We start from the raw sequence: 71,755 nt of genomic DNA, 5'->3' as shown, positions 1-71,755 counted from the left end.
GAGTTCCATGTCCTTTATCCGATGTCAAAATATTTGCACCAATCATTGTGCAGCACCTCCATTCATGCCCACACATGTGTCACACTCCACTTTCCTTTTACAGTCACTCTCAGGGGCATCTGCTCCACTCCCATCATAAGCAGTGGGATACAGCCAAATGAAAACTCCATAACAGGCCGGTTAAGCAACAGGTTGCCTCACTGGACCAGATAAGAGCCGTCATAACCTATTAGGTCGTACTAGGCAGCCCATGGCGCTATCTCTTCAGCCTTTCAGATTAGGGATGTTAAATAATTGTACAAACCCAAGTGGAGCCCTAAAAGGAAACTAGACAAACTATTTGGAAATCTTTCTGCTCTTAGATATGGTTCATCACTCAAAAAAAATCCCCAATTCAGAGCAGGGAAGAGCGCAGAGCGGAGAGAAAGACTTCGGTACAGCGCGTCAAAATATTGAGTTCACCGCAGTGTGATGCTGGTAGCCATTATTACAACGTTAATGATCAATCAAAAGGTCAGAGAGCAAATCTAATTAATAATATATTACTAGTATTGCGGGGGTGCGGTGGGTTGAGCCACAGTCCTCCTCGCCGGTGGGTCTGGGGTTCGAGTCCCGCTTGGGGTGCCTTGTGACGGACTGGCGTCCCGTCCTGGGTGTGTCCCCTCCCCCTCCGGCCTTACGCCCTGTGTCACCGGGTAGGCTCCGGTTCCCCTTGACCCCATATGGGATAAGTGGTTCAGAAAATGTGTGTGTGTGTGTGTGTGTGTATATGTACTAGTATTGCATCAGTCTTGCTACAGTATAACACTACTGTGATTTTCTATTGTACACTAATAGCTAAAGCAACACTCGATTATCATTTGATATTGTAACAAATAAAACAATTTATAAATTACATGATTATTGTCCGATTTAACTTATTCAGTGTTCAGAAGCATAATAGTGTTGAAAAGAGTCACTTTGGCTGAGGTTGTTCAGTTTTACATTGAGGTGTTGCATGACAAAATAAAATACATTTATATCCATGAAGCCATATACCTAAACCTTTGATCCGAAGACTTTGAATGAAGATAAATCAATGATAAGACTGGTTCTGAGGAGGAAAAAGACACCGTAACATTGTCAAATAATCAGAAAGTAGTCAAAATTACAAGTGTGTCATGTTGTGCACTAGCATGTTCTGTAATAAATTAACCCAAATAATTTTTAATAAAACAAATCTACTCATGTACATGTGTGTTTTTGAAGGGTGTGACACCACAAAGAATGAGTATTTTGCACTGTATCAATCTGTTTTCATTGATCCTTTGTCCTGATCAGGGTCACAGTAGTCCAGAACCTACCCAAGAATCACTGGGTGTAAGGAGGGGGATGGTGGTTCATCCTGGATGACACACCCATCCATCACAGAGATACATTTTGTACCATACTGTATATTAAACTGGAAGCAGAACAAATAAAGTTAAATCAAGGAATGCATTGCAGCCCAACAGGACAGCTGGTAGCATAGTGGTTAGTGCTACTGCCTTTAGACCCAGAGCTTATAAGTTTGAGCCCTACCTCTGTCTGTAGTACTGGTGAGCAATGCCCTTACCTGAAATTGCTCCAGTAAAACTACCCAGTTGTACCAATGGTTAAGTAACTGTAAGCATTTACTAATTGTAACCTTAACATTATAAGGTGCTTTGGAGAAAAGTGTCAGGTAAACAAAATTATGTACTCTGTTATATCAGCTTTATATCTTCCTAGTTACACTTCCCAAAAAATGACCACTTTATAACTTAGAATGGGCATAAACTACTTGCATATGTTTACACTGAAATTAACTTTGCTCGTGATAGGCTGAAGTTGGGTATAAATCTGACTGACATTACAAATATTCACATTAATACTGTAAAAAGTTTGTTCCATTCACATTTTTCATACGTCTCCAGCATCTGATGTGACTAGTTGTGAGACAGAGGCAGCCACAGGGTCGGAATAAGGCCATAGATACCAGGGCTTTGACAACAAAAAGGATTATATTAGAACCCGAAAGAAACAAAACAGGTCCTTCTTGAGAATGTGGTAATAAAAAGAGTCACTTAGCGTGATGAGCAAGAACCAAACAGAAACCCTCTTCCTCAAGGCCAGGCTCTTAGCTTCTTCTTCCTAAAAACAGCACTCCCAAGTCCTCAGGCCAGCTGCCTTTATAGTCTTTAGAACTAGTCCTTAAAGACCAGCAGCTGGCCGTCATAATTCAGCTGGGGCAGAGTCGGGTCTTGGAAGCTGTCCTTCCTGTTGTCCCCACTTCCTGGCCTGGGTTGGACTGCCCACCGGCTCAAACTCACTATCAGTAACTGTTTGTCGAAGTTAGGACCACATCAGCCCTGTTGCTATCCCAGAAACACGGGGTACAAGGTTAGTCAGGTACACCCTGGACAGAGCACCAGTCCATCACAGGCTGGTCACACACACACACTCATTCATTCACACAATCGCACCCTACAGGCAATTTGGAGCCATCAATTCACGTGAAACACAGAGCTGCCTGCTGCACCACCATGCCAGCTTTCAGCCTTTTTAACCTCTTCCGAATTTATAAAACTGATTCATTTATTTCAAATAAAACCCACATTCTGTCGGAACATATTAACCCAATATACAGTATTTCAGCTCAGACCTTACTCAGTAAGTCAAATTAATTTCACATATAACTCAGATTTTTAAACACCTGTTCCCAGGTTTTTTTTTTCTTCCGGTCAATGATAAATAATATACATGGCAAAAATTTGCCAGATTGTACACAGAACAGCACGTCACTGTTCAAAGATTTGCGTAGGCTAAGTACACTGCACTGGACAGATTTATAACCTTCATAACAAAGCATCATCAGTAAACATCGTCTTTCCATAATTTGATATACTGCAGTCTTAAAAACTTCAGTGTTAACCTTGCTGTCTTTTGACTGTAAATAACCAGCTTTATACCTGTGTGAGAAGAGCATTTGGACAAATCTATATCTGCAGCAAGTCATTTTATAGATCTCCTCTTTGTGTTTTGTCAGTTGCCATATTTTACAACAATTTTCATAGATAGCAATACACATTACGAAAAAGTAAAAATAAAGTGTATGAAAAAGCTAGGTATTTCTATAAAAAAATCATCTCTGTTATTCTCCTGAGCCTCTCCTGAGGTTATACAAAGCACCAAATTCACTAAATGTTTTAACCCATTAAAAATAATGACCAGTCTGAGCAAGTCAGAGTTTGATGAAGGACAGAGAAGAAGAGAGAAAAAAATTAAAATTCATTTTCCAGAAACCCTGGTTATCATTCCGCTGTTCTCATTCCAGCACCATCAACTCTCCAGCTCTATTCCCCGTGATGCCAAAAACTTGTAGGCAAGGACAAACAATATATATAATAAGTAGGGTTCAGTAGCATTCAAATTATTTTATTTTATTATTTCTCACAGTAAAAACTTTACATTTATAAAAGAGATCCACTGAAAAGGAAATAGGGTTATAAATTTAGACCAATCAGTAGTCCTATTTCAATTAGTCTGTATTCATCATTATAAACATTTTACATGTAATGTATGTAATGTAATGACTGTGATGTGACAAACACGGACAAACTTCAGAAATATTTGTGAACTTTTATATATAGTGTTGCTTGAAAGTATGTGAAGTCCTTGTGTCCCTTAGTTTTACCACAAAATGGTTATTTAATGAGAATCAGTGTTTCTCATGTGACATAGCAGATGTGTAATGACCAGTTCCATATGTTACTTTAGAGGAAATCATGTGCGTAGTAGAAACACACAAGTAGTGTAGATGTAAATATAAGTGAAGCCCACATTGCACTGGTTATACCAGGTAAGTAAGTAGAATCAGGGGTCTAAATCATAGTCGTTTATTTATTTTATATGTTTATTTTAGGATTTAACATACAGATTTTATGTTTAATATTTTATACAATAATAATGACCATCCCTATACTTTCAAGTAGTGCTATATCTTTTTTTAACAACAATCTGTGAGTGACAGACAAAGAGAGTGTGTGTGTTCCACTGATGTATGGATGAGTGACCCAGTGTAAGTAGTGTATCTAGTAGTGTAAGTCACCACGGTGAATAAGGTGTGTGGGCTAATAACACTACATAGCGTTCATTGGAGGTCGCTCCGGAGAAAAGTGTCTGCTGAATAAATAAATGTAAACTGGAGAACTGAAATCCCAGCACATGGTTTTAAACCTAAAGTACCCATCCTTTGTCACTGTCCCAGGCCAATGTTTCTCAGGATCACGTTTTTCTTAGTCTGTCAGTTCATTCATTCATTCATTCATTCATCCATTCATTCATCTTCCTCCGCTTTTATCCGGGGCCGGGTCGCGGGGGCAGCAGTCCGAGCAGAGTCCTCCAGACTTCCCTCTCCCCCGCACACCTCCTCCAGTTCCTCTGGGGAAACCCCAAGGCGTTCCCAGGCCAGCCGGGAGACATAGTCTCTCCAACGTGTCCTGGGTCTGCCCCGAGGCCTCCTCCCAGTGGGACAAGCCCGGAACACCTCCCCAGGGAGGCGTCCAGGAGGCATCCGGAACAGATGCCCGAGCCACCTCAACTGGCTCCTCTCGATGCGGAGGAGCAGCGGCTCTACTCCGAGCTCCTCCCGGGTGACTGAGCTCCTCACCCTATCCCTAAGGGTGCGCCCAGCCACTCTGCGGAGGAAACTCATTTCCGCCGCTTGTATCCGCAATCTCATTCTTTCGGTCATGATCCAGAGTTCATGACCATAGGTGAGGGTAGGAACATAGATCGACCAGTAAATTGAGAGCTTCGCCTTACGACTCAGCTCCCTCTTCACCACAACAGACCGGTACAATGACCGCATCACTGCGGACGCCGCACCGATCCGTCTGTCAACCTGCCGCTGCGTTTTTCCCTCACTCGTGAACAAGATCCCGAGATACTTAAACTCCTCCACTTGAGGGAGCAACTCCCCCCTAACCCGGAGGGGGCAATCCACCTTTTTCCGACTGAGAACCATGGCCTCGGATTTGGAGGTGCTGATTCTCATCCCTGCCGCTTCGCACTCGGCTGCAAACCTCCCCAGTGCACGCTGCAAGTCTTGACTTGATGAAGCCAACAGGACCACATCGTCCGCAAAAAACAGAGACGAGATCTCGCGGCCACCAAAACAGACACCCTCCGTTCCCTGGCTGCGCCTAGAAATTCTGTCCATGAAGATAATGAACAGAATCGGTGACAAAGGGCAGCCCTGGCGGAGTCCAACATGCACCGGGAACAGGTCTGACTTACTGCCGGCAATGCGAACCAAGCTCCTGCTCCGGTCATACAGGGAACGAACAGCCCGTAGCAGCGAGCCCCGAACCCCATAATCCCGAAGTACCCCCCACAGGATGCCACGAGGGACACGGTCGAATGCCTTCTCCAGGTCCACAAAACACATGTGGACTGGTTGGGCAAACTCCCACGAACCCTCCAACACCCTAGTGAGGGTACAGAGCTGGTCCAGTGTTCCACGGCCAGGGCGAAAACCGCATTGCTCCTCCTGTATCCGAGGTTCGACTATCGGTCGGATTCTCCTTTCCAGTATTGTTAACTAACCCTAGTTACCTCCTGTTATGACCTCCAATAAAAGGGCAAAGTATTTGGATTTCACTCGTGAATACATGGAAAATTTAATTTCAAACAGGCAAACTGGAGACTCCATTCATTCTGGATATGGGAATATGGAAATAATTGAGTGTACATAGCATAAGATGTGTTGGTATAGAGAAAGTGAACAAGAGTTCAACATCAACTCCTGCTGCATCTTAATGACCAACCGTTGGTTCAGATCCCATTCTTACAAGGTTATGAAATCTAATTTGCTGCAGTTATGATCCTCTTGAGTGGATGGCGCTCTAGACAGACCCACATCATAGTTTCATACATCTTGAAGAACATTTTTTAACTAATCACATGGTCATATATTGGGCACCAGGCAGCATAGTGACCAGAGCTGCTGCCTGTGGGCCCACAGGTCTGAATCTCAGCCTCAGCAGAAGAGTTCTTGAGCAAAGGACTTACTCTAAATCACTCCAGCAAAATTACCCATATAAATGGGTAAATTACTGTAAGTATCTTAAGTCTCTTTACAGAAAAGTGTCAGCTAAATTAGTAAATGTATAATGTAACCCAAAAATTTCCTTTCTGAACCGATTACTGTCACTCCTGAAAAAATTCACTTAAAAAAATTAAGATGCCAGTATTGATGTGGGGGGTTCATTTTTACAGCACCTCTGTTTGTGTATGCATGAATAATTTATATTTACATACATTTATTCATTTAGCTGACACTTTCCTCCAAAGCAACTTACAATGTTAAGCTACTTACAGTGATTTATCCATTTATACTGGGTAATTTTACCAGAGCAATTTAGGGTAAGTACCTTGCTCACAGGTATTACAGCAGGAGGTAAAATTTGGATGCAAAGCTGGCAACTATAACCACTACGCTACCAGCTGTCTCGTAATACATGTATTTTTCATTTAATTAAACGTGAGTCTGGTATGAGTTTGGCTTACATCATGAAAATTTCTATTTGGCATTCGCTGCCAGTGAGAGCAGCATGGCCCAAAAATGCCCTTAGCATCAGCAATCAGTAGATTCCCCCAGAGAGAGACTCCCCTCTTAACACATGTTCGTGGAGTCGGGTGTGTAGCTGCAACATTCAGTGGCTGTCTGCAAGCAGGAAAACCAGGAGAGCAATTCTAGTTTTATGGAGCAGAAGAAAAAGAGGCGAGAAATTTGGCAGTTTGTGACAATTCCCTCCCAGCATGCTCTTCCTCCCTCCTGTCATGCTTCTTATGGGCAAATTGTTGAGAGTGCAGATTGAGACTCAAGGAGACTCACTCTTCATTTCCTGTTGTCTTCGAACAGACCGCCACTCCGTAATTGCTCATTTAGCAATCAGTCAGCATTCGGATGGAGGAAGCGCCCAACTCAACTTCCCTGGAGTTCCAAAAATGGTTTGAAAGTCCTGGTGGCTGGTGGCATCTTGGTTGGAGTGGCTGCCTTTGGCTCTGAAGCTTGCCTGTTCAGTCCCTACCTCTGGCTATTGTACCCTTGAACAAGGTGCTTCTCCTGCAATTGCTCCAGTGTCATTGCCTGGCTGGGTGCCTAGTTGTGGCACTGCAATGGACTGGCATCCTGTCCACGGTGTGTCCCCTCCCTTTCAGCCCCAATGTCTCTGGAATAGGCCCCAGCTTGCCATGACCCTGCTTGGGACAAGCGGTTATTGAAGTTGGTTGGTTTGAAAGCCCTGATTTAGTGTGAGTGAACTTTTCCGGCTCGGAGCAGCCTGTCATGTCACAGGCCACGGCGAAATGTGGACGTGAGCCCTCCTTGTTGAGTTTTTCTTCCTTTGCTGCATGACATCAGTGGCTCCGAAAAGAACAGCAGGCGAGCTCGTTGTGAGGGCTGTAAATTATTGACCATAAAATTCAAACCAGCACCACTGACGCAGTGTGTAAATACAGAGTTCCAATGCAGCGCCTCCAGACCCGCAGCACTGAGACACATAGCTGTGGTCATATGGCAGCGTGTCCTCGGTGGGACGTTTGTCCTCCGCGGCAGACATGGGGTAACTGTATTTCCAGAGAGTAGGGCTGATCATTTACCCCACTCCTGTCTGCAGAAGTCAACTATTGTTCTCATTAAATTCAGCCACAGGGTTTTTCCCACAGCTTCTGGTCACTTTTTAGCACCATTCTCTGACAATTTGGAACAACGGCTGTCCCACCCGTCACCCTGGATGTGCCACCGTACTGCCGTGATAACTTTTTAATCTGAAGCGACCATCTTTATCAATTGAAAATTACTTCTTTAAGTAGTTAATTTTCAGCCTTTTGCTACTAAAGCACTTTTATTCAGTTTGCATGATTTTCACAAGGACCTGTGGATATTTTTCAAAAATCTGCGTCATTAGGACACATTATCATGCACCGTCAGGTATGGGCACAGACAGCAGTGGTACAGGCCAGCTCAAAACACTGCATTTTGTTGAAACCATGGTAATTTGGGCAAATTGTGAGTAATAACTGACAAAGGATATGTTTTGCCATCTTTTGGTGTGTTTTTTTATTAATAGATAGCTAAATATATTTAGAAGCACCAGTCTCGTCGAATGAAGACACACAGCTATCCTATGTTTTCCATGTCTACGAATTAATGGTGTCTAGCAGGCATCAACAGTTCTTCTCCTCCTTTTATGATGCTTTCCTTACACCGCATCCAGCGCATCACTGACCACAATAGTTAACATCTGGGAATAAAACACCTTTTTTGCCTCCTTTTCTTCGTACGCTTTTTGAAACCAAGCAGTGATTGAATACACTTTTACAAGAGCCTTCTTTCATTGCTTTCCTGATGGGGTCAAGGAATAGTTTTCCTTCACACTGTGTTTTGTGATATACTGCTTCTGAATAAATGAAGAATATGAAGAAAAATCTGTTCATAAAGTAAATTATGGTAGTAGTAGTATTGTGTGTAATAATACAGCACTATATTATAGTATAATTTAGCAGTGAGCCAGTCCTAGGTAATTGGGTACTCATTGAATTACCTTGTAACGGTACACAAATAAATTGATATTTTCGACATTTCCCTGTGGTTATTTAGTCTCGCTTGAGAGTCTCCAACCCCCTTAATTGAAAACAACCAGACAGTCTTAATTGTTTTGTGGTGCTCCATTTACTCCCATATTCCCTCTCAGCTTATTCTTTCCCTCAATATGTTTGAAAGGAACTTGTGGGTGTGTTTTTTTTTTTTTTTTTTGACATTATTGTAGAGCATCTGGTGCAGGACAGACTGCCTTTATTGGGTATTTCAGCATCATAGGGCCAACTGCTAGCATACTGGTGAGTGCTGCTGCTGCCTTTGGACCCAAAGGTCACAGGTTTGAATCCCATTTCTTGCTGCAATAATCTGGAGAAAGGTACTTTACACTAAATTTCATCAGTAAAATTACCCAGCTGTAAAAATGGGAAAGGGGACACAGTGGTACAGTGGGCTTGGCCGGGTCCCACTCTCCAGTGGGTCTGAGGTTCGAGTCCTGCTTGGTGTGCCTGGCGATGAACTGGCATCCCGTCCTGGGTGTATCCCCTCCCCCTTGAGCTTTATGCCCTTGTTGCTGGGTTAAGCTCCAGTTCACTGTGACCCTGCTTGGGACAAGCAGTTTCAGCCTGTGTGTGTGTAAAAATAAATGAATAATTGCAATTAGGTAAACATTATAAGTACCTTTGGAGAAAAGTGCCAGTTAAATGAGTAAATGTCCAAACAAGAATGATACCTTTTTTGACCCAACAGTAAAAGAAGCTTTGAGCAGTTTTGCAAAGGCATATGCTGTTGACACTACAGAACCATAGAAAGACTGTACTTTTCTAACAAAACTTTCTGAATGTTCTTTTTTCATCATTCTTCACTTGTAATTTTTTACAAGGCAACCAGGCTTGCATGAGATCCACCCAGTTTCATTAAGTGGGCTATACTGGTTTCATTAAATGGTAAGGTTCCATCTGATGCAAGAATTGAGCTTGTGACCAGAGCACTCCCCTTCAGATTGATATAGCTTCTCCATACCCTTCTGGAGAATTTTTCATTCATTTCACTGTGTTGAGGAAAGATTCCTAGCTTTCTTCACACTATCAGCAAGATGTCTGAGTGGAATATGTGTCTTATTAGTATTATTATTATTATTGGCGCGGTGGCGTGGTGGGTTGGGCTGCAGTCCTGCTCTCTGGTGGGTCTGAGGTTCAAGCCCTGCTTGGGGTGCCTTGCGGCGGACTGGCGTCCCGTCCTGGGTGTGTCCCCCTCCCCTTCCGGCCTTATGCCCTGTGTTACCGGGTAGGCTCCGGTTCCCCGTGACCCCGTATGGGACGAGCGGTTGTGTGTGTGTGTGTGTGTGTGTGTGTGTGTGTGTGTGGGGTGGCGCAGTGGGTTGAACTGGGTCCTGCTCTCCAGTGGGTCTGGGGTTTGAGTCCTGCTTGGGGTGCCTTGCGATGGACTGGCGTCCTGTCTTGGGTGTGTCCCCTCCCCCTCCGGCCTTATGCCCTGTGTTGCCGGGTAGGTTCCGGCTCCCCGTATGGGACAGGCTGTTCAGAAAGTGTGTGTGTGTGTAGTATTATTAGTGTCACTGCATGAGAAGAGTGCTCTGTAAAAAGGTCCTCTGACCATTTATAAAATTGAATTGAAGTAGCAGTAGTAGTAGTATCCAATTAATCTAATTTCTATAACTGCTTGTCCTGAGTTAACTGGAGCCCATCCTGGAAGCATTGGGCACAAGGCTAAGGGGGTTATTACTCTTATTAAGAGGGGTGTTGTGGTGCAGCAGGTTTGGCCTGTGCCTGTTCTCTGGTGGGTCTGGGGTTTGAGTCCTGCTTGGGGTGCCTTGCGAGGACTGGTGTCCCATCGTGGGTGTGTCCCCTCCCCCTCCAGCCTTTCACCCCGGGTTAGGGTTTGGTTTCCCAGGACCCCACTTGGGACAAATGGTTTCAGTCACTGTGTATTATTATTACTATTACTACTACTAGTCCTGAAAAAGATCATCCCCACATAATTTTTAATATATTTTTTGCTATTGAAAAGTAATTCATCAATTGTACAGCTATACAACAGAATTGTACAGAACGTGCACTCTTCATGAAAGATTTGAGCTCTCCTGTTATACCAGTTTCAATATCTTCTTATAAAAATGATTTAGTGTTTGCAAACAGCACTGGGAGCTGCTCAGGGAGCCCATTCTTTCTGGTGACTTTGATCTTTTTGTGACTGCTGATGAGGTCAGAGATTTTATGAGTTCCTCTTTACGATATAGTAATAAACAACCTTATCTACTCATTAACGCACGGACACTTTGCTCAGTCGCGGCTCGTCCAATAGCAAGTTGTACCCGTGGTTAAATAGGCGACATCCTGAGAGCAGGACAGACAGTGGGCGAAACTCGACTGAAACAAGAGCCATAGAAGCAGCAGCAAAGAAAAGCTGTAACAGAAGAAGATGAAAACCTTCCTGTTCTTCGCTCTTCTGCTGACCGTTTACTGCCTGGTCGCTCAGGCCGTTCAGGTCAAAGTAAGTGCATCGCTTTTCCAGTTCACCCATCTCTATACGAGCTACACTTTGTTGGAAGTGCTACTACTGCTTAGATCGGAGCTCAAGTTCTGCTGAACTAGAGACCATCGTGAAAACACAGATACTACACTTCAGTTGAAATAAACTGAAATTGCTGAGGATGTGCGGTAATAATATGTAATCATAACTGATTGGCATTATTTGGAGCCCAGGGTGCTTGTGAGGAATGACAGTGTGAACCACCGCTGTCTATATCTCAAAGAAGTCATAAATGCTGAAAAAGTTGGCGATTCTCCACTTCTTCCACCGGTTTGGCCTTAGACGTGAGCCATGAAAAGCTCGAACGTTCTGCCTACTTGTCTCTTCCAGGAAGGAGACTTCACTTTCTCACTGGAGTCAGTTAAAAAACTGAAAAACCTGATGGACGTCAGGGTGGTGAAGGATTCAAACCCCCGCCTGGCAAGCACCAGCACGGCAGCCCTCTGTGCCAACCCTGCCCTCCCAGAGGAGTTTAAGCCAGTGTGCCAGAGCAAGAGCGCAGCCCTGTCATTTTACAGACTTGGTAAGAAGCCGCCATTGGCTTTGGGTGATGTGTGAGAGATCTGTTCTGCCGTGGGTTAAAATGCTGAAAAAAATTGACATGACTCTCAAAACTGTGCCAACAGTCATGTGTCACTATTAATCATAAACGACACCAGCTGGTTTTATGCGTAAACACACAGAGAATAAAGCAGTACTACTGTCAATTCCAAGTCCTAGTGTGGGGGTGCACTTGGTATTGGACAATCTGAATTTGTGCACTGTGTGTGTGTGGCATGCCACTAACTGATGCCTTTCGCCCCCCACTTTGCAGGTTCCGTGGCCTACAATTCGGATGTGTGTGAGATCTGTGCGTTTGCTGCCTGCACCGGCTGCTGAGCCGCGTACAGCCCCCTCCCAAAGACCAAGAGCCATCCGGGGGACAGATCCTCACACACACAGTCCGACTCCTTCTCCATCCACGAATTCATTCGAAATGTGCTTTTATTAAGAATACACTATTATTCCATGCCGATGTACTGTGCCCTGCAAAAAAAAGAAAAAAATTGCTTGTGTGTTTATCGTAGCTGATAAAAATTCTTCTGTGTGTTTTAATTTCACTTTATAACCATACAGTAGACAAATTGTAATAGAGAAATGTGCAATCAGTGAAGAAAAATTATTTAGAGGCTGTTGTTACTTTTTGAACATGTTTTTAATCCTGTCCTTAGGACTTGCTTTTTCTTTGTTACAAGGCTGTTGAGTCTTCCAAGCTTATTACTTATTTAAAATATATTAGAAACTATTTTTATATAGATTAATGTTGGAATTTGTGTATTCTTAACCTTGTTTTCATATTTCATGCAATAAAATACAGCTAAAAACAGTTTAAATTTGTATTAATTTCTGCCGCTGACAGGGTTATTACAATAATAATGAGGTTGTAACTATAATAACAACAAATATTCAGCAAAAAAGTATACTTTCTTCATAAGACCAGACTTTCACTTTAAGTAAAAGGGAGTACAGAGGACAAGGTTCTCATTTAACATAAGAGCAGTGAATAACATGTCCTGATTAAAACTGAAAGCTCTGTGGTTTGAAATTTTGATAAAAATTGAAAAATGTGCAAATAGAGGCTGTCAGTCAATAACTTGAAATCTCAGACTTTGCTTCACATTTACAAATATATTTCTAAAGGCTTTTAATTAAATAAGCATTTCTTTTTCAGGTGTGCCCCATAATATAGGTATGAGAAACACACACACACACACTTTCAGAACTGCTTGTCCTATACGGGGTTGCGGAGCCTACCCGGCAACACAGAGCGTAAGGCCGGAGGGGGAGGGGACACACCCAGGACGGGACGCCAGTCCATCGCAAGGCACCCCAAGCAGGACTCGAACCCCAGACCCACCAGACAGCAGGACTGTGGTCCAACCCACTGCGCCACTACACCCCTTAGTATGAGGAACAATTTATAGAAATCATGGCGACAGCAAGAAGTGTATCCGCTGTTAAATGATAACGTGTTTCCAAGAAAATGTGTTAAGTGTGTGTGTTTCCAGGAATACAGGTTAAATTTCTGTATTAATGAAGCTCCTTTACTTCATTGAGCACATTGAAATGAAAGCTGTGATTGACAGGTGTGGCCGATTCTACGATGGCACAAGTGGATGCGAGATACTCCCTTCTTTCTAAAAGTTGTGCAAACTCTCATTTTATTGTCTTTTTATTGACCGTTAAATGTATTTTAAAAGCGTAATGTGTTTGTACTCATCCTAGAAGCAAATTAAAACAGAGTAGAACTCCACGTTGTCCAGAGGAAAAAAACAGCCAAAGCAATGAGTTGATAAGTGTTCACATTCCCTGGAAATTACACACACACATTTTCTGAACTGCTTGTCCCATACAGGGTCACAAGGAACCGGAGCCTACCCGGCAACACAGGGCATAAGGCCGGAGGGGGACACACCCAGGACGGGACGCCACTCCGTCACAAGGCACCCCAAGCAGAACTCGAACCCCAGACCCACCGGAGAGCAGGACTGCGGCCCAACCCACTGCGCCACCGCACCCCTCCTGCCGGAAAGCAGTCTCATTTTAACATTTTAAAGTAAAGACTTGTTACTTTGACCCTAGCCTAATCCCCAGACAAAACCCCTCCGCTGGGGTTGGTTTAATGAACACATACTTTGCACAGTTACCTTTAGGTCTGAGTCATGGCTGAATATATCACCCAACAAGCTTTAAAATGCAGAAATGATTCAGAACATTAAACTCCTTTCAGCAAGAAGAAGTGAGTGAGAAAACGTGTTCAGTAAATCAATGGAAATTCATTTGGCCACAGAATGTATTTTATTGTGTTTTGAAATGTGTGTGACGTTTTGGGATTGCACCATTGTGGAATTTTCACAAGACGCAATGTTTATAATTTACGCACACTACACTGAGCTCAGATGTATTTGTTGAAAATTATGGAGAATGAATTATCAGTTCAAAGGGTGTAGCAGTGGATCCAAGTCAGCTGTTTCATAAACCTTGTCTCAAATTTTGGGGTGTTTTTTTGCTGAAATAGACTATCCAAAGGGTGTTTTATATGTACAAATAATATATACATACACATATGTTATAATGTCTAATAAATTATATATTTTTTCTTTCTCAGTTAATAAAAATGGCAAATGAAAGTATGTTCAATACTGAATATGTAGAGGGTAATAACTTAACTTTTAAACCCTAAAGATGGAGGATGATATATGGTGATCTGTCTGATCTAATACATCAAGACCAGAGTCTTCAAGGAAGACACAGGACAGTGGATGTAAATGTTCTATCGCAACACAACATGTATGTGTACTTCAGTTTAAATTGGATGTGTTTTAAACTGTGTATAAAGTGCATGTTTTATCTGAATTAATTAAATTAATGAGGTACATTGTATAAACTGAAGTAATTTGAATGCAGATTTATGAAGCAATTATATTTAGTAATCCATTATATATTATTTTTAAGTTATTTTCAAATGGCTAATTTTTGAACGACAGTATTGCTGGGAGTTTTTTCTTTACGAAATCTTGACATGCAGTGCTGTTACAGAGAAAAAATTGCTGCCCTCCTTTTGTAATAAACCACCTTTCAGAAGCTGAAATGTCAGACCATGCTGAAACTTGTTTATGTGGGTTTATCTACAATATTTCAATCTGACACCATAAAACTGAAAACAAATGTCAGCAGAGACTCTTATCTTAAAAGTGTAACAGTTAACATTACATTTAAACACAACACGTACGTGTGAAAACACGTAAGTGTGAAAACAAACACAGCCATTGTTCCTAATCTTTTATTGGCTGTGAAGTACAAACTTTAAATACAGTCATGCACCACTTAATAACGTTTCACTGAACAACTAACCGCATATACGATGGTGGTCCCATAAGATTATAATGGAGCTGAAAAATTCTTATCGATCACATTGTGCTGCGACGTTACAACGGTTACGACGTCGCTAGTCGATAAGATTTTTTTTTCACATGTTCGTGGTGGTGCTGCTCTAAACAAACCTACTGCACTTCCAGTTGTATAAAAGTGTAGCACGTACAATTATGTACGGTACGCAGTACTTAATAATGATAATAAACACCTATGTTACTGCTTTATGTTTTTACTATGCTCTACTTTTTATCCTTATTTTAGTGTACTCTTTCTACTCTCTCTTTAAAAAAGGTTTACTGTGAAACAGTGTACTGTGTTATGCCGGCAGCAGCATCGTAAATCTCGTGTTTACCGCGTCTCTTGGCTGCATCGAGGTTATACCATCTAGTGTGTATAAGTACACTCTGTGATCGAGGCTATACCATCTATGTGTGTATAAGTACACTCTATGATCAAGGCTATACCATCTAGGTCTGTGTAAGTACACTCTATGATCGAGGCTATACCATTTAGATGTGTATAAGTACACTCTATGATCGATGCTATACCATCTAGGTGTGTATAAGTACACTCTATGATCGAGGCTATACCTTCTAAGTGTGTATAGGTACACTCTACGATCAAGGCAATACCATCTAAGTGTGTGTAAGTACACTCTATGATCGAGGCTATACTAGGTGTGTATAAGTACACTCTATGGTCGAGGATGTACCATCTAGGTGTGTATAAGTACACTCTGCGATTGAGGATGTACCATCTAGGTGTCTATAAGTACACTCTATGATCAAGGCTATACTAGGTGTGTATAAGTACACTCTATGATCGAGGATGTACCATCTAGGTGTGTATAAGTACACTCTATGATCAAGCTATACCATCTAGGTGTGTGTAAGTACACTCTATGATCGAGGCAATACCATCTAGGTGTGTGTAAGTACACTCTATGATCAAGCTATACCATCTAGGTGTGTGTAAGTACACTCTATGATCGAGGCAATACCATCTAGGTGTGTGTAAGTACACTCTATGATCAAGCTATACCATCTAGGTCTGTGTAAGTACACTCTATGATCGAGGCTATACCATCTAGATGTCTATAAGTACACTCTATGATCGAGGCTAAACCATCTAGGTGTGTATAAGTACACTCTATGATCAAGGCTATACCATCTAGGTGTGTGTAAGTACACTCTATGATCGAGGCTAAACCATCTAGGTGTGTATAAGTACATTCTGTGATGTTCGTACAACAACAAAATCGCCTAATAACGCATTTCTCAGAATGTATCCCCGTCATTGAGCGACATATGTCTGTAATTTTTCCCCAGTTTTGCAACTTTCAGGTACAAGTAGTAGCTAATATAAAAATATATGTTAAATTTCACATTCAAATTCATTCTCTCATGCGTACCTGGCTGGGGTCTCACTCACTAAAAAGCTCATCAGTTAACAAGAAAATTCAAGGTTCACTGAAGCCTGAAACAAGGACGGAGATGAGCGTGTCTTTTTCTAGTGATGTCTATGTGTTCTGTAATAAGCTGTGAAAGGACCTCTGCAAGCGTTTTTAAGAAATATAAGTCTATAATCGACTGCAGCATGTCAGTTGCCAGAGCACCTCAAGGCCAGACATGCTCTGACATGTCTTAAACATGTTCACCCTAATGTGACTTGAACGCTCCTTTTCCACTCCAAAGACGTAACCTCCTATACCTCCTTTATTTCTTTTATCACCATTAACCAATAGTTTTATTGCATTCAGTGCTAGTGTTTGCATTCCCTTGTACTGAGTTGCATGAAATTATCTACAGCTGATTGCCTTCCATCGAAAATCAGTTATCAACAAAGAGCAGAGAGCATTAATATTTGATTTAGTTCAATTCGATTTATTTTTACGGGGGTCTTCTCACACACTGACATGAAGCACTGAATTTAGGATCAGGAGACATAACAGAGGTTGGCAAAGCATTAAATTACAATAACTTTCTTTGTTGTTAATGCTGTAAGTAAGCCAACTGGCTGCGGAGGAAAGGAAAACAAAAACTCCCAAGAGAAAGCAAGGGAGAAAAAAATCCTTGGGGGGTCAAAGTGTCAGTGGCTGCCCACTGTCCTGGACATTCTAAAAACACTACACACTCATCAGCATTAACTTTAACTTGTCTTTAGTCCGTCGAATTTCACTTTGTTTTCATTTCAGAACAAGGCAATCACAGTCATCTACTGTATTTTCTCGGGAGTTCAGTGATCAGTGGATTGCACATAAGCACAAGGTCTTCGTAGCTTTGCAGGCTGTCCGTAACCAGGCCCTGTTACTTCCGCGTGCTGAAAAACACGTTGAGAGACTTTGGTGTGAACATAACAATCGGATTGTTAATCAAAGAGCATGACGTGAGTCTGCCTCAGTCGAGCCTTTTTATTCAAACACGGAGATGGCCGGCTATCAGCTTAACTCCTAAACAAACAGAGTGTTATCGTCCCCATTCAGCGACAATGTGTCTACGTAATTTAGGGGGTCTATAAAGGAAAAAAAGAGGATCCTGTTTCGAAATGTTTCCATCCTTTTTATTTAACAAAGAGCCAAAAGATGTTCGGGTTCTAGGGTCCTTTCTGTCCTGCAGTATTAATAAGTGACTTAGTAAGCCCTCCAACGGGGGCTGATATACCCTTGAGAGCGGAAAAACCTCAGAGTCCACCCAGCTCCCATGTGCTCTGCAGAATGAGCTCCTTTTCTGTGTCGCTGCTTCTCGTTCCCTGCCTTTTGTGGAGCTCGGAAGGAGTAATGGTCCAGGTGAGTTTCGCTCGCTGCCGCCGCGGGGTTCTGCCGCTCCTGCCCAGGGGACACGGCTCAAGTTTGATGATTGATGAGACTTCGTGACTGTTGCACAAACTGCGGCGTAGCGAAGACGAACCAGAATCATAGGTGTGAGGACCGTAGTCAGGTGTCGTCCGGCTTCAGCAAAATTGTAAAGCATGACGGCAGTCATTTTGTACTATATGTTATTCTTACATTTAGTGCCAGATAGGTTAATGCAGGAGTCACCAAACCCGATCATGAAGAGTGAGAAGGCCACAGGAAAATGTGCGGGTAGAACATGCGTTCTATTGTCTTTACATCTACTAAATAGACACAATACCGATGGCAGAATCTCTGACACGTCTTAAACTGGGATCAGTCTTGGTGAGATGGCAAAATAGAAACAGGCCCCTCTTAGTGTGGTTCTGGAAAGTTCTGGAACAGGTAGTGTTATATCTCATCCTTAGTCACTTCAGGTGGAGTTTAACCAAGATTCCAGCTCAAGCGTCATAGGGATGAGCGTACTGTGCCAAACACAGGTTGTTCACGGTACGAATTAGACTGCCTCCTTCCTGGAGACAACTTCTCACACACACACACATTGTCTGAAACCGCTTGTCCCAAGTAGGGTCATGATGAGTTGGAGCCTAACCCAGCAGCACAGGGCACAAGGCTGGATAGGTAAAGGATACACCCAGGACGGGACGCCAGACCCTCGCAAAGCGACCCAAGCAGATTGAACCCCAGACCTACCAGAGAGCAGGCACAGGCCAAACCCGCTGCGCCACCGTGCCCCCATGGCCCCCTCAACAACTTCTCATTTATTGTGAATTCTGGTAGTGTATTGGTTAGAGCTTCTGCTGCCCTTGGACCCATAAGTGGCAGCTGTAGATTCCGTTTCCACTTGTAGTACCCTTGAGTAAGGCACGTACCACAAGTTTCTTGAGTAAAATTATCCGGCTGTATAAATGAATAAACAATTGTAGGTACTTTACGCTTATAAGTTGCTTTGGAGAAAAGTGTCATCTAAATAAATAAATGTTCTGGGGTGTCCTGAAAGAAAAAAAACACTTTGAAATACTATGGAAAAACATTACCATTTACTCAAAAATTTCCATCTACCTTGCATGTAAATCTGAGTTGTTAGACAGTTAGGCTGAAAACATGAAGTTACCGCCCTTTCATGGTACTGTACTAGACAAGTAGTGGCTAGGGCTGCAGGTCCTGTGGTTTTAGGGTTGTCACTTTGCATCTTCAAAAGATAGAGCATTTAATAAAAGTTAATAATGTTGATCATGTCTTCTGCCAAATCGTGGAACCTTCTTCGTAAACACCAACAATAATGCAAGCAGATGTTTATTATAGGGTGGATGAGCACCTTTACCCCTTACTGTCTTTTATTCTCTTCATATATTCTTTATATGTTTGTGTGTTTGATCTGTCAAATGACAGTAAGTACAGCATATTTGTGTACCACTGACCTCCCCGCGCACAGCAAACACATAATTGTTGTGTTCATAAATAACCTTTGGACATCTGAGCAGATGTATTGCGTGATATGGGATGTTTCTGTTGTGCGCAGGTTGTCACGTTCAGCACCTCTTGTCAGTGAAATGCTCTGATTTGTGCCAAGGAAACAACTGGACTGTGGGTTACTTCTGCTTATTTATTTCAGTCTGCAGCTCAAGTTTTGACAAACTCATTTCTGATCTTATTTGTGTTGCGATTCAAGAGCTCCAGTAAGACTAGCATTCTCAGAAAGAAATTTCAAGTATTTTGTACTCTAAATTAACTCTAAATTGGTCTGACAGTGTAAAATGGTAAATTTTCAAAACTGTCATTTATTTTACATTTATCGGGGGGTGTGGTGGCACAGTGGGTTGGACCACGGTCCTGCTCTCCGGTGGGTCTGGGGTTCAAGTCCTGCTTGGGGTGCCTTGCGACGGACTGGTGTCCCGTCCTGGGTGTGTCCCCTCCCCCTCCGGCCTTACGCCCTGTGTTGCTGGGTAGGCTCCGGTTCCCCGTGACCCCATATGGGACAAGCGGTTCTGGAAATGTGTGTGTGTGTGTGTGTGTGTGTGTGTGTGTATTTTACATTTTTTTAAAGCACATTTATCATCTAATGAAGCCCTGTCTTGTTTCCACAGTGTTGAAGGTAGGCAGCTGTGAGACCCAACAGCACCTTTTGCAGCCTTAATGTGGATTCTGTCTCCATCCCTGGAAAAGAGCATTTCAAATTATTGCTTTATCTTATAAGTGTAGTAAAGTACCAGAGTCAAACCTTGACATACCTTTGTCATTTGGACTTCTTTTATTTTCATATGATACAGATATATGTATATTTTATTAGAAGATGAAACACTGATGTTCAGTTAATTATAAATTCTTCTTCTAATATTACATTTACTAGACATACAGTATAATATAATTAAAAAGACATAATAGAAAGATCATATTATTATTTTTTGTAAATATTTATTTTGTAATAACATTGGCAAAGTTTACTTCTTCACTCTTTCTCCTCTACTCCTCCCCCAGGATGGTCCCTTCAGCTTCCCCCTAGAGTCTGTGAAGCTTCTGAAGGCCATGATCGATGGTACCCGGCTGACGAAGTCGAGCCCAGCCTCCGTGTGCACAAACCCCGGGCTGCCAGAGGAGCTGCAGCCCTTGTGCCAGAGCGAGGAAGCGAGCGCAGTCTTCTCCAGGCTCAGTAAGACTAGATCTGGACCACTTCTAGGGGTCCTTGTCATTTTCAGCTGATCTCTTCTGTCCCGTGGCCTTCTTTTATTTACTGTGGCACAAAACAGGGCGAACCTCCAGCTGCCTGTTCATCAGTCCTATCAAAGGCGATTGCTGGGGGGGCTGCAAGACCTTCCGTCCCCTGATCAAACATGGGCAGTTATAGAAGCCTCAGAAAGCAGGTGGTACGAAATCCCGACAGCAACTGAAGGAAGTGTACAATGAAGCACGCCCACATCGTGCTCAGGAGCCACCTCCTTCGCCCCACTTTTGGCGAAAGAAAGCCAGCTGCTCCGCGCCTTCCAATCCAGCTGCGGTATACCAGCTGTGGGCTTCGTGAGCAGCCGAGGCGGTGCCTTCGGCGGGGTGCAGCTGTTGCGTTTGCCGAACATCCTGCCGGCACACAAGGTGTAGGTGCGAGGTGCTCAAGAGCGAGCCTGATAAGAGCGTGTCGAAAACCAAATAAAGCGTGGAAAGCCAATAAAAGTACGTGCAGCATAAAGACCATTTGGAGGACATTAAAGGCACTGTAAACATGAGTGATGGGCAACACCCTTCCTTTATCAGTACCCTGAAGGGTCCCTTGGGTTAGTCACGCTGATAAATGTCTGCTCCGCCGACAAGTCAACACTCACTTCCGTTTGTCGCCTTTGCAGTCGACATCATCACTCCGCCAGACCCGTGTGAGATCTGTGTCAACGCTGCGTGTACCGGCTGCCTGTAGCACGTTGATGAGTAACACACATCTGGAGCTGTGACCAGGTGAGCGCAGTGGGGGGCGCACGCACTCGGATGGACCCAAAAGGCCGCAGCAAACGCACCTCTAATGTGGAGGGAAGGGCTCCAGACACCTGGACAGATTTCAAACATCCTGGACAGCTGGACACCTCAGCAGTGTGGACTGTACCACAGGAAATGAATGAAAGAATGAATGAAAGAATGAATTTCAGTGGTGTTTGTGTAACTGTTGAATGTGGGGTGTATTCGAAATTATGTGGCATATGTTATAATAGATCATGATATATTTCTCACTGGCAACTTTAGAAAAACTATAAACTTAGATTGATTACAACATAAATAGTACGGGGGGGTGCAGTGGAGCAACGGGCTTGGTCGGGTCCTGCTCTCTGGTGGGTCTGGGGTTCGAGTGCTGCTTGAGGTGCCTTGTGATGGACTGGCGTCCCCTCCTGGGTGTGTCCCCTACCCCCCAGCCTTACACCCTATGTTGCCAGGTCAGGCTCTGGCTCGCCACGACCCCGCTTGGGACAAGCGGCTTCAATCAATGTGCGTGTGTAAATAGTCATACTTTATTTCATTATTTACTATTCATACACTGGCCTCCAGTGTAAGAATATTGCCATCTAGTGGCAATTCTGTACATGAATATTTAAATTATGCTCTTCATAAATTAAATTGTAATCAAGTAACTGAACATTTTCTACAGTAATATTTTGAAAAACTTGCTTCCATACTAGGGGGTGCGGTGGCGCAGTGGTGCAGTGGGTTGGACCGCAGTCCTGCTCTCCAGTGGGTCTGGGGTTCGAGTCCTGCTTGGGGTGCCTTGTGACGGACTGGCGTCCCGTCCTGGGTGTGTCCCCTCTCCCTCCAGCCTTACGCCCTGTGTTGCCGGGTGGGCTCCGGTTCCCTGCGGCCCTGTATGGGACAAGTGGTTCTGAAAATGTGTGTGTGTGTGTGTGTGTGTGTGTGTGTGCTTCAACACTCAGCCTCAGAACAGCAGGGACAGCAGACATATTCCTAAAATTCAAACACAGGTTTCAGTGTTAATGACAAATACAGGACTGCATTACACTTGGGCAAAAAAGTTGAAAGTTTGAGGCCCTGGTGATGCACAAACTTTTAAACTCATAAATAAGGTACCTAACAGTGTTATTCTGGCGAAGTCCTGATGGTTTCTCAGGATATGCATATTTAGAAAGGTAAGCTTTCCTGCTGGGTTTCGCAAAAATCTGCCGAGTAAATTCATAATATTGCATCACACATTTACATTCATTTATTTATCTGACACTTTTCTCCAAAGCGACTGACAATGTTAAGGTATTTACAATTATTTACCCATTTGCACAGCTGGGTAATTTTACAGGAGTAAGCACCTTGCTCAAGGGTACCACAGTGCTTCCAGAAACACCAACAGTATTAACCCGAGGGCCATTGCAACAATTATTTCATATTCCTGAAGTGAGTGCACAATATTATACCAAATGACGAAATATTATTGTTATGAAAGGTTGTTTGTTACACTTTTATATTCCAGTAGAGGGAGACATGAACACACCTTTCACAGTCCTTTACCACTGTTTTTTAACCTGCCCTCAGCGAGAGATTGTATAAAAAGTTGATATTCTGAGAAGTTTTAAAATATTTCAGCTTGTTTGAACAATATTAGAAAGAAAATGTGTTATTAAAAAAAAACACTGTGAAAACAACCGTGGCTGGAGAGCTGTGGGTTCGGACACACGCTCATGTTCCTGTCGCCCTGCTGCGTCATATTACCCCTAAAATGAATTTTAAGTGATCCTACGAGTGAGGACAGGCAATCAAAAAAGTGTGTTTAACTGGAGAAGACAAGAGGCCACATGTGCTTTCAGCGATATTTCACTGGTGATTTTAGTGACTGTGTAACTGCAGAGGAAGGACACCACTTCTGCCTCCCAGCAACAGGAGGTTCTTTCTCTGGAGACCAACAGTTGAGCTGATCACAGCGCCGTACACAGCTCCACTCCGGAACTTTCTAGAATAAAGTGGGGGAAACACGACGCCGTGGCCCAGCCGCTGCTCTCGCGAGAGCGGTGAACGGAACAGGCCGCGACAAGTCGAGGCCATGATGCAATTTGCCCGATGATCCCAGTTCTTTGGTTCTTGCGAGCGCGGCCTTTGCTGCGGCTCCCCCCGAAAAAAACACGCTCGTCGGAGCGATTTTGGATACGGTACCTGTGACGCTTCAGTAACCAGCCACTCTCATTTGGTGCTGATCATATGATTTCTAAAACGCGGCAAATGAACCATGATGCCGGGCCACCCCCAATTAGTACTCTGTTTTAAGGGAAGCAAGCGCACGTTGCATAACCACGAAGGCAGCAGGGCGACATGGGAAACAGAGGACAGTGAAAACATGGACAGAACAGTTTCAGGGTCAAGTGTTAGGACATGCTGTACCAAACAAAAATGCATCCCTGTTTTTGTAACCTTGTGCAGGCGATGTCTCATATTGTGCACCCGGGACTGACATGCAAAGACACTTCATACAGCGCTGCGTCAAAGTGTGTGAACCCTATGGTCGTTATTATAGGGGTGGTCGTTATTCTGGAATATAATATTAAAATAAACGTATTAATAAAATGTAAATCTTAAATAATCAGAAAATTATGAGATATAGCTCTACTTGAAAGCATGTGACCCCAATAGGGATGGTCATTATTATTCATTGTATAAAATATTAAAACAGAAATAAAATCTGAATGTTAAATCCTAAAATAAAGTTATAAAATGAATAAATGACTATAATTTACACCTCTGATTCTACTTACCTACCTGGTGTAACCAGTGTAACTTGGGATTCACTTTTTTTCACACCTGCACTACTTGTGTGTTTGTACTGCACACATAATTTCCTCTAAAGCAACATATGGAATTTCTCTTTACACACTATTTTATCACATGAGAAACACTGATTCTCATTAAATAACCGTTTTGTGGTAAAACTAAGGGACCCAGGAGTTGTGTGTTTCCACACAGCACAAACTCACTACATCATGGGATACACCGAAGTTGCAATGTATATTCACAATGCTATAATCTCTGTAAACAAACAAATGTAAATTATCCCCCATTCACAGTGTGTACTGAAAGTTGAATGCATAATTTATACGGTGAAATCAACATGTTCTTAGACTGCATGGTAGGTAATCTTACAATTGGCAATCATTTCCTTCTGTCAATACATTAGTAATTGCTTGGCAGGTACTTTTACTAAAACTGGTTATTCAGCTGAACGGGTTTATAACATCAAGCTGATAGTGTAGTGGTAAGAGCTGCTTCTGTTGGACCCAAAGGTTGTAATCCCATCTCCAGCTGTAGCACCCTTGAGCGAGACACTAACCCTGAATTACACACACACAGTCTGAAACCACTCGTCCCGAGGTGAGCCGGAAACTAACCCAGCAACACAGGGTGCAAGGCTGGAGGGGGAGGGGACACACCCAGGACGGGACACCAGTCCTTCGCAAGGCACCCCAAACAGGACTCGAACCCCAGACCCACCAGAAAGCAGGACCCAGCCAAGTTTTTTTAAGTAAAACAAAATATAACAGCTAACCCAGGATCAGTCCTTCATAACCTGAAACACACACAGTGTCTGAACCGCTTGTCCTATTCGGGGGTGCGGGGAGCCCGGGCCTAACCCGGCAACATGGGGGGTAAGTGTGGTGTCCGAAAAGGAAGGTACACCGTTCTTTGGAGGTTTCCCTGAAACAAAGCACTGGAACACTTGAAGTGTGCAAACAAAGAGTTTATTAAGAACAGTAGCTCGCGTCACAAACTCACTTCACACCGCGGAACCTCGTCTGCGTTCGCGCGAAAAAGCCCCCGTTATATATAGTGCCCCCAATAACGGTTCCCGCTTCTTTTAGGAACTAACCAATAACAATTTTCCTTTGTCAACTTAAACCCTACAGGCCAGCAGGAACCTTTCTTTTACAAAACTTTCGAGGATTCGTTCTTGGTGTAAAAAACCACAGTAAGGCTGGAGAGGACACACCCAGGACAGGATGCCAGTCTGTCATAAGGTACCGTAAGTGGGACTCGAACCCCAGACCCACTGGAAAGCAGGAGCTGGTCCAACCCACTGCGCCACCGCACCCCCTCACCTAAAGCATTTTTTTTTAATTATAAAGTGTGATATTAACTTGAAATGTCAGGGGAAAGTTAAGCCCTCTTAAGGAAATAAGATCTAGCTCGACTGTATATTTTCTTGATGCTGGGTGTTCAGGGTGCAGAGGAAATAAGAGAGCAGCAGTTTATTGTTTTTCGCACAGGCCTGTGGGACTGCCATAGAATATTAGTGCAAAATCAGCGTAGATGATAAACAGTGAAGTATCCGGTGCCTTGGGAAAACATAGCAGGGATGGTTAATGAAAAACATAGGCACAAGGCATTGAAATACTAATGAAACACCAGCTCAGCGTCCATTCTGTGGTAGAAATTTCTTAGAGGGGGGTATTCTTCAATGTAAAAACAGTTTTATCTTACCATTGCATTTAACTTTACTCTGTTTCTGTCAAGTGAACACCTTGCATGTGGTTGGGTGTTAGAAAGTATGTCACTTTAAGAGCATCAAACATGCCATTATTATTATTATTATTATTATTATTATTACATTTACATGTATTCATTTAGCAGATGCTTTTCTCCAAAGCGACATACATCTCATAGAAAATACAATTTGTTCATTACATTAGCAGAAAGAGACGCTTAGTTGCAGACGTGTGATTCTTAAGTACAATTAGTGTCTTTCTTTCCACCATATGAACCAACGTTCATCACACGAGTAGCTACATAAAAGTCTGAACATCAACGATTCCTGATCACCTTCTTAGTATTTTTTAGACATGCCTTTTCTTTATATAATTGTTTAGAGATGATAATAAAAATAATAATAATAATAATAATAATAATAATAATTTTATTATTATTATTATTAGTAGCAGTAGTAGTAGTAGTAGTAGTATTACTGTTACTACTACTTCTGCTAAGCACTTCGAAAGAGATTTGTGATTGTGGAAGGCTGAAGCTCCCACATTCAATGATATGTTGTGAAAAAATGAGTACCAGGTGCGGCCAAGTGAAACAATCAGTCTCTGTACAACAATAAAAGGCCTGCGGGGCTGAAAACAGAAGCCGCTGGATTTGTTTGCTGGATGTCTGGAGGCAGACAGTTGTGGTTTGTGAGGGCTGAGGGTCCATTTCAGTTTGTTTCTCTCAGAGAGTCTTATTTTTTTTTCTTTCTCTCTCTCTCTCTTCTCCCCCCTGTAGAGGCTAACAAGCCATTTGCTGTAGCGTCCGGACGGGAGTCCGACACGGACGCGCGTTGCTATTACGTCCAAACACAGACGAAATATATAATGACTTCACGTGCAGTGTGAGGTTAGACGTGTACGGTGAATATTGTAAGACACTCGGTGGAAGTGAAACAAGAAACACGAGACCGGGAAACACACACGGTGTTGGAACTACGGTGAACAGTGAAACGCTAATCTGTGAGTCTGACCGCAACCCTGAGACGTGACGAAATACCGGACAGGAACGATGGACCAGGACTGAAGAACAAGAGGCAGGAACTGACGGGACGGGCACTCGGGACTGGAACATGCACACCTAGAAAACAAACTGAGGGAACAAGAGACTACCAATCGCCAACGAAGCACAAGAGAACTGCTGATTAAGAATCCGCGACTAGTTCTGCTCCGCTGGCTCCTTTTATACCTCCATGTCCTACGAGCCTGTGAGGTGATAGGTGAGCGTTAGCTAGCGGCACTGAGTGGCGCCGCCTCTGACCAGGAGGGGCAGTGACCCCGTGGGATGTGACAGTACCCCCCCCTCCAGGGGCGGCTCCAGCCGCAGAACGCCGGCGGGTAGGCGGTCGCCCCCGCCGTCGCGGAGCAGGCCGATCTGGATGACACTCATGGAAGTCCTCAATAAGAGCTGGGTCCAAGATGTCCCGTGCTGGTACCCAAGACTGCTCCTCCGGCCCATAGCCCTCCCAGTCGACCAGATAGTACAGCGTACCCCGTCTCCGTTTGGAGTCCAGGAGGGCCCTGACGGAGTAGGCAGGAGAACCATCCACATCCAACGGTGGAGGTGGAGCAACTGCTGGGCTCTGCAGGGCGGAAACACAATGGGGCTTGAGGCGCGAAACATGAAACGTGGGACAGATACGATAACGCGAGGGCAACTGAAGACGGTAAGAAACCGGGTTGATCCTCTTCAGGATCTTGAAGGGGCCGATGAAACGGGGGGCAAGCTTCTTCGAGGGCAAATGCAGTTTGAGATCCTGGGTGGACAACCATACTCTCTGCCCTGGCTGGTACAATACAGTCCTACGCCTTTTGTCGGCCTTCTCCTTTTGGTGGGATACCACCTCCTGGAGACGGACATGTGCGGATTCCCACACCGACTCACTCCTCTTGTACCAGTCGTCCACAGCTGGCAACCCACTGGTCTCCATCGTCCACGGGAACAGCGGAGGCTGGTAACCGAGCACACACTGGAAAGGAGTTAAGTTTGTGGACGAATGGACCAGGGAGTTCTGGGCGTACTCTGCCCAGGGGAGGTATCTGCTCCAATCCGCTTGATTCTGAGCACAATAACTCCGCAGGTAACGTCCAACCTCCTGGTTGAGGCGTTCCACTTGCCCATTAGACTGTGGATGATACCCAGAGGAGAGGCTGACTGAGACTCCTAAGCGGGCAAAGAAGGCCTTCCAGACTCTTGAGGTGAACTGGGGTCCCCTGTCCGAGACGACATCCTCTGGCAGGCCATACAGCCGGAAGACATGTTGGAACAGCAGTTCCGCGGTCTCCAGGGCTGTAGGTAGACCTTTCAGAGGAATCAGTCGACAGGCCTTGGAAAAGCGATCTATGACGACCAATATGGTGGTGTTTCCATCAGAACACGGAAGATCAGTAAGGAAGTCCACCGCTATATGGGACCATGGACGGTTGGGAATCGGGAGTGGCTCTAAAAGCCCTGCTGGCAGCTGCCGTGGGACCTTGGCCTGGGCACATGTGGTGCAGGCAAGGACGAAGTCTCGTACGTCCTGTTTCATGGATGGCCACCAGAAGCGTTCAGCGAGAAGCTTCAAGGTTCGGTTGACCCCTGGGTGTCCTGTACTTGGACCATCATGGGCCCAGTGTAGGAGCTCGGACCGAACAGTGGACGGGACGTATTCTTTGTCTTGGGGCTGCTCGTTGGGACCGGGTTCTTGACGTTGGGCTGCTTGGATATCGTCCAATAAAGCCCAACGGATAGGAGCCACAAACTGCGTCGGGGACAAGATGGTGTCTGGTGGGGAGAGCTGAGGCGATACCTCGAACAAACGGGACAGGGCATCGGCCTTGCCGTTCTTGGAGCCAGGACGATAGGTCACCGTGAAACGGAACCTGGTGAAGAACATGGCCCACCGCGCCTGTCTGGAATTGAGCCTCTTTGCCTTCTGCAGATACTCCAGGTTCCGGTGATCAGTTAACACTAAGAATGGGTGCGTAGCCCCCTCTAACCAATGTCTCCACTCTTCTAAGGCCATCTTTATGGCTAAGAGCTCCCTGTTTCCTACATCATAATTCTGTTCAGTAGGCGACATCTTGTGTGAGAAATACGCACATGGATAGAGCTTCAGGGGACTTCCCTGGCGCTGTGAGAGCACTGCCCCTACCCCGGCCTCAGAAGCATCAACCTCCACAATAAAGGGCAGTTTGGGATCAGGGTGCTTCAGGATTGGGGCAGAAGTAAAACGCTGCTTTAGGTCTTCAAAGGCCTGACTCGCCTCAGGAGTCCAGGTCAGGCGCCTAGGGGCTCCTTTTAACAGCGCAGTCAACGGGGCTGCAACGGAACTGAAGTTCCTTATGAAGCGCCTATAGAAATTCGCAAAACCTAGGAACCGTTGCAGGTCCTTTACTGTCTTTGGCTGAGGCCATGACAGAACTGCCGAGACCTTCTGTGGATCCATCGTGACCCCGTTGGGTGTTAGGATGTACCCCAGGAAATCCACAGAGTGCACATGGAACTGGCACTTCTCCCCTTTCACGTACAGCTTATGTGCTGCCAGCTTTTGCAACACCTCCCTGACATGTCCAATATGCTCCTCACGGGACCGAGAAAAGATCAGGATATCATCCAGATACACTAATACTGAGCGATTAATTAGTTCTCTGAGTACTTCATTAACAAAAGCCTGGAATACGGAAGGTGCATTCGCCAGGCCAAAAGGCATGACCAGGTACTCATAATGGCCGAGGGCGGTGCTAAAGGCGGTCTTCCACTCATCCCCTTCCCTAACGCGAATCAGGTTATATGCACTCCTAAGGTCCAGTTTAGTAAAGATGGTAGCACCGGAAACCTGTTCGAGGGCCGACGTGATAAGAGGCAAGGGGTGCGGGTACTTCACAGTAATGGCATTTAGCCCCCGATAATCAATACAGGGGCGCAAACCCCCGTCCTTTTTCTCAACAAAGAAAAAGCCAGCGGAAGCTGGAGAGGTAGACGGCCGGATGAATCCGGCTTCTAGTGCCTCCGTTATATAAGCCTCCATTGCCTGATGTTCAGGTTGAGAAAGAGGGTATACCCGCCCCCTAGGGGGTGTAGTGCCCGAAAAAAGATCTATAGCACAATCCCAAGGTCTATGAGGAGGCAGTTCTGCAGCCTTGTGTTTGCTAAACACCGCCACTAGATCTGCATACTCCCTTGGAAGCTGCAGGGGAAGATCTGCATTAGGGCTCTCTATGGATGTGGAGTTACAAGACGTCTCCAGGTGTTTGGGACACTGCTGTCCCCAAGACAGCAGTTTCCCCTCACTCCAAGAGATAATAGGGTCATGGGTGCATAACCATGGATATCCCAAAATAATGGGGTTATCAGGGGACTTAATCAGATAGAACCATATCTGTTCCTTATGGAGTGGCCCTACCTGCATAGTAACGGGCTCTGTGCGCTGTTCTACACGCCCCGACCCGATTGGAGCGCCATCAATAGCTTTAATAGCCAGGGGTTTTGGGCATCGGGCACAGGGCAAGCCCCAGGACGCGGCCATATCATGATCCATGAAATTCCCTGCAGCGCCGCTGTCTACCATAGCTTCCGTCTGCTGCTGCTGGAAACCCCAGGATACTGTAACTGGTAATGTCAACAGGGAGGTATGGAGAGATACATCACTCACCAGTAAGTCGGTCCGTTGGGATCCACGGGGTGGCCGCACTGGACAGGAAACCTGAACGTGATCCGCAGCTCCACAGTAAAAGCACAAGCGTTGCAGAAAACGGCGCCTCCTTTCCTCCTCTGTCAAACGCCCGTTACTGAGTCGTATTATTCCCTGTCTGACGCACTGTTCTTCGAGCCCTGCACAGCTGACAAGGTTGCGTGCTTGAGCCGGCTCACTGTCCACAGGGCTGTAGGGCACCTGCTGCCCTGGCGGCGTCGGGGTCCGGCTGGACCTGGAGTTGCTCCGGTAATCCGGCGAGAACTCCTGAGAGAGTGGTCTTGACAATCGGGGGCTGGATGTCTTCTCCACTGGAGACCTGGAACGCACCTGAAAACTCTTGGTGCTGGGGAAGAACTGTCTCTCTGTCTTTCTGTCTGGGCTAGGGGGTGACTCTGGAGAGTAGGGCCCTGGGAACAGAGAGGCTGGACTGGAGATTGAGTATTCTGTGTAATTCTGGTTCTCACCTCTACTACCTTGCAAAGCCTCCGGGAAGGGAACGGACAGCTGCTCAGTAGCGCTGATCCCATTGGTCTGCACAGGGCTCGTGGGCTCCGCGCGAGGACCCGAGGAAGCATAAAGACGATCAAAAAGACATGTCCGCCAATCATCATGCGTTTGCGAACTGGTAGGATCGGCGCCCCGCCCACCGCGACCGAGGAGTCGTGTCAACCGCCCCAACTGATCTGTGAGGCGGCTAGCGGCATTTGCGCAAACCAGGAGCCGTTCTTGGTTCGCCTCTGTCAGATCCGCCAGCTCACGCCATTCCGCTGAAGTCATATTAGCAGGCGGATTCTTCTGTAGCGTCCGGACGGGAGTCCGACACGGACGCGCGTTGCTATTACGTCCAAACACAGACGAAATATATAATGACTTCACGTGCAGTGTGAGGTTAGACGTGTACGGTGAATATTGTAAGACACTCGGTGGAAGTGAAACAAGAAACACGAGACCGGGAAACACACACGGTGTTGGAACTACGGTGAACAGTGAAACGCTAATCTGTGAGTCTGACCGCAACCCTGAGACGTGACGAAATACCGGACAGGAACGATGGACCAGGACTGAAGAACAAGAGGCAGGAACTGACGGGACGGGCACTCGGGACTGGAACATGCACACCTAGAAAACAAACTGAGGGAACAAGAGACTACCAATCGCCAACGAAGCACAAGAGAACTGCTGATTAAGAATCCGCGACTAGTTCTGCTCCGCTGGCTCCTTTTATACCTCCATGTCCTACGAGCCTGTGAGGTGATAGGTGAGCGTTAGCTAGCGGCACTGAGTGGCGCCGCCTCTGACCAGGAGGGGCAGTGACCCCGTGGGATGTGACATTTGCCTTCTGTTTGTTTGTGTTAGATAGAGAATTTTGGCTTTTGACTGTTGTAAACAGCATCCTTGCCTGATCATTCGTTGAACTGTACAAGCCCTGATATGTCGCAGTCATGTTTCTGGAAAAAACTTGGGACAGTCAGGCAAAGTATTATTACAACTAATCAATATTCAAAATACGTACCGCTTTTGCAAATACAGCATATTAAACACGAATTTGTGGAAACTAAAGTATATTTTCAGTTATTTTTGTTCTAAATTTAATGTACTTTGAAAATAATAAATATGTTTAGTCTTACACCATACTTTCATTTATCAGTTTAATTGGATATTTTTATAGAACTTGATCATTAAAAAAGAACTGATCATAATTTGTAGATCATTACATTTATTTAGCTGATGGTTTTCTCCCAAGCAATTTATAACATGAAGCTACCTGTGCATTTTTCCAGCTGACTAATTTTACTGGAGCAAACCAGGGTAAGTACATTGCTCAACGGGGGATTGAACCTTTGACCTTTGAGTTTAACAACGGCAGAGCTAAACACTACACTGCGAGCTACTCCAGCCAACAAAAAGCCAACATGTCACATATCTGACATCTTTTTTTTGTTTATGGGTTTGTTTTTTTTTATATTTGTTAAGACTCAGTAAATAAGTGTGTGTTTATTGTCAGTGTTTCAGAAGCAGTTACTGTGAAACATTGTATTAGTGACAAAGACAGCATCCTTCTCCCGCCATGTAACTCTTACTCCTGGGAGTGTTGAGTGTAGTCCGTCAACAAAGATCTCATGCGCAGAGCAACGGGTGGACATGAAGGGGACAAAGACAATGAGTGTCAGTCACAGAGGGCTACGCTGGAAGTCATGGGAACAAGTTCTTAATGTGGAACCACACCAAAGAGGTCTAAAATAAACCCATGAAGAATTTAAGGGTTTAAACTTAGGCTGGATACAAAAAATCCTCAGCAAACTATATTCCAATAGTAAGAGCTCTTTATTAGCGTCTACTTACTACTTTATTTATTGGTGTGTATGTTCACGCACCCACACTTGGAGGACGTTATGAAGGTAGCACCTGCCTTGTGACATTGATATGGTAATTAAACATCAACTCAGTGCCCATTCTGTGGTTTTTGGGCCCCTGTGGGATGCCTGCCAGTTTCCATGGCCGACTGAATGGGCCCACAGCTGTAGGCTTAGGGAAAGGTGCCAACCGCCAGGACGAGAGGCTGCTGACGTTACCGTGCCAACATGCCTTCTGCCTGAAAATCGTGGGCCGTGATTCTGGTGACAGGATTCAAATCACTGGAATGAATTTAAATAGCGCCACATTTACACAAGTGTTTTCTCTATTAATTATCTAATCAAACTCTTCATGCGACTTCAACAACCAGTGACGTTGTTCTCCCACTATTATCAGTTCGTTAATATTTTACAAAAACCTGCTGTGACTTGTGCGTTTCCCTTTACATTTATTCATTTAGCCAAAGCTATTCCCCAGAATCACTTAAAATAATGTAGTCAAACAGCTGGATCTTTTTTTTCTTCTACAGCCACTTACCATGAGTACCTTGCTCAAGAGCACTACAACAGGAGGTCAGATTCAAACCTGCAACCTTCGGGTGTAATGGCAGCAGACCTAAACTGCGCTATCGGCTGCTTTTTCAATGGCTTTGAAGAACTCTTTAATGAGAAGTCGTCTACATGGGTGTCTTTACCCCACAGCATATACCCAGATTTCCAGTGTAGATTATTATCATTCCTATGCAGCAGCTAAGAGTCGTGTACAAACATTCGGTACGGAAGTTCCTGCCATCGCGCTGCGATCATCACTGAGTCACACGTGCTTCCACTGATAAGAATAAGGACCCAGTGGGGGAGATGTGAAGCTGCATCACGTTTGTTTAAATTTTTACCATGTTAGATCAAGGTGACCTGGTCCTTTTGGTGACCCCTCCCCAGGGCACAGGGAACAGGACATGGTAAGAAAAATATTCTGTTGAAGTTTTTATGACAAAATCCAAACTAGAATTCCACAAAATATATCAAGTCAGTCAAGGAATGAATCCTTATTGTCATGGAAGCTCCTTTGCACTGGTAATAAATGATTCGTTAACACACTTCTGCAAATTTTGTTTGCCCAAAAGCACAGGATACAGTGTTTTTGAGATTATACAAGTAGTGCGCTAGACGACTTAAAGAGGATACCGTTGTGACATTCAGATAAACACACACGCACGCGCACACACTCACACACACTCACACACATGCCAAAGAGATATCCTCATGTGTGACTATTTCTCCACCTGACGTACAAGGCCGAAACAGGATCACTGTCTCCATCTGAAAGACCCCCCAGAGTTGGCACGTAGCCTAGTAACATCACCGGTCCCTTGTGTATCTTTCATGTGATTTGACACGGACTGGATTTGTTTTTGTTCTTCTTACAATCAAAACCAATTCTGTAATGTTTATTCCAGTATGTGCTTTATTGAAAAAGTTTATTTGCTTTAGACATATTTTCCCATCTAAAAAGTTCTTCAAGACTGATTCATATATGCACACCTGTGTATGCTCTTTGCTGAATCAAAATCTGGTGGAAATACTGGTTGCAGTTGTTAAATTGCTCCTAAAATGCATGGAAAACGTATCACAGAGGCCTGTATAAAACTTTAATAACTTTAACTCTGAACATAATTAACCATTTTATACAGAATACTGTGTTTTTCAGTTAATGGGATTGGACTTTCCCACTGGCTAACCCCAAAACTGAAATGAGTTTAAACTTTAACACACTCGTGGAACTTGGACTGACAGTTATAGGAAAAAAATATTTCATGTGGGTCAGAACAAAGCCTGGAACCTGGGAAGCTATGCTAACATCCAAAGGATTAAAATTAACTAGTGAACTAAAATGAAAAAGGAAATTAAACATTAAATTGCTTTGGGACCAAAGTGCATTGTTTAACCCCGGTGTGCAGTATAGTCTGTCATACAAATGGGTAAATACATTTATTTCATTTTGATGATGCTTTTCTCCAAAAGAGCTTACAGTCTTAAGCTATTTAGAGTTATTTACCTCTTTATATAGCAGGGTAATTTTTTTACTGGCGCAATTTAAGATAAGTACTAGTACTGTCAATGGTACTAGACCCAGAGGTGAGATTCCAACCTATGACCTTTAGATCTAAGGAAGCAGCTCTAACCACTGCACTACCAGCTACCCCCAGTTTGCACTCCGAAAGTAGGAATTGCTGTTATCATCAAGACCACCCATCCATTGTCAACAACCGTTTAACCCAAGCTGGGTGGTAGTGAGCTGGAACTTCACCCAGTGCAAGGCTGATGGGCAAGGGGACACAACCAAGACAAGACACCACTCCGTTGCAACGCACCCCAAGCAGGGCTTGAACCCCAGACCCACCACACAGCAAGCACCAACTGAACACACCATGTCCCCCTCATCTACAGACCAACAATGCAAAATACACATTGTCTGAACTGCTTGTCCCATACAGGGTCTCAGGGAGCCAGAAGCTAACCTGGCAACACAGGGCATAAGGCTGGAGGGGGAGGGGACCCAACCAAGATGGGATGCAAGTCTGCTGCAAGGCACCCCAAGCAGAACTTGAACTCCAGACCCCCTGGGGAACAGGACCCAGTTCAACCCACTGTGCTACTGCACTACTACGCCCACCCCCCCCCCAATGCAAAATAACAATAGCCAAACAATATATAGTAAGCGGCTCAGCGATAGCTGTAATGTCACTTCGATGAAAATAAAAACATGCAACAGGACAAATGAATAATGTTCATCTTAGTTCATAGAACTAAGTAAAGAAGAGGATTATAGCAAATGTAATGTAAACTGAAAATAGTGAAAAAAAAAAAAAGATAAGAACATTGCAACACACAGAGGGTCACAGCAAACCGGAGCCTAACCTGATAATACAGGGTGCTGGGCCGGAGGGGAAACACCCAGGACAGGATGCCAGTCCCTTGCAAGGTCCCCCACGTGGGACTTGAACCCCAGACCCACCAGAAAGCAGGCAGGCAGAGGCCAAACCTGCTGTGCCGCTGGACCCCCCTACACAATACAACCCTAAAATACAAAACTTTGAAGTTCAGAGCACTTTAGGAGCACAAACCAACATATGGTATAAATGGGGTAAAAGACTAATTGAAAGAAGGGCAGGATTTGCAGAAACAGTGCACAGATATGTCTACATTAAGATCATTCTGAAGTACTGTACTTTATTTAATGTGTCCTTGTCTCCACCCACTTTTCGAAAGTTTTACTGACGCTATCTCCATAAAAAGAGGAGCTCCAGCTGCATTACAGCTGTGTTACAATGCTCCCCCGAGATTTGTCCTCCTTGTTCCTGATGGAGCACTTGCGCTCGCTCATTTATGTCTTTAAGTCTTTTTGCTTGACCGGGTCCTGCTCTCCAGTGGGGCTGGGGTTTCAGTCCTGCTTGGCGTGCCTTGCGACAGACTGGCATCCCATCCTGGGTGTGTCTCCTCCCCCTCCAGCCTCGTGCCCTGTGTTGCTGGGTTAGGCTCTCGTTTGTAGTGACCCCGCTTGGGACAAGAAGTTTCAAACAATGTGCGCATGTGTTTTAGACATGTAATAAAGGTGAAGCAAGGGCAGCGTAGAGAAGACACTACACATGGAGAGATCAGGTGAACATGATTTTCACTTTGTTTTGTATAAGCGCACATGTCCAAATGAATCACTGGTGATCATTGCCGCACAGAAGATGCCACTATAACCCTTGGAATTACCCTTTGAATCACTTGCGTTTACACATGTGCAGCTTATTTTCTACTCATAAAAGTATTTGTTCGCGTGTGCTCTGCCATCTTTTCTTTATTTTCCATGAACCAGGAAGATCCGAGCACCCGAGGTTTTTATTTCATTATAATAAGCTGAGAGTGTCTTTTTTTTTTTCCAGTTTTTTTCCTGCAATTTTTTGTAGAAGATGAATAATCAAAACCAAAACATTTAATGAGGTCAGCAGAAGGAATGCCACGGGCCACATGTTGTTCGTAGAATACAATCCGTAACCTTAAACAGAGCAACGTCTGTGAATCCCGTTGTAATCATTTTATGGAGTTGGGATTGAAAATAATTTCAGTAACAAGAGGAAAATCAATTTTGCTCAGTCACATGTAAAACTTCTAAACCTTCAGATGTGTTTCAGGAGTCTGGCTCTTACGTGGACTAACTAGTGTATTTAAGTGCTTGTTTGCTCAGCAAAAACAACTAGTTGGGACTAGAAGCTGGTAATAGAGCGGTTAGTGCTTTGGACCCAGCAGTTATAGGTTCAAATCCCAGCTCTTGTGCCCTTGAGCAAGGTACTGAACCTAAATTGCCCTGTTGTATGAATAATAGGAGGTATTTTTAACACTGTAAGTTGCTTTGGCAAAAAGCATCAGCTAAATGAATAAATGTAATTGCAGACATTTAATCAGTAGAACAGTTTGTGGGAAGAAAAGAGGCTGGAAAATAGCACTTGTGGTGAGTGAAATGAGGTTTTATTGCAACAAATAAAATTTTTGTGCAACAAACAACACGAAGAGTGATGGGAGCAGTAGAACGGGGACGTGGCAGGATCAGGGGCAGGTGAATAGGTTCATAAATCTGAGGGTTCCGTCTTCAGCCCTTCACCGTACTAATGTAGGAACGAATTAAGTAGATTGTTAGTAACAAGTTTTCTAGTTATTAGTTTGTTGGGTGGTCCAATCCCCCCCCAACTTTGCTGTACCAGACAAAGCATGCCATGGACAGCATGTGTACCAGCTTCCTCCTGCAGTCCAAAGAAATGTTCAGGGTGGACTGGTGACTCTAAATCACCTTTAGTGAGTGAGTGAGTGTGTTTGATTGTCCCACAATGGGGTGGGGTCCCGTACCCCTCCTAGCCTAGCACCCGGTGAATCCAGGATGTGCTCCATACCGCCACGACCCTGAGGAAATGGGTAACGAATGTGAGTGGTCCAGAGTTACAGAGCTCAGTTGGTTTTCGGTAAAATATGCCAAATGAGCTCCTTCTGCTAAATGAAAGGAAGTCCTGGAGAAAAGAACGCAGAGTCAACAAATGAGATACATTCACCCCCCTACTACACATCACTTCTTTCCCCCAAAAGGAGTCTTGCAATTATATAGCTGGGTAATTTTACTAGAGCAATTCAGGATAAGTACCTCATTGACTAGTATTATGGCCAGAGGTGGGATTAAAACCTGCGACCTATGGGCGCTAACGACTACACTATGACCTACTCCAGCCCACAAAAAGTCAACATGTCGCACATCTGACATTTGTTTTTTTTGTTTGTAAGTTAGTTTTTTTATATTTGTTAAGACTCAGCAAACAAGTATGTGTTTATTCTCAGCGTTTCGGAAGCACACACATTTTCAGAACCGCTTGTCCCATACGGGGTCACGGGGAACCGGAGCCCACCTGGCAACACAGGGCGCAAGGCCAGAGGGGGAGGGGACACACCCAGGACAGGACGCCAGTCCATCGCAAGGCGCCCCAAGCGGGACTCGAACCCCAGACCCACCGGAGAGCAAGACTGTGGTGCAACCTACTGCGCCATCGCATCCCCCTATGTTTTGGAAGCAGTTACTGTGAAACATCGTATTAGTGACAAAGACAACATTCTTCTCCCACCATGTAACTCTTGCTCCTGGGAGTGTTGAGTGTAGTCCGTCAACGAAGATCTCAGGCGCAGAGCAACGGGTGGACATGAAGGGGACAAAGGCAATGAGTGTCAGTCACAGAGGGCTACGCTGGAAGTCAGAGGAACAAGTTCCTGCTACAGCTGGGATTCATACCTGCAACCTATAGGGCAAAAGGAGCACTTCTAACCACTATACTACCAGCTCTTTGCTCATAGCTTTTCCTGTTCAGTTCTCTTACCAATAATCAGTGCAGGTGACATTCAGTCCAGCACGATGAACCGATTCCTTCTGAACATTTCCAAGGGGCAGTGAGTGAGACTACAAGCCAGTATGTTGTGAGAACAGGACCCAGTGCTTTCACTTGAGAGCTGGTACTCCACAGTCTGGTTTGCATATCTGCCTGTTCACATTTATATCTGCTTTTGCACCATTTAAATGCAATTGTGTAATTATTCATTTATTTATTGGAGTGCTGCTTTTATTCCGGGGGGTACGGTGACGCAGTGGGTTGGACTGGGTCCTGCTCTCCGGTGGGTCTGGGGTTCAAGTCCTGCTTGGGGTGCCTTGCGATGGACTGGTGTCCTGTCCTGGGTGTGTTCCCTCCCCCTCCAGCCTTTCCCCCTCTGTTGCCGGCTCCCAGCGACCCCATATGGGACAAGCGGTTCTGTGTGTGTGTGTGTGTGTGTGTGTGTGTGTTTATTCTGAAAAATGGCTCCTGAAGAAGAAAAAAATGTATGTTTCAGCTACAGTGGAGAAGTGGGCAAAGCTTGTGTGAGTGGTTTGTAATTTAGAAAGAAGCTGGAAGCGTTCAAGCATTTACAGGGTGGTGAAAAAGAAAGACATTTCTCTTGCATTATGTTTGTCTAAACCCACAATTAAAAGTATTTATTCTAACAGAAGGGGGGCACAGTGGCACAGTGGGTTGGACTAGGTCCTGCTCTCCACTGGGTCTGGGGTTTGAGTCCTGCTTGGGGTGCCTTGTGACAGAGTGGTGTCCTGTCCTGGGTGTGTCCCCTCCCCCTCCAGCCTTACACCCTGTGTTGCTGGGTTAGGCTCTGGCTCTCCGCAACCCCCAATGAGAGAAGCAGTTCAGACAATGTGTGTGTGTGTATATTCTAAGAGAGATCAAAGGAAAATGAATAAAAAATAGTGCATTTTCCTGAAAGGGTTAATAAAGTACCTTTCCTGTCTTATTTTATCCAACGCAAGACCTAAAAGTGTCACCCTCTCCATCAGTCTCCTCCACCACCCGACTCCAACTCCCACACCTAATACCACAAGCCTTCGTCTTTCTCACGCTAGTCTACACGCTTGATCACAATAAGTTCACTTCATGACATCAAGTTTTTTTTTTATTTATATATAATTTGTCATTAATTGTTATTCTACTTTTAAATTACACAAATTCTTCCTTGTATTAGGCATCATTTACATTGATTATGGGGTGAATTTGGGATTAGAATGGAACAAATTGTAATTAATAATGGAATAAAAATTGGGCTGATAACACTACATAGTATCCCTTGAAAGTCGCTTTGGAGAAAAGCATCTGCTAAATAAATAAATGTAAATGTAAAAAATTTCATGACTCTGTGAGACTGGTGGTTTAAAGTGTTGGAAGAGTTTCCTTCCTCTGATAATCACTCATCTTTACATGAGCGTTATTCATTAGGAGACATTTTTTTGCACTCTGTTCGCACAAGGAGTCAATCCACTTGGGCAAAGGGGAAGAATGTTCATTCAACTGTGTCATCTATGCTGAGGGACATCTGTTTGGTGTCCACAAAAAGCATATAACATGGAAAGCACCCGCCCCCCCAACCCTCACCAGGAACCCTGGATCAGAGTTGGGCTGCCAGCGGCAGTGTAGATGGTTAATATTGTTTCTCATTGCAGAGATCTCCGTTTTCAGAGTCCAGGCATATTTCGCACTATCTGTGTTCTTTTAACTATTTGGATGAGTCAGCATCGTCTTGCAGCCTCTTTTTTCATCTGAGCATGTCTGAGCTCCTCTTTCACACAAAGTTCCTTTTTGATGCCCTGGGCAGTTTGAGGGCCTGTGAAAGCTAACTCTGTCACGCCATAATTCAAATGCAAATCTCAGTTTTGCACTCATTCCCTGGCTGAACACTCAACTGCACCAAGGCCAAGTTAATAAAACAACGTGTGTGAATGACTTTGAGAAACACAGAGTCCTGCTCACCTTGTTATATTGCTTTCCATGCTTGTGTGTTTCACAGAACTGACAACACAGACTCTGGGACACCACAGGCTGCACTGGACAAGCAGGTATGGAGGGTGGGACAGATTTGTGTATGGATGAATGGATGTTTCTTTTGTTGTGCTAAATTTGTATTGTTAAATCAATCTCAGAAGAATGCAAAATAAAACATGAACTTTTAAAGAGTGAGACAGCTCAGGTAGAGGGAAATATGGATAAAATGTTATCCAGAGCTACGTCTCACTACAGAAATATAACGTTTTCGGATGTTTAGCTCCATGTTTACTTTCTATGTTTATGGAAGCTGATGACTGCATGCCATGGCAGACAGCATGTGCATTTTCGAATCAGGACATCAACTCATCAACTTGGAATTTAGTGACAATGTTATAAATAGCTGTAAACTGACTTAAAAGACTTTTCTTAATCTAGAATGTCTGGGAGGGGTGGGCTGCCTCTGGCACTTTGACCTCCAGAGTTTTTTCTTCTCCCTTGCGTTTCATTTGGGAGTTTTTTTGTTCCTTTCCTCCATGGCCGCTTGGCTTACTCATAGCTTTAATAACTAGCATAATTACTAAAGTAATTTAATGTATAGACAAACTTTTATTTGTATTATGCCTCTGATCCTTTGTTCAGAGTTCTATGTGACCGTGTGAGAAGAGTTCTATAAAAAATAAATTCAATTGAATTTATTTTTAATTCCACAGTGACAGTTTAAAGTTTTATTTTGGACAGACCCTTTTCCGATTCATTCCTTCAGACTATTTAACATCAGACAGTACAGAAATGTAGAATGATAAACAACCAGTAGCATGAGGAATTGCGATGATATGCTGAAAAAGATCTGGAGAGGAAAACTCATCAGGTACATAAAAAATGTTTCATGGTCCAAGTCCAACCCCTCTTGAACTTCGTGAAGCTTCACAATTTAGGGAAATGATATTTTAAAGCATTTTCTGGCCATGGTCAAGTGATTGTTCAGACTGCCCACCTCTGGTTATCAGTGGTTCAGGCAGGACAGGCTTGATGTCCACCCCAGGTGTCCAATGCCAGAGGGACAAAAAAAAGACACATATGGTCATAAAGTGACAAACAATAGCAGTACAAACGAGAAGATGGGCATATGGCGTTCTTCAGAGAATGCTGAAGAAATGTATTAGCCTTATATCTAGATTTGAACACACTCACAGAAGAGGTCTCTTCAGTATTAGCTGCTACACTCTACTGGTTTTGGAGCTCTGTGACTGATGGCACTAAATACAAATCACTGAGGGAGAGAAGACAATAATAGTGATAGTGTATCTTAAAGAGAAAAAAATCACCTTAAAAATACAAAGTTCAAATTCCTACATTGTTCCGCAAAAGTAATGTTTAAATATTTCCACTTAATGATTGATGTTGACTCAGTGCTCGTGTATCCAGCTCACCTTAAAATGTTAGATCCCTAGATACAGAACTTTCTAGAGTAAGTAGGTACTCAAAGGTACAACAGCCACATTGGGGGAGTGGAGTGCAAGCAGGTAATCTTCTTGTCCATGTCTTTAACCACTAGTCTACCTGCCAGCCTAAATAAATACCAGAAAGATGGAGGGATTTGGCATAAATAGGGGCTGAACTTGCAGGGCTAGAATTATTACATCCATGTTCTCTTAAGCCCAAGGGGCCAACAGAAGAGTTCCCGACAATAAACTCCTGTACCCATTATTTTCTCCAAACAACAGGACTTCTGTTTTCTCTGGGTTTAGAGACAGAAGTTTATTTTTCCTTCATTACTTTTTTCATTAGGAGAAAAGAGCTCATTATGGCAGTTTCATACTGAGAGTCACTTAGTTGTATTTGTGCTTCATCTCAGTTGGAATCCATATTTAACTACGTCTGTTGGTTTTGGAACACAGTTATCAGAAGTCTGCACACATTGGATGTTATGTTGCAAGAGGAAATGCACTTAAGTACTGGTCTGAACAAGTCAAAGACTTCAGCTCACGAGCAAGAAGAATGTCATCTACTGTTTCAAAGGCAACGCTCAGATCCAGATGCATCGGTACATAGGAGAAGCTCCAATATTAGAGGATATTAGAATACCACGAAAAACTAGTCAACGAAGCATGAGAGGCGCAGGTAGCGGGTTTGAGTTGTTGCCTTCTACCCGAAAGACCCAGGTGTGAATCCCACCTCCTACTGTGGTAAACTTGAGCAATGTACTAACCATAAAAACTAAACACTTACCTACAACTCAGAGTGTGCATTAACCATTATTCTTGCTCAGCAAACTTCCGCACATCAGTTAGAGAATTTAAATTGTTCCATTTCATAATTTCTTAACTAGTTTGTGTATTAACAATACACAGAGAAACGTAGCACAAACGTAGACGCCAAGAACACACTTGCCCCTTTTATACCACAAAAACACTGTGCTGCATTTCACCACAACGAGAACAAATACACTACGCCCTATTTATTGTATCGTCAAAGTTTTGGGTGTTTGTGACTGAATAATTTAAAGAAAGATAATGTTGACTGTGAAGACGGCACTGCTAACCCCCTTCTGTTCCTCCCTTGCCATGAAAACCACGCGAGTGGTCGCTATGGGACAGGTTTGACTCGATGGCATCAACAACAATAACAATGTTCACTGTAGTGTTTGTAAAATTTATTTTTATAACAAGAAACAATGGCTACTACAGAGAAAGACAAAAGGCAGTTTCACACAACTTAAACAATGCGTTGATAAATGAAAAACCTTTAAAATCTAGGTACAGCACTTTATAAACATGCTGGAAGTTGTCTAAATGCATCCCCTGAAGCTTGGACTTAAGAGAAAGAGTCTTCCTCATTCCTTGAAGAGTCAACTCTGAAGGCAACTGGTCAGAAGCCTACATGAACCCACTCATGATTCACATGTCTGACTGGCTTCGGAGGTAGATGTAGAAAGATTAACAATAAATTCAGATGTAAGTAAGTCTGAAAGGAATGCATATAGATTTAAGGATAAAGTGATTAATAAAAATGTCATGAGCGTGGGAGCAATACCTCCAGTTACAATCAGAGGCCCCTGCTCTGGGCCACCTACCAGAAACCATCACACCTGTTGTGAATCTATGAATCATTCAGTTGCTCAAGAACCAACAACCCAATGAATAACTCAACAAGCATTTAGCCACACAACAGGCCTTTCAGGCTCCAGACTTTTGTTGAGTATATTTTGCATTTTGTGCCTGCTAGAGTTTGCTCTGAGTGATCCGCTCATATGTTCCTGCCTCCTGTTTCAAGCATCGTTTTCCTGTTTACAGCCCATCATGTTCCCTATATCACCCCGTTGTTGGGTCCATCAAAGTTCTACCGTCTCCGTGTCTCCTGGTTCTTACTCGATCTTCAAGTCCTGGCGTCTCTTCATTCTTTCACGTCACCATAGCACAGGATTTCCAACCACCTGCTGCACTTAAAATAAACTCCACTATCCTCATCTCTGCATGATCGAGAGAAAAAATACTATTTGTTAGCAAAATGACCTATTTCTCTTAAGGTACTAATTATTCCCTGTTTATCCGGTAGATAAATATTTCAGTGTTACATTGCACAACAATCATTAAAATGTATACACATTAAAACTTCTGATGCAAGATACATGGTTCAAACATTTTTTTATACCTGATGTGTTTGATTTCATCTGATAATGGTGCTTTAGTTATACACATGGACATACAAAACAGAATCTTTAAAAAACAAATGAGAGATTTTATTGTAAAAAAAAATTCCTTATTATAGTGACATGATTCCCCTTTTCAGACAACTAAAGTTCTTTCGAATCTAAGTCCACATGTTGACCTCATCACCTCTTTCCGGAAAAGCCACATACAATTCCACCTGAAAACATCCTTTTAACACTTCTGAACATTTACATACTTTGCGAACTTCTTTCGTTTTCATGCCAGTGATTCAGGTAGCTAAACTCTTCTGCAATTGTGATTTGAAATGTGAATAACAGGTTTAAACATAAAGTGTAGGACCGGGACGTGGGTGGTGGGAAAGAGCAGGGCTGGTGTCAATGGTGGCCAGAAAGGGTGATATACTGTTTGTACGGGTCAGCACAGCAGGTGGCCGACTGTGAGCAGGGTGAAAAGGCTGGACCAGGTCAAGCTGAGCTCTGGGGCCTCGCTTCTGGCATAAAGACAATGTCGCTGGTTCTGGCCAATGCAGGCAGCATAGGCCATAACATGGGGGATGTAGTTCTGCTCATGGACACCATGCAGAAGGTGGGCCATGGGGCCCTTGGCGAACACAGCCACATCCTCCCCCCCATGGGTCTCCAGACTGAGGGGCACCGCAGCCTGGGCCTGGTAGTTGTCATTGTCTGTAGAGGGCATTGGAGAGGGAAGCATGAGAAGTTGACTTTCTGTGCCTTGGCATTTCATACTGAATTTACTGTAGATCTGTCAAGCAACATCTCTGCCAGAGTGCTGAGTCAGAATAACACTCTCCAAAATTGATCAAACACCAAAGGGATGCAGAATACCAGGATATTTTCACCATGCAACTTTACTGGCCATATCTAGACTGATCCAGTAGAGCTCCTAGATTGGATTTACTATTAACAATTATGCATATTAATCTTTGAATTCATTTATTGATATATATATAATAAATGATTAATTAATAAGCCTTTTGTATTGCCCATGGTCCTCTCATGTTTTTGCAGTTTGGTGTGATCCAAGGTTATAAGATATATTTGTACTTAAGGAACCTAAAATATATTTCTAAATAGTTCTTATAAATTCTGAGGTCATGCCACTGATTTGTATAGATTAAATAAGTACCATCATAACAAAGACAACAGTAATAATAAACATACAAAAGTCAATGGTGGAGACATTCTCTCGGGTGCCGTTGACCACTTTGTATCCTGGTCCATTCCCATAAACAATGGAAGTGAAGGGTTTGTGGTCTATATCACTCAACATGGGTGCTAGACCTGGAAATTCATATGAAGAAGATCATTTATGAAGATTAACACATAGGGTAGGCAAATACCCCCACAGTTTATGTTGGCAGAAAAACAAAGTGAAAAATTGTGTCACACATAATAACTGTCAGTCACTGACTTTGGGTCCTACCAAAGATGGAGGTTCCCCGCATGGTGTAGCCGCCGAAGTTGAAAACATGTGAGTGGTCTGCAGTCACTACGGTCAAGGTGTCCCACTCACTGGTCAGGAGACCAGCCCTGCCAATGGCACGATCCATCTCAACAGCCTCATGCAGGGCCTGCTTGGCCTTGCCTTCATGATGACCATGGTCAATGCGCCCTCCTGTTAAAGACCCATAATTGCTTACACAACCTGGTCAGTGCTTCACACTCAGAGAACTCAGCTCTGGTGAACTGCGGTCTTTCAGTTGTTTAAACAAGTACATGGAGCCTTTTCAAAAGATATACAGACTGCAGCACAATTTAACGTGCCAGCGAAAAAGCTGTCGCTCTAGAGTAAGTTTTCTTGATGAAAAAGACGATTACAATATCATACGGGTTTCCCATCAAGTTCGCACTGGGTCTCAGTTTGATTCTGCTTCTGATAATAAATAGAAGTAAAATAGGAGTAAAATCATAGAACAGAAAGCTTAAGAGAAGACATCTGACATTAGGATCCCACAGGTTTATAAATGATGGGTGAAAAAGCTGCATTAACAACTGTTGTGTCCCCATCAACATGCTCTGGCTGTACAGAAAACATTTTACAGGGCTAATTTGAAAGGGCAGCATTTCTGAGCCGTCTTTGCACACGTCAGACAGGGAAGGATGTTTACATGTTCCCGGTGAGCGCTCCCACCGTGTTGAGCTCCATGTGAGGGATTGTTCTGTTCAGACATAAATAAGCAAACCTCAGGCTCGGGCTACGCACAGAAATCAACAAAATTGTGCGTAAATGTGTAACTGGTCAGTTTTGTCAAGCTGTAAATGTAAAATGACTCTTAAGGAAACAAGTACAGCACTATTGAGCAAGTGTACAATTACTACAAGAAAACAGATTTTATAAATTAGTCACCTGGAATGTACAAGCACACAGGTGAGCATTAAACAAGCTGTTGTGCCATTTCCTCCCATGCTAAAGAGATATTTAATTGTATGTTTTGGATGTATGCCTGCCCTAGGTACATATTACTTATGCATCATCTAAATATGACGCATAAGTAACACGTAGAGGAAGCTTTAAAAAAACAAGACAACTGACAGTATGACCGAATAAAGTTTACAGGTGATGAGTAAAAAAGCTATTTGAGAATAACAGAACCCTCCTGGGGACCCTGTGAGTGAGGAATATAGCTGAATTGCCTTAGCTGAACTCTTACCACTGATACTAATAGTACACTAATGGTATCAGTGGTAAGGGGTGATTTTGTTGAAATGTTTCTGCCTTCAACTAATATCCCTTTCCTAGGGAGACCCCTGAGTGATGAAGACCACCCACCTTCTACCAAGAGGTAAAAACCCCGAGGGTTCTTCCTCAGAACTTTAATGGCCATGTCCACCATCTCAGTCAAGGAAGGGTCTGACTCCTTGTCCCGCTCCAAGTCATAGGTCATATCCGAGGGCTCAAAGAGACCTGTGCAGATGAAAGTATGATGTTCGGTCTTACTGAGAGGAAATTCTGGTTTGAGAGAGGGAGGGAAGTACTGGGTGTAGACGAGGTTTATAGAGTGAACTCACCTAGTAAATAGTCTACATTGTTGGGGTTTAATGCCAAGAGATCCCTTCGATTCCACACATAAACACCTCTCTGGCAATAAAAAAGATTCAGAGTGATCACAAAAAAAAACATTTAATGTAAAAGAAAATGCTATGCATAGAATATATTCTGCAACCTTGAAGAGTCCATTTTGAAATTTCAGCATTAAGAACAAAAGAACGTAAGAATATTGCAGCTGGAAATTAAGGGTACTTGTATTTTATAACCCTAAAATTATAAACTGACTTGGGCAAAGGTTTAAGGTAAAAAATAGAGAATAATACTGTTGTATACAAAATAGGGCTCATTCATTTCAAATAACCTGCATCTGTAGTCACAATTGTAAAAGAAATAATTTTAAACAAAGTGCAGGACATGTCAACCTTGGGGATGTATGCTCTACTCATTATTTTTGTTTTACTCCATTTGTCGGTGTTAAAGATCATAAAATGAACCGTTGGAAAGCACTGGTATGAATAGCAAAGTCTCTGTTAGCTATTCACAGCAGCATAAAAGGCCAAGAAGACAAAAACTGATGAAACAGTTATTGAGACGACACGATTCAGTCGCCCCTCCATGTCCATTCCTACTTTATGAGCTTTTACTGCATCTGCGTTTCCATCACTCTACCCTGAGCAGCACGGCAGTCGATCCGTACCAGCAGCCTTCGCACCACCTCACAGTGGCTATTGGCGGGTCCAACTCTTTCACCCACACCTTGAGGGCAACAACACCCGAGGTCATGAATAATTTCTCCATCTTATTTCGGCTTCCCTTCTTCCATCTAACATTTACACATAGGGGCCAATGCCCAAAGCCAACAGCGGACCTCTGAACTACCACAATCCGGGCTCTGTGTTGCTCATGGTGTTGGTAGTTCTCCAGTTCTCTTTTTGGGTTACATGCTGGAACCCAAAGAATAGGAAGATGCTATGTTCAGCCGAAAATATGTGGAAATTGACACTGTCATCTTGATCCATTGCTGCCAGCTTCGTCCACAAAAAATGTCTCAAATGGCCCAAGTGTGACACCATTGTGATCCTCTTGGGTTTCTGAAGCACACTATTTTTAAGGAAGGCGGATCCTCTGGAGGTGACTAGAAGCCAGACACTTCTGCTAGAGGCAGCCCTGCTCTTCCTTCCCATAGCCACCCTGAGGGCACAACCTCCAGCAGATGAGCAGAGCTGACAAGTAGCTCCTTGGATTATGTGCCTTCCCAAGCATGCCTAGGCTTATTGGTCACACAGCAACAAGAAAATCCCGTCTGGGTACAAAACCGTGAGAGAGACCTTCAGGCACACCACTGAACCCATGCTGTTTCTCTGCTTCTCCACCTGTTCTTTATTTTTATGGTTTGTTTAAAATCCTTCCGGTGAGTTCCATTATCACAGCCATGAAATATGTCCGCTACCTGCCAGCTTCAACTTCCTTTTAATTTCCATTCTGTCAAGGCCCTGCGCTAAATTCATTAGCTGCTAATCAGCACCCCGAATTCAAAATTAAGTTTTTAAATACAACAGGAGCACTCTAATTGTACAGGGTAATATTAAAAGCCCCTACTTTCAGTGTAATGACTATAAAACAATACCATAGACTGCTCAGTCAGCAAGTTTATACAGGGAACTGGTGATACTTTGAATGAAATAATTTCTTAATGTTTAATTATACAGAAGCCTTCAAACCTACAGTTGGCTGGACCAACGCCCCATTTCTGGCAATGTGCACCGCACTCAACAGATTCCTTTCCCGCTCACATTACTGAGACTATAAGGACACAGGAATCTGTAGATGTCTGCATGTCAAGTAAGCATTTCCCCAAATCCTTCAGCTGACAGCCCTCAATTCCTTTTTTATGTTTTCCAGACATTATGTTATGAGTTCCTCACATAATGTTTAGTATGCAGTACAATGGATTCCCTGCTACATTCACGGCTTTCCCATTTTACTGTGCTCTTTTCTCCTTGGTTTGAAAGACTTGACATTTCTATAAAGCCAAATGTCTATTTACCAGTTCAAACATTTTAATTTTTTTTCATATGAACTTTATTGAGTAATTATGAAATTTAATTTAAAATGTTGTTTTCATCCAGTGCCTGTTTTGGAACTTCTTCGCAATTCCAGGTTGCCAGCAACCATAGTGAGTGAAGCGTGCGAGCCTTCATGACCTACCTTCACTGTTTGTATTTCCTGAACAGCTACTTGCTGACCTATCGATCATCCACCTTACCTAAAGAAGATGGATCAATGTATCTTTTACAAGACGATGCTACCATGTTTCTTTACTTGTCCAGGAGGGATGGGTAGCCAGTTGACTTTATAAACTCAGAGGTCCTTCCTCTTATCCTATCCTTAGAAGATTATTTTCCTCTCCTCTTCCCCTTCCTTCCTTTTGACTCCCACACTTTTTAACTCAATTGTCAGTTTGTTGGCTATCATTCTGTCATTAATGGCAACAATTATTACAATCACATTATTATCATGTTATTGGTAGAAGTTTCTTGTAACTTTTGTTTTTGACAGGAATTGAGCTGGACCCCAAAGTCACCAAAGAGAAGCGACAGCACTGGCAAAGCTTTATTTTTAATCCCCATTGCTTGGGCGGGAGACAGGGACTGACCAGACTCGAGCAAGAGCAGAACTACAGAAAGCTGAAGTCATACCTCGTGTCTCATCTTCATCTGCCACTCCTCCAGCAGGTCTCGCCCATCCAAGCGGGTGCCTTGGTGCTTGGCCTCATTGGGGTATTCCACATCCGAGGTATTCTTTGGGAGCATGTATCTACGTCCACCACCCATAATCACCTAGGCATGCAGGCACATGAACGCATTGACTGAAAGACACACAAAGCCAAAGACAGGAGCCAAGCCTCTATCTAAAGCATTAATTATGTTTCAGGATTTTCTTTGGCATTATTACACAAAAAGGTCATGGGGGAGCAAGGAACCCTTAACAAAAACAAGGGCGTTTACAGTGTAATACAAAAGATTTTAATACTTCATTGGCCCAAAATTGGCCCCTTCGTGTACAGTGAAAGTACACTATGTATGATATAAAAAGACAATAAAATACAATGTGTGTTATTAAGCTATATTAATGAGAGTGCAGGGGGTGCAATGGCATAGCAGGTTTGGCCGGGTCCTGCTCTCTGCTGGGTCTGGGGTTCCAGTCCTGCTTGGGTGCCTTGCGATGGACTGGCGTCCCGTCCTGGGTGTGTCCCCTCCCCCTCCGGCCTTGCGCCCCGTGTTGCCGGGTTATGCTCTGGCTCGCTGCGACCACACTTGTGACAAGCGGTTTCATCCAGTGTGTGCGTGTGTGTGCGGGTGTGTAATGAGGGTGCATAAGCTGAAGAATGAACCAGCAAGGGCAGTTTCAGTTATTATGTTTTAATTAAGACTTTATGCTAAATTAGCCCACATTACATTAAAACCACATTTACCAAAATGTTTTTAATCTCAAAGAAATGAAAGGCAAAAAACCAAAATAACAAATATTTTCCCTTCTTCAAGACAAAAAAGCTGTCTGTAATCTCCATTTTATTTTTCACTTCAAGTTTTATTCCTTTAAGAAAAAAAAAGTGTAAGGTTTGGTAAATATTACCTTTGAAATATAACAAACTTCCAGGAGGTTTTTTCAGAAGGATTTTATTGACCACTTGCCTCTCGGGTTTCACATAAATTGATTGTTAAAGGGTTCGGGTCGCCCCGGCTGCCTGCTGAGTAAACATATGTAAATGTAGGGTTACAGACCAAGAGTGGAAAGCTGGTATGAAAGGACCACTTACGTTTATGTCAGGAATGTTCTCGAAGAGTTGCCTGGCGATGTCTTTACAGCCAGCCTGCAGTGCCTCGCGTGGCATATCTGCGTCTGAAAACCAGTCGCGGCTCACTGAGTGGGCGTATGCCGCACTGGGCGTAGCGTGGTTCAAACGTGTTGTCGTGACAATGCCCACTGACTTGCCTGGCAGGTGAAAACAATCCACATGTTGGTTTTTTCTATTTGCCCTCAGAAGAAATACCTGCTTTAGAGATGCTGAGACTTCTTGCATGTTGTGGCATCTGATGTCAAGCTACTCTGTGTCTATAGGAGGTAGTGTAGAAATTAAGGACATAGATTTTCAGTCTGAAGGTTGTTGGTTCAAACACATTTACAATAATTCATTTAGTTGACACTTTTCTCCAAAGTGACTTACAGTGCTAAGCTAATTACTATTATCTACCAATTTATACCGCTGAGTAATTTAGGGTAAGTACCTTGCTCAAGGGTACTACAGCCGGAGGCAGGATTCAAGCCTGTGACCTTTGGTTGTAAAGGCAGCAGCTCTAATTGCTACGCTGAAAGATGCCCCACACAATTTCCTACTGATACATTAGTAGTACATCTACTGTTGTGCAAAGAATGGCTCTCTGGACACAAATGGGGTACCAGGCAGCACAGCTGCTGCCTTCCACTTATGGGGCTCAAATCTCACCAATACCCTTGAGCAAAACAATTTACAGTAGGAAAAAGTCACCCATCTATATGAACAGGTAAATCACTGTAAGTCACTTTGCAGAACACAAAACAATGTAACTTAATTAAATACAGTTACATGTTTTGGATAAAAGCATCAGTTAAGTGTCGAAATAAATAATACTGAAAGTGAACGTTTTCCAGATACATATTGTGTGGAGTCGCAGCCTATATACAGTATTTTCCAGGTTCAGTTCTCAGCAAGGAAAACTTTCCTAACATAGACAAAAACAACCAAAGAGCGTTTAGTTTTTTTTGGCTCTGTGGAGCAACGGGCCACTTCTTCCAAACCTTGAATGTAAACAGTCATGCAAAAGTCGGGTCATGGAGTGATGGACGGAGGGGGAGGAGGATAACTATCAAAGGGGAGAGAAGCTTGGAAGATGAAGGAGATACTGGGAGATCAGTTAGAGGTTATGGAAGTAGTGCCAGAGTTCACCACAAGAGCCCTCAGCTATAAGCATCACGCATGCATATCACGAACATACCAGCATCGTAATGCATGAATGTGTTTGGCATCTGTGACGACATCTCAAATGTACTTATGCAGCATCCTGTGTATTAATGGCAGTGTTAGTCTTGCTTTTAAAAACTGCTGCCATTCTCAAAGCGAAGTCACACCAATGCTGAAGAGCTCATTGCGACATCGGCTTCATAGTGAGAGAGAAAATTAATGATGAAGCAGATGTTTTGTCTTTTGTCTGATGGAATCATGTTGTGCATGACATGCGCCTGCTGTTATCTAGCCAAAGGTACCGTCCCTTGGACCCCTCTGATCTTCATATTTCTGTGTTACCTGCAAGTTGCCTTGTACAAACTGTTCATTTCATCATATCGTTCAGAACATCACTCGCCCTTGTGATCACCAAGATGTGCACCCGTCACTGGTGCTGTATTTCGGTAGTTTTCAACTTATGAATATTCATGTCACCTGCTCTTAGCATAACACACACACACACACACATATATATATATAGATAAGGCATTGTTCAGAGAGTTCCTGTTTGGAGTTGTCTCCCAGCATACTGTTTGTACAGATACTAGGAAAGAATAAAGGCCTTGATGTATCAGACGGTGTGTCCATTCAAACCAAATTCCACGACGGGCGGCAAGTAAAAGGAGCTACTTCAGCCCGGCTTTCTGCAAACGACGGCGCAGCCTCCATTGCCAGCATAAGAAACTTATCAGAAGTGAGATGTTATGAGAATAGAAAATGCTCCGGATGAATTTTCATTTTAAACCGCTTAAGTTGAAAAAAGAAATCCGGGAAAACAGGCGCCACACCGAGAAGCGGCACAAAACAGTCGGATTTCCACCTACATCTGGTTTGCCCAAGGCACCACAGAATCCCTCCTTCCGGGGGGGGGGGCTTCCGGACCTGAATGTTACCGTTCGACACTCCCTCCGCAAGGGACATGTTGGAACAAGGAGTGTGTCAGATTTTCTGCTGCAGATTTTTGTGAAAAATTTCCGGAAAAGCTCATTAAACCTTGAATTAATGTCAGATGCTGTCGCAACCAACTTTGGAGAAGATCCAAAATCCAAATTTCAAAGTAAACCAGCTTCACGTGCACGGGAACTAAGTAAGTGTGTGGGGAGCTTCACTATTTCCTCAAGCGCAATGACTGTGTGGCTGAGTAACTCAGCTATTCATTGCTCCCCATCAGAAGTAATTTTCTTGCACCTTTTGGTTTCTGGGAATTTCTGGTTAGATATTTGATCTTTTCCAGATATTGTCATAAATTCATTGTACTCATCACCCTTGATGTAGAGCTCATTTTCGGGAAGAATTCCTACGTAATGCGGGCTGTTACAAATCCAGGAAAGTTCCCACAAACACTTACACAACCTCCATGGCCTATCACATGGTGCTCCCAGAGATGCATTCAGTTGGACTTCTTTACATGTGGAAGAGTGTCATGAAACTCTTACAATGACAAGTGAAGACTGCAGTGTGCTGAGAGCTGTAACAGCTGTTTCCTGAATAGTGCATATTTATCTGGGGCGAGATCAAGAAATATGAAAGTATTTCCGAAACCAAAAACTTCCCAAAGTCAGCTGTCTCAACTTGATGATGATTGTTTATTATTATTATCATTATTATTACTATTAGATTTTCACATTTTTGTTTGTCCCAGAGACCGGACCTCATTTACTATACCTGCATCCTTGGCCCACTTGAGGATAGAGGTGACCTCGTTGCCAGTAGTGGTGTTGCACTGGTTCCGCACAGCAGCTGCATTCACACCGACCGTCCCCCAGTTGGCCTTCACACCACACAGAAAGGCAGTGGCAGTTCCAGCACTGTCAGCCACCTGGGAATCGGTGTTGTATGTCTGGCATATGGGGACAAGGTGGTGTCAAGTCAGAACAGTGCCAGACCCACTCTAACAGGGGTTCCTCCCACTCAGACATTGGAGACAGAGGTAAGAACAATGGTAAGAATGATTCCTGGTGGCCTTACATTCTATTTTACTGACTGGTGTCAGGGACGAGGGCATGAGACTAAGGAGTTGGTGTAGTGTAGACTCAAGTGCGGGTTTGATTATTGTGGAAACCAAAACAAGGAGTAAGCGAGGATCGTAGTTGGGGACAAGCGTGGATCATTCGAGGCGCAGACTCTTGGAAGAAGACGGGAATCTAAGTCGATCAGGCAAGGCAAGAGATCTGAAACTGGGAAGGCAGCAAACAGGGAACGAAGGGCAAAGGATGAAGAGGGACTGGAAGGATGAGGAGGTAAGTGGGTTCTTTCATTATCCCAGGAGAAGCGGGTTGACTCAATGAGGTTCCGCAACCAGGTGAGCCGGCACGGCTTCCTTTTTTACCCTGCTGCTCTCATTCAGGGCAAGTGGGGTCGATTGGCAAGAGGGCGTGGGCATGACAACTGGTCTGTGATCAAGTAGGTTTTCTGACTGAACTAACATGGCTTCAACACTCAGATTTAATTCATGTCAGAAATACATTCTATATAACGTACCGTATAAGTTCTATTATACAGAACACGCTGCAGAACACCACCTTCAAATTATGTTCAAATAAATGTTGTTAGCAGTGACTGTTTCTGTCCAGGAGGCTTTCACCTTGGTAATGGCATACTGAGGACATCTAATAACATGCTTGTTTTCTTTTGAGTGAAATATAAAAATATTGAAAATATTGAGAGTCTCACCTTTTTAGTCACAATTTTTGCTCTGCAGAATTTGAAAAGGGTGAGAGTTTTGAACTATGCCAAACTGTGTCAACTCAAAACATCAAATAACAGAAGCGGAGCCTTTATTGGGGTAGTTTTTTAACAGTTCTCCAATTAGTAACTTCTTTATTTGCTGCACTCTTGTTCCATCTAGACACAAATATACAGGTGGTCTCCGATTTACGATGGGGTTACGTTCCGCGAAACCCATCACAAGTTGAAAATATCGTAAGTCAAAAATGCATTTATTACACCTAATACACACCTCTGTGTGACGGACTGGTAGATATGGATCACTGCTGCTGCCCAGCATCGCGAGAGAGCATCACACTGCCTATCGCTTGCCCGGGAAAAAAAATCAAATTCAAAATACAGTTTGTACTGAATGTTTATCACCAGCTCACCATCGGCAAGTCAAAAAATCGTAAGTAGAACCATCATAAACTGGGGACCACCTGTATACAGTATACATACAGCCACAGAGGTTGACAAAAATATATGGCATAAATATGCTCATTTTCAATATAATACTTGTTAATAGGGACTGTTATTATTGTTTTTTTTTTCAATTATGTGCATTTTAATTAAAGAAAATCTTAATTTATTATCAAAAATCAATAGCACTTCACTCATGGTAAGTTTTGTTAAAATCTTTAACTCAGTAGCGGAAAACAACTGAATGAACATGAATCTTGTGATGCTATTCAAACCGGTGGCGATACATTCAAATTATATTTTCTAATTCCAGATAATTTAGGCAAGTACAGCAGTTGAAATCTTCATGTCACCTACTGAGACCCATAAGCCCTTCACTTCTTGACTGCAAAGGTCCATGGCAATCTGTGACACAAGTAACACTTATCCCCAAATTAGGAACTGGGGGGTCTGGTCTCTCTTCCTCTCTCCTCATTAGGGCGCTTTTAACTGGCAGGCAGGAATAGGGGAGTCATGGGAACCAGGTGTTTGTTTACTCTAGCTAGGGGTATGTGTTATGAAGGTATGGTAGCCTGTGTTTGAATGGCAGGTATTGGTGTGTGTTTCGTGTTGCTGTGTGCTGAGGTCCCTTGACCTGTACCACATGTACCTTAGCGAGCGCCACATAAGGGAACTTGTCCATCTCCAGCTCCGTCTCCTCCCCACTTTGCCTATTTAGCTGCCCTTTTAGAATGCGGGCTGCCGTCACCGTGGAAACACCCATTCCTGTGGAACACACACCCCATAGAACAAAGGCTAAATGTCTTTGAAACTCATCTGGAGAAGTATTATGGCATAATAGTCAATTAACATGTCACTAGCAAGTATATAACTGCTCACAACTTCAAAATCTACACAGACAGAATTCACATGGTATGAAGGTGTGACCTTTTCTGAAACCTCAGATTGTGATTGTCAGAAAGGGGACCCATCCTAAGATTTGGGCTTCTGCTAGTCAATATGTGTCGTTAAACATACTGTTGTATCATTTTTCTTGGGTTTATGGTTTTATGACCAGGGCCTTTTACATTTATTCATTTAGCTGACACTTTTCTCCAAAAAACCTACAAGGTGGAGCTACTTACAACTGTTCCCCTATTTACACAGCTGAGGAATTGTACGGTAAGTACCTTGCTCAAGGGTATTACAGCAAGAGGTGGGAGTTGAACCTGTGACCTTCTGGGCCAAATGCAGCCATCTGAACTACTACGCTACCAGCTGGTCCATGGTTGGCTGTTATCTCAGAAAAGATGGTACTGTACCATAGTCTGGTTCCAGGTTGGAAATAATATCCTGGACAGAATAACTTAAAATGCAGTACATGACTGCAATAATGACTTAATTAGTAGGACCTTTCATGAGTTCCCCACTAAGACTCTTAGAGCAGAGTTTCCCAGCCGTGGGCCTAGGAAACCTTTGTGTGTTTACTTTCTATCATGCAGTCTTGGATATTTGAGCTTGGGTTTAGAAGCCACAGGTTTTTCACAGTGTATATCTACATTTGGCTGTTCTTTTAAACTCAGTTTTGATTATGTCCCTCAAAAGTAGTATAAACATTATCATAATGCTAAGCAATAATGCGTTTGCTTCTCCTTGTCCAAATCGCAGTGACTCATTAAATGAATAAAATCCTTAATTTACTGGCCATAACTGAGAGCTAATTAGAGGATACCCTAGATATAACTATCACTCACCATCGCCAAGGAAGAGAATGAGGTTTTTGGCAATGTTTTTGTTGAGGTCCTGGAGTGACAGAGCCGTCCTCAAGGTCCGCTGTGCCCACGAATGCCAGAAGGCGGGGTCCTTCTCGTGCTCTGTTGGAACCATTTAAAGAACCGGTTCTGATACACCATTTCCCAGCATTTTGTTTTTCGCCGACATGCCAGTCTTATACAACAACAACCATTCAATCAAACTGTGCTTTTATCATTACACTAAGTCAAAAAGTATTGAGCTCAGTAAAGATCACTGCAGGTACTTTTTGACTTACCCTCGTATTTTGGTACAGCTCTGCAGAGCAGTATCCAAACAGGCACCGAAATATCATTTTTCCTTACCTTTTTAAAATCTAAATAAACATTAATTACAATGATCTCAGGCCAGCAGACAGAAATCACACGTGCTGTGACAGCACCTGCTAGCACCCATGCTCCTTAAAGCATGCTAGGTCATGACATGTTGCCAAACTTGAGCTTCGCATCCATGCCCGATGGCCAGGTCAGAGCCAACAGGTTGTTGTCAGCGCTGAAATTACAAGGTGTTAAGCAGTGACCAACCACCTTCAGCTCAAAGTGTCGCCCTGTCGCCCTCCCTGCGTCAGCAGGTGTCCAAATCCAGTGGCGTAATGCAGTCTGCTGACATTCAGCTCCCCCAGAAATGAGTCACCCACAATGTCTAATAGTTAAAGACATGTTCTCCTCTGCACTTCATTTCAGCTCTTTTTTTAAACGTATGACCTAGGCGATGCCATGAGAATACTGACACGGGACTTATGTGTCACAGATTAGATCTCCTGTCCGTGGTTTATGTAGTATCATTCAGAAAATGAATGGTGTGTGTTCATGGGTTTTGAGTTGTTCCAGGTGTTCATGTGTGGTGCTTCTCCACATTTATTATTAGTAACGCACATATGAATCCCGTGGAGCCAGGAGTCGCTTGACACTCACACTTCAGCACAACGGAGGATGTCACTGATTTATTCATCCATCCATCTATCCAGTTTCAATAACCGCTTGTCCTGAGCAGGGTCACGGTGAACCGGAGCCTATCCAGGAAGCAGTGGGTGCAAGGCAGGGGGTGGGTACACGCTGGATGGGATGCCAGTCCATCGCAAGATAACTACACGCACCAATTCACACACCATGGGCATTTTAGCATTAGCAATTCAGCTGAACCGCACGACTTTGGACTGTGGTCGAACCCATGTTCTCCTGCCACGCCCTGGCGCTGGAAGGCAGCCACCTCCTATTACTTCATGTTACCCAAAATGTGTTATTTCAGTTACAATCAAGAGCCACTATTGGTCCTTCCATGCAAATCCTTATTTTCTTTGTTAAGCTTTATCGTCTTTTAATAATAACTCAGTACTGTGTGTATATATGTACATGTTTTCACTGTGTCTTCTATGCAGGTTGGTGTTACTGCACTATTGCTTTTCCAGAGGACTCGTGACCGAGTATGTGTAGAGTTTCTGCTGAAATGTTCTGTGTTTAGTGGGAATTTTGGTGATTGATGACAAACGTACAGAAGCCAAGAGATTTAACTTTGTTATTTTTTTTTTAACAACAGCTGTGGTAGCTGTAAGGGTCAGAAAATCAAAGCGGCCAGTTGGTAATACTGAAGTCAGCCACAATGGCGAGGACCTACCTGGGAAAAGGGGCTTTGCCCGGACTCCTCCGAGCAGGAAACCCCACAACAGGATGAGGCTCAGCAGCTCCATGGCGTCTTCTTTTTGGTGTCCCAGCAACCCTGGTTGTAGACGACTGTCACGCTGCAGAGCCAAAGCGGAGAAGTCCTGAGCTGTGTGCCGATACCAAGGATCCCTGCTGTTGAGGAAACAAGCTTTGATCATGTAGTGCTAAAGAAGGAACGTTGGAGTGGCATAAAAAAAAAAAAAAACTATTCCATCACAGACAATGAATCTGGTAAAAATGTCATGGAAATGTTCGCTCTTTGAAAACAAAGCATATGGAAAATGATATCGCAAATCTCAAGAAAGAATCATCAATTTTTGCATTCCTCTCTAATTTCTCAGATACGATATGTGCACAATACTCTACCAGTTAACAGTTTGAGTGTGACAGCCTGGAAAGTATGTTTTCATATAATTGACAGTGTTTGATGTCCAGATTATTAGTTTGATTTATCCTTCATTTTTGTTCTCCTCCAGGTAGTTCTTGCAAAACTTTGAATTGTGTTTTGGATCATTATGTTACTGAAAGATGAAGAACAGTCCAACTCAGCTAATCCCGATGCGCTGCCAGGCCTCTAAAGCACGCTATGATTGTGATGCTGGCTGGTGGTAAAGATCACCAGCTCTCTCACCAGCAAGCTACCCCCAGTGCATGACACTCCCTCCACCATGCTGGACAGTGGGAACTACGGAGGCCACAGAGATTCTCACTGGTTAGACCCACTTCTTTAAAATAATTCACTCTTTAGTCTACAAGACCAACTTCTACTCCCAAAGTCCAGTTTCTGTGTTTCGGGCTCACTCAAGTCTGGTTTCAATTACATGTATTCAAACTTTTGACACTACCTATTTTTTTGTACGATGGCAACAGCAGCTATAAAAATACATAAAGTGCAGTAAATTAGTGAGTTACCATGTCCTGGGTTTTGTATTCCTGATAATAAATAATTTTCAGTGGTACTGGTGAGGGGGTGCGGTGGCGCAGTGGGTTGGACCACAGTCCTGCTCTCCGGTGGGTCTGGGGTTCGAGTCCCGCTTGGGGTGCCTTGTGGTGGACTGGCGTCCTGTCCTGGGTGTGTCCCCTTCCCCCTCTGGCCTTACGCCCTGTGTTGCCGGGTAGGCTCCGGTTCCCCGTGACCCTGTCTGGGACAAGCGGTTCTGAAAATGTGTGTGTGTGTGTGGTACTGGTATCTGAACACATGGGCAGTGTGCTGGTTACTCATACAGGATTTTTGGTTTATCTTCCATCACTAACATTTTGTGCCTCGATGAAACCATTTCATTTCTCTTTGATTAGGGGCAGCTGGTAGCATAGTGGTTGCAGGTTCGAATCTCACCTCCAGCTATAGTACTCTTGAGCATGGTACTCACCCTGAATTGCTCCACTGAAACTGTCCAGCTATATAAATTGGTAAATAATTGTAAGTAATTTAACACTGTAAGTTGCTTTGGAGAAAAGCATCAGCTAAATGTATAAATGTAAATTTTGGCAAACCTTTCTTCATGGTTTCTCAGTTTACCTTGTTTACCTTAACTTTGTTGCTCACATAGATTATAACGGTTGTAGAACAAAGGTACTCTAAAGAAAATGATTTCTAAAGGTGTTTATCAAAAGTGCTCCAAGCCAGAAAAGGTAAAACAGTCAATTTAACAGTTCACCATCCTAGGAGGGCACCTGGAACACACACCGGTTTGTACATTGGGATCCTGGGATTTGTACCCAGAAACAGGAGATGCTTAGAAAGGTACAGAACACAGTATCCTCAGAGGGATTAGAAAGTGGTACGTTAAAACTTGAACCTGAGCGCTCCACACATAAAGCTATTATGGCACTCCGCCCCACCCCCATCCTTCCTGCGGGACTCAAGGTCACTTTAATGGGATTGAACGCTGCAGAGCTGTGGGGGGGGCTTACCGGGGACAACAAACCTGCTTACAGCTACAAGCCTCGGCTGACACCTCCGGGTGAGCTCAACAAATTTACTTACAGCTCATTTTGACAGATATTTTGAGGATACAGAGAGCCGGAATCACTGATCACCTACAGCGTGAAAATCGGTAACACAGCTACGAATTCACAAATAAGATTTGTGCAAAAACATATCCACGAGCATTACTGCTGTAATTCCATCCAGTTTATTTGCGCCCATTTAGTGACCACATGACTACAGAACCATGGAAATACTATATATTCTGAGTATTTTTTTGCAACATTAACATTTGGACGTTTTGTTGCAAAATTATATGCATTAAAACACTGTTAAAAACATGCATAAATACACGAGCAGAGACTTTGTACGGTAAATACAGTGTGGCACACCATGTACACAAAATATGTTCAGTATCAGCTTGGTTTGCTGTTCCAGCATAAATTTGCATGTATCAGCTTTTCAAAACGACATATTCTGCTTAATAAAGATGCATTAGTCCTCACAGCACGAGAAGCCCTGTATGTGATGCACACTTCACAAGCAAGCGGCAAAGCCTCGAGGTGGGAAACGCATGCACTTTCACTGCGGTAACGTACCATACCCTGCGCAGTCTGCCGAAGGCGGGTCTCCGGGTTTCAGAAGTGCAACGGGGTGCCCAGGGGCTTCACCTTGGGGGCCAGGCGGCATGTGAAGTAGCAGAGCAGTGCCAGCACTACCAGGAAGAGCATGGAGGAGAAGAACGTGGTCAGGGCTACCCACAGAGCCTCGGAGCTCATAGCGCTTCTATGGGCCGCAGGTGGGCGGCCGAGGGAGGCCAGTTGACCGATTCAGCCTTGGTGACTGCCGAGCCCACACACCACACCACACACACCTTCCCAGGCAAACACAAGTGCTGTTGAGTGGCCCTCTCTCCCTCCCACTCCATCCCTCCCTCCCTCCCTCCCTCCTTCTCTCCCAGAAAGAATCTCATGGGTAGGATTAATGCTGGGCGGACCAGTCAGGGTGGACATATGTGCAGGTGGAAGTTAAAATGCATCTCCCCGCGACATCTTGTATCTCTGCATATTCAGGATGGACAACATGGCCAGCGAAGAACATGAGGAATTAGAACCCAGCCAAGTCCAGGGTAACTGTAGTGTAAATGATGGGAAACTGGGGGAACCTGTGCACACTGGGCTCTGACACTCGGACAGTTTGTTTTACTGATGATTTCTCTTAATAAGTGTGAATCTTCCTCTCCTACTACTGCACATGTACTATAAAAAATAAGTGAACCCCTTGTGTCTCTTAGTTTTACCATGAAATGGCCATTTAACGAGAATCAGTGTTTCTCATGTGACCTAACAGGTGTGTAATGACCAATTCCATATGTTGCTTTAGAGGAAATCGTGTGTGTAGTAGAAGCACACAAGTAGTGCAAGTGAAAAAATAAATGAAGCCCAAGTTGCATTGGTTATACCGAGTATATAAGTAGAATCAGGGGTGTAAATCATGGTCATTCATTCATTCAATTTGTTTAAGATTTAACATCTAGATTTTATCAGTTTATTGTAATATTTTAGGGGGTGCGTTGGCGCAGTGGGTTGGACCACAGTCCTGCTCTCCGGTGGGTCTGGGGTTCAAGTCCTGCTTGGGGTGCCTTATGACGGACTGGCGTCCCGTCCTGGGTGTGTCCCCTCCCCCTCCAGACTTACGCCCTGCGTTGCCGGGTAGGCTCCGGCTCCCTGTGACCCCGTATGGGACAAGCGGTTCAGAAAATGTGTGTGTGTGTGTGTGTGTGTGTGTGTGTGTGTGTGTAAGTAATATTTTATAGAAGGATAATGACCATCCTTATAGGGTTCACACACTTTCAAGCAGCACTGTAAACCCCCACTACAGTAGCTTATTACTAGTGCACTTATTTTAGAGCTGATTGTTAAATGAACTGTCGGTATTTCAGCATTCTGTGTTCTTCTTATCGCTTCATATCTCTTCATATCCCTTCACACTCTACATTCTTCATTCTTCTGTTTCAGTTCTCTACATTCCCCTGGAACCCAATTTCTTCTGCACAACTTTTATCTGCTTATTACTATTTTGGAATATGAATACTGTTTCCATTATTATTTTTCAAAATGCTTCGACTGCACATTGTCACATGTTGTGGTGGCTGGTGTTGGGAGGGACGCCGTTAAAAAAACATCAGCTTACAGTCCTGTCATTGACATACTGCATTTAACAGATGCTTTTCTCCAAAGCAACTTCCAACAAACTCTACTGTGGTGTTGAGCTAAACATATGGATGGATGGATGGATGGATGGATGGATGGATGCATGGATGGATGGATGCATGGATGGATGGATGGATGGATGCATGGATGCATGGATGCATGGATGGATGGATGGATGGATGGATGGATGGATGGATGGATGGATTGGTTGATTGACTGGACATGTTTAAAAATTAGAATGTGTGCTTAGAATGCATTGTGACTTAACTAAGAAAGACAAATACTAACAAGCTTGTTGTGATTCCATAGAGCGGCCAAACATGTGCAGGGTGAGGTGGTGCCTGTATGTGTAAGATATGGTATGAAATGAGGTCAGTAGGTCAGCAAGAGGTGGAATATTAACTGCTTCTGCCTCCACAGAAAGAGGAGAAACCGATAAAGAAGAAAAGTTCGGAGACCCAACAAATGGAAAGTTACTAATATGCCTAATTGTTCGGCCCTGAAATGAATTATGTATGAGTTTGGCAAATAAAAGCAGGTAAGCAAGACTGATCGGGGGGACATCCAGTTTCTGGGGCTCTCCCAGAGCCGATGTTGTGAAAAGTCTTTGTGTGTCCGCGTGTGTTTCTTTCAGTGTCTCCTACGGCTGAAAGGGAAGGAGAAAATTTCTATCACACTATGTAGTGTTACTAGCCCATACACTTTATTCACCATGGTGACTTACACTGCTAGATACACTAGTTACACTGGGTCACTCACCCATACATCAGGTGAACACACTCTCTCTGTTACACACACTACGGGGGAACCTGAACAGCATGTCTTTGGACTGTGGGAGGAAACCAGAGCACCTGGAGGAAACCCACGCAGACACGGAGAGAACATGAAAACTCCACACAGGCTGAGTGAGGATTGAACCCATGTCCTCTTGCACCATCCAAGTGCTGTGAGAAAGCAGCACTAGTCGCTGCGTTACCGTGTTGCTCATGCCCACCTCTCAAGACATAAATCTGTGCACTAAATATCGGTTTCTAGTTGGCACTGATTTCATCTTTTCCAGTTAGCAACCACAAAATTCACGAGGGCTCATAGAGCTTCGGCCAACATTTTCACAAACAAATCTGTGGTTTGTGCTGCATGTATTTCCAGTATTCATATGCCACTTAAAATAAACTGATTGTGACATATCTACAAATGTGTTAAACAACAGTAGTTTTATATCCAGCCGCAGATCCTTCCACATGTCCAGTAGGACCCATGGAGGTCCACAGCGTATCCCAGAAGCCAGAAGTCCGAGGCAGGGTACACCCTGGTGGGGAAGCCAGTCCATCACAGGGCCATCACACACACACACACACACACACACACACACACACACACACACACACACACAGTAAGACAATTCACCCGAAACACACGTCTTTGAACAGTGGGAGGAAACGGGAGCACCCGGAGGAAAGCGGATTGAAAACGGGAACAACATGTAAACTCTACAGATGGAATCAAACTGCAGTTTTATGTATGTACAAAACTTACAGACATTTTACTCCACAGAACATCACATGACCCTACTTTCTACCCTCTTTGGCTCCAACCCCATCTGAGTCCAATCCGGCTAATTAGCAGGCATTGCTCATGTTGTACAGCCTGCACACCAGGGAACTATTTAATGAGAGGTTTCCGCTCGGGGCGTCATTGTTCAACTTTACTTAATTTACCAACCAAGTACCTTGGTTTACTTTTCTCTTGCTGAAGGACACAAGCGGAAAGCCTTTCCGACTACGACTTCACTGCACCTCGGCGATGGCCAACTGCATTTAAACGGGCTCCTTTCAGGTGGCATCCCAGAGGCAGCCGTCCGAGACAGAGCTGGAGATGCCTGTTCCGTACATCGCGGTGTGTTAAAAAGTGTTTTTGATCCACATTTCAAGCACTGCTCTGCGGCACAGAGGTGTAGGGCTCAGCATTGCTAAGGAACGAGAGTAACGACCACCGTCGTGCTCATTACAGGCTATTTCGAAGTCCAAAGGAGAGAGCACGGTAAAAGGCAGCCACTTTGAAGAGCTCTGCTCCCTGGGGGATTGGGGGGGGGGGTAAAATGACACCCGTGAAAGTCTGCCGAAAGGTCACCCGTTTTTTCCCCCCCACTTCTCACACATAAATAGTAGACCGCCGTGTTCTCAGCCTGTGCACCCAGCAAAATTCCCTCGCAATCACCCAGAGCCTCCAAAAAGTCCTCCTGAACCCCGCACTGGGAAAGGGCCTCGGCACAGGTGGCAAATCCACGGGTAAAGTCCATGTACTATACCTTCCAGACATCAGCAGCGATCCCGCACTGTGCCGAAATGCTTCTCCTGAAAACGCCAAAAAACTTGCATTCTTATTTAGGGGATGAGGGCAGCTTTAACCCTTTCAGCAATATTTCCTTTAGTACACACACACACACACACACACACACACACACACACACACACACACACACCATTTGAACCACTTGTCCCATTCAGGGTTGCAAGGAGCCAGAGCCTAACCCGGCAACACAGGGCACAAGGCTGGAGGGGGAGGGGACACACCCAGGACGGGACGCCAGTCCATCACAAAGCACCCCAAGTGGGGCTCGAACCCCAGACCCACCAGAGAGCATGACGAGGTCCAACCCAGTGCACCACCGCCCCCCCCCCCCTTTCCGTTAGTAATATTTCCTTAATATTTCCTTCCTTTAGGCGCTGGGTTATTTTTCCCTTGCAAGGTAAAACAGTGTCAGTAAGAGCTTCGACATCATACTGCACTCACTGAGTACAATCGCTCAAGTGGCAAGCAACACGACAGGCTCTTTTTTTTAAAATACCAGTACAGTTATTTGGATTTCATTTGTTTCTCTTAGAATTTTTTTCCCCTCTATTTTAAATTGCAGCATTTTAAAGGGATATTATCTGTGGACTATTTAAGAATACAATAGCTTTGTGTTAAGTGTATATCTCTGCAGACAGTTACAGAAATGAATATGTTATAGGCAACAACAGTAATTTTTTTTTAAATGTTGAGCGTGGTTTGAAAAATAACAATGGAACAAAATTTTTCAAAGTTCTTAGAAATGTCGATTTTTGCGTTCAGTATGATTGAAGTTAGTTCTTCTGCAGTGTCATTTTTAGTTTGGTACATTACAGCCATTGGAAGATTCTAGAAGGCACCAGCATATTCTAGGAACCATCAGATCCTAAAACGTACTGGAATATAATGCTTGGAACCTGGTGCCAAAATTTGCTAATTTCAAGAATGTGGAATACACACACACACACACACACTTTCTGAACCGCTTGTCCCCTACGGGGTCGCGGGGAACCGGAGCCTACTCAGCAACACAGGGCGTAATGCCAGAGGGGGAGGGGACACACCCAGGACAGGACGCCAGTCCGTCGCAAAGCACCCCAAGCGGGACTCGAACCCCAGACCCACTGGAGAGCAGGACCTGGTCCAACCCACTGCGTCACCGCACCCCCCCAGAATGTGCAATATTTTTCTGAAAAACTGACATATAATACAAAAAATGACAAAAGAATGATTAATGTAAAAAAACAGAATGGCAAATGCAGAAAAAAGACAAAAAGTATTCTGTAAAACTTTATTTCCAAGTATAATTGCTGTGCTTTCTTAGCTTTGACAATGAACCATTACTTTGCAGAACTATATTCAGTGTATTTACATTTATATGAATTCATTTAGCAGATGCTTTTCTCTAAAGTGACAAACATCTCATAGAAAATACAATGTGTTCATTACATTAGGAGAAAGAAACATAGCTGCAGATGTGTGACTCTTAAGTACAGTTTACATTTACTTAGCAGATGCTTTTCGCCAAAACAACTTCCAATGAGCTGCATGTAGTGTTATGAGCCCACACACCTTATTCACCAAGATAACTTACACTGCTAGATACACTACTTACAATGGGTCACTCATCCATACATCAGTGGAACACACTCTCTCTGTCTGTCACTCACAACTGAACAGCATGTCTTTGGAGTGTGGGAGGAAACCAGAGCACCCAGAGGAAACCCATGCAGACAGGGGGAGAACATGCAAACTCCACACAGACTGAGCGGGGATCAAACCCACATCTTCTCGCAGCACCCAGGCGCTGTGAGAAAGCAGCGCTACTCGCTGTCCCACCGTGCCGCCCCAAGTTAGTTTCCTTCACCATATTTGAAATAAATTTGAAATAAAAGTCATTTCGGGGGAGTTTGATTTCCAGTGACAGCTGATGTTGGGGATGTGATCTGTTCATACCACTGTGAAATAATACTTGCTGTTTAGAGGCTGCCTGCGGCCGCATCACACTTACCTGCATCTCTGGCAGTCCAAGAAAATGCAAGACTGTTTTAAATATTGTATTATTCCACATAGCACTGTTTTTTTTATTACCTTTTTATTTCCAGCGTGATTCCATCTTCCCTCTGGACAGACTGCTACTTGTCCTGTGCCACTGGCCACGCTTACAGTACACGGTCTCACCCCAAAACACACCTTCAGCTGTCTTTTTTCCCGCACCACATTTACATATTGTTAAACACTGTACTGAATTTAAATATTGCATATATTTCAAGTACTTTTGTTCAATGGCATATGCAGTTTTATTAAATGGAAAAAATCTGTAAAAATGGAAAAAGATTAAATGAAGTATACATATATGCAATTCTATTAATTGTAAACATCTGTATTATTATTATTATTATTATTATTATTATTTTATTGTTATTGAAAATAATCTGAAAAATGAAAAAAGATTAACTGAAGTATACATATGTAATTTTATTATTTGCAAAAATTCTGCAAAAAATGAAAAAAGATTAATTGAAGCACATGACAATTCGCAGCTTAATAAAAAGCAATTAAACTTTTCCTTTTCTAGCTTCCCCGCGTTAGAAAAATGATTTGACACAAACTGAAAGGTATATTATGACGAAATGGTCAAAGGGAGAGGCTCTACATAGGTATTTTTTACTTTTTTATAATTATTATTATTATAAGTTACACAAGATTTGGAAATAGCAAGGATAAATTATACTCACTTTTTTAATTATACGGAATAATTTCATTCACGGGGAAAAAAAATAAATAAGTGCACGCGCACATAAAAGCGCAGGGCGCGAAAATGTGTTGCGATTTGGTGTATAAAAAAAGAGTGAAATGAAATAGAGAAATAAAAGTGCACCGTCCAGGTCACGTGTCCGCGAACGTCAAGAGCTGCAGAGCGATTTTAAACGGCACAAGTGCAGGAAATTAGAGCGGAAAGCGCGGATTTGTGGCCAAACTTGGAAGAGATATGGATTTGAATGAATGAAAATATGTGGGGCACTTACTGCGACGTGTCTCGCGCTCGGCTCCTCCGCTTAGAAAGCGCCAGAAACGCTTCATTCGTGTCGCGCAGCCCGACAGCGGCGCACGTCCCCTCAGTCTCTGTCCTCCGCGCGTTTTATACGGCCGTGTCGCGCTCCGGCTCCCGGCTCTTAGGCTCGCGATCGCCCCCTAGTGGCGGCAGCGCCGCTCCTCGGCTGCCGGACACAAAGAAAGCGCGCCAAGAAAGGACCCCCTGCATCTCAACGAATTCGTGATTATCCCAGTTGCGGGACATCAGGGTCTGGGGCTGAGCCGCAGTTGTCCCGCAAGTGCACCTGTATGCATCTTTTCGAAAGATGACACGGTCTGCATTAAGCCCGTTCAAATTTATTTGCATTAAAATTTCTCCATTTAGCAGACGCTTTTCTTCAAAGCGACGTACATCTCAGCGAAAATACAAGTCTGTGCATTACATTAACATATAAATTATATATTTCAACATTGTACGTTAGTTGAAATAATAATCACATTTTAAGTTTTCTTCGATTTGAACGTAGAAAAGATACATTTCTGTGAGTACATTCAAATGTAAACAACAAGAGACATTAATTCTAGAAAAGTCTTTTTGTGCTCTTATATAATGCATTGTGTGAGCCGAGTACAGTACAGTACAGTGTGGCCCTTCCCGTCAGAGGAGTTGTTACTGTAGTTTACTTTCCCACCACTAGATGGCAGAAGAGTGAAAGCCGTTAAACTTGCGTGGTGTAAAAATCACACTCAACGTAAGCTGAGCGAAAGTCTCTTCGCGGCTCCAATTCCCCTAAATCCAAAGACACGCGTTCATTCGCTTTCGAAAACAACTAGGCCTGGTCAGGTTCCTGGTGGTCCGGAACCTATCCCGGAGTCACTAGGTGTAAGGCTAAGGGGGTCTGGGAGGGGGGGGGCTGCACCACAATAAAAGCTTAGAAAAAGCTGATAAAATTGTCCACCTCCAATTTTAGTACCCTTCAGTAAGGTACTTACCTCAAATTGAAATTATCCCGCTGTTTAAATGAGTAAATAATTGTAAGTATCTTAACATTGTAAGTCACTGTGGAGAAAAGTGTCAGATAAATAAATAAATAATGAATAACTAATTTTTTTTTTTCCATTAATTCATAAAAATGAATAAACGTAAATACAAAATGTCCCTTCATTTATTCACTGGTTCGGGTGTATGAAGCTAAAATAAATTAGAAATTCTCTCTGACATTTATTTCACAGCTTAATAATCTTCACATAAAATTAAACTCAATTTAATACCATTCAAAATAGAACTATCATTGACAAAACTAATGGGATCCCAACATTTGTCTGGTTTATCCCATAACCATATGAGTGTTCATCAGTTTTGGGGCACTTTCATCTTTCTTTATTATCAGGCTGTGGGGTAATAACACAGATGTCCCTCGATTTATCGAGGAGTTAGCTTTTGTAATTATCTAATATAAAAATACAAAGTGTCCACAAATTCCACAAACCATATTCATCGCTGATTGTTGTTTGCTATCTTGCAATTCCACCAAAGACCCTGCTTAGAAGAAGCAATTACTGAAACTGGATGGATGGTCTATGAGCAAAATTAGAATTATTTAAAATTACTGGAAGTAAAAAATGCAGTGCAAAAATTATTTAGGTTCTGTAAAAGTCACAGATATAGCTATTACTTTTAAAAAAATAATAATTTCTAGAATTTATGTTTTTTTAACATTAATCTAGAGTAGAACTAATAATATAAAGGGGTTAAAAATAATGAATATGTGATTTGCCAATCCTTTCAATACCAATTTTCCTCATAAATGTGCTGTGTTGGTCATCTTGTTAATCATCAGCAGCGATGAACACCAGACACAAGTTGTTTCACAGGGGAACTGAACCCAGTCCCTCGTTGCCATTCTCTTCGGCTGCACTTTACTGCCATGTGACTGTGACAACACGGGTGACGTTTGTTCAGCAACACATTTCTGAAAAGTAACAAGGCAAGAAAATATAATTAAATTTGAAAAAAACACTGAAACATTGACTATTGTTGTAAATTCTGCAGTGGAATATTCTCAGTACAAAGAAACACAGTAAACAGCATTTGTGTATCATATTAAAAAAAGGAAAAATTACCTTAAAATATCGTGTTTCTTCAGTTGGATAAAGTTTGTTGTCAATGTTGCTGGTTTTCAGATGGTCCAATAACCCTTAACAAGTATAATTTACAAACAAGATGAGCTCACTAGGACATTTTTTTAAAGCAGTTCACGTGAGGTCACTTGCTCATCTAATAAATCACTTCAGTCAAGGCATTAAAAGCTGAAGATGGATGAAAATGTGCACGACCAAGGCCCGCTAGAAGTTTTTGGTCAACGTTTGTGTTTAATTACATTGGCAATTGTGATACGGCATTTGCTTTGGCACATTCTGTATAACATTTTGTGTAAAGTGGTTTACCGACTCCGCCCAACTACTTGTCCAGGTCATGGTGGCATCCCATCTGGATACTGCAACTCTCTCCTGTGTGGCCTTCCCGCTACTGCCATCACACCTCTACAGCTGATACAGAACACTGCTGCATAAGTTGTGGTTGACTTGCTGAAGCGTTCTCATGTATCTACTCATTTCTCTGCACCGGCTTCCCATAGCTGCCCGGGTCAAATTCAAGACCCTGGTTATGGCCAACAAATGCATCGGTGGAACTGCTCCCAGATATCTACAGGACTTGATCATCCGCTACACCCCAACCAAATCGCTGCACTCTTCTAGTTCTGCCCAGTTGGTGGTTTCACCCATGAAAGGTAAAGCACAGAGGTTCTCAGTTCTGACTCCGTTGTGGTGGAACGACCTCCCCCTCTCACTCAGAACTGTTGAATCTCTGTCCACATTTAAAAAGGGTCTTGAAACTCACCTCTTTCAGACTCACTTTGCCCATCATCTCTTAAGTTCATGTAAGGTGTAAATGTTTCTGCACCATAACTTTATGATCATGCCCAGACAAACCTTTACACAGCCGCTACTCCTGTATCGTACGTAAATGTTTGTGTACCTTATAAAAATAAATAAAATGAAAAAAAAAAAAAATTGAATTTAAAAAATTGTAGGAAGGTGATCAGGATTAGTCTATCCTGCG

At 43.6% G+C, this 71,755-nt stretch overlaps 3 protein-coding genes and 1 long non-coding RNA gene across 6 annotated transcripts; 3 read left to right on the top strand and 1 right to left on the bottom strand.

Moving 5' to 3' along the window:
* The first annotated feature begins 10,982 nt into the window (after positions 1-10,982).
* On the top strand, positions 10,983-12,396 carry LOC108918394 (guanylin-like). The gene is made up of 3 exons (XM_018725549.2): positions 10,983-11,113; positions 11,483-11,675; positions 11,967-12,396. The coding sequence occupies exons 1-3, from the start codon at positions 11,042-11,044 to the stop codon at positions 12,029-12,031; spliced, it is 330 nt and encodes a 109-aa protein (XP_018581065.1). The 5' UTR covers positions 10,983-11,041; the 3' UTR covers positions 12,032-12,396.
* A 5,370-nt stretch (positions 12,397-17,766) lies between these two features.
* Positions 17,767-21,723, top strand: LOC108918395 (guanylin-like). Its single transcript, XM_018725550.2, has 3 exons — positions 17,767-17,852; positions 20,397-20,568; positions 21,254-21,723. The coding sequence occupies exons 1-3, from the start codon at positions 17,781-17,783 to the stop codon at positions 21,319-21,321; spliced, it is 312 nt and encodes a 103-aa protein (XP_018581066.1). The 5' UTR covers positions 17,767-17,780; the 3' UTR covers positions 21,322-21,723.
* Positions 21,724-40,779: 19,056 nt separating this feature from the next.
* On the top strand, positions 40,780-50,192 carry LOC108918476 (uncharacterized). The gene is made up of 4 exons (XR_001964847.2): positions 40,780-40,890; positions 47,251-47,293; positions 49,209-49,341; positions 49,629-50,192. It is a non-coding gene; the product is annotated as an uncharacterized LOC108918476 (long non-coding RNA).
* alpl (alkaline phosphatase, biomineralization associated) lies at positions 43,476-68,731 on the bottom strand. 3 transcript variants are annotated; one of them, XM_018725766.1, is made up of 13 exons: positions 68,625-68,731; positions 61,656-61,766; positions 59,078-59,256; positions 57,406-57,525; positions 56,322-56,437; positions 54,209-54,383; positions 51,320-51,495; positions 50,199-50,339; positions 47,520-47,589; positions 47,281-47,415; positions 45,934-46,125; positions 45,672-45,791; positions 43,476-45,173 (listed from the first exon to the last, which is right to left on the bottom strand). In XM_018725766.1, the coding sequence occupies exons 2-13, from the start codon at positions 61,739-61,741 to the stop codon at positions 44,905-44,907; spliced, it is 1,779 nt and encodes a 592-aa protein (XP_018581282.1). In that variant the 5' UTR covers positions 61,742-61,766; positions 68,625-68,731; the 3' UTR covers positions 43,476-44,904. The 3 variants fall into 3 exon arrangements, with proteins under 3 accessions (XP_018581282.1, XP_018581284.1, XP_018581283.1); XM_018725768.1 differs by lacking the exon at positions 61,656-61,766; XM_018725767.1 differs by lacking the exon at positions 68,625-68,731 and having other exon boundaries at positions 61,651-61,727.
* Positions 68,732-71,755: the final 3,024 nt, after the last annotated feature.

Source organism: Scleropages formosus, chromosome 22, assembly GCF_900964775.1.
Source record: "Scleropages formosus chromosome 22, fSclFor1.1, whole genome shotgun sequence".
Lineage (NCBI taxonomy): Eukaryota > Metazoa > Chordata > Actinopteri > Osteoglossiformes > Osteoglossidae > Scleropages > Scleropages formosus.
Note: the sequence above shows the minus strand (reverse complement) of the source record. Positions and strands in the feature narration are given on the sequence as shown.

Coding starts and splice junctions, on each gene's coding strand:
- LOC108918394 (XM_018725549.2), top strand. CDS start 11,042: ATGAAAACCTTCCTGTTCTTCGCTCTTCTGCTGACCGTTTACTGCCTG. Junction 11,114..11,482: donor CTCAGGCCGTTCAGGTCAAA/GTAAGTGCATCG, acceptor TGTCTCTTCCAG/GAAGGAGACTTCACTTTCTC. Junction 11,676..11,966: donor CCTGTCATTTTACAGACTTG/GTAAGAAGCCGC, acceptor CCCACTTTGCAG/GTTCCGTGGCCTACAATTCG.
- LOC108918395 (XM_018725550.2), top strand. CDS start 17,781: ATGAGCTCCTTTTCTGTGTCGCTGCTTCTCGTTCCCTGCCTTTTGTGG. Junction 17,853..20,396: donor CGGAAGGAGTAATGGTCCAG/GTGAGTTTCGCT, acceptor CTCCTCCCCCAG/GATGGTCCCTTCAGCTTCCC. Junction 20,569..21,253: donor CGCAGTCTTCTCCAGGCTCA/GTAAGACTAGAT, acceptor TCGCCTTTGCAG/TCGACATCATCACTCCGCCA.
- alpl (XM_018725766.1), bottom strand. CDS start 61,741: ATGCCGCCTGGCCCCCAAGGTGAAGCCCCTGGGCACCCCGTTGCACTT. Junction 54,384..56,321: donor CTTATGTGGCGCTCGCTAAG/GTACATGTGGTA, acceptor CCCATATGCCAG/ACATACAACACCGATTCCCA. Junction 50,340..51,319: donor AGAACATTCCTGACATAAAC/GTAAGTGGTCCT, acceptor CTGCATGCCTAG/GTGATTATGGGTGGTGGACG.